Below are 72,089 nucleotides of genomic sequence, written 5' to 3'. Positions count from 1 at the left end.
TTATTAATTCATACGATATATCAGGTGACTAAAATTGCTCATGTTGGTGGAGTAGGTGGACAATCTCACAAACGCTTTATATTAGATGTAGCTCCGTTCGAGCTTGACCATTCACTTGAAAACGGATTTCGCTGAATTAAAAGACGTAGGTCAAATATTTTTTGGATGCTGGCAATAATGTCGATTTTCATTCTCTTGATGCCCCAGATGAGGCTGACCATCGAGATGCAACTAATGTAAAATTTGTATTTTAGCAAGTGCTTCTTAAACAGACAGTCCATTTTTCTTATAGGATATTTGAAACAAATTTTCCAAAGAACAAAAAAATATATTGACATGTCAAGTTTCGCCTGGGGTGTCCGAACTCATCCAGTCTTTCAGCTCAACCTTTAGAAGTATTAGCAGTACTAAGCAATCTGTTATCTCAAAGAGCCACACATCTAGCAGGTTTTTTTTGCTCAAATTAGTTGAAGATAAGTAATGTTTATTTGAGATCACAAATTGAGAATAACAAAGTACAGAAATAACTTCTCATCCTAAAGAATTTCAAGCCTTTATTTTAAAGGCTCCTTAACGCCTAGCTGGACAAAGCTCAAGTTTTCAGAGAAACCACGGGTTTTTTATTATTTTATTTCTAAATTTTCCTGACTTTTCCATTACTCTTCAGCAACCGTGACCATGGGCAGACGTGATGAAAATATCTTTCCCTTTGAAAAGTCTTGTTACTTGTCATCTACCACCAACGATATCTTAATTTTCTAGAGTTCTGCTCCAAACTTATGTAAAATGCGATAATTGTATCAAGTAGTCATGTCACTCACATTTGAATTTATATTTAAAAAAGAAAAACAAATAATAAAACATTTTATTTTGTTTTACTTGTATCTTTGTTTTGTTTGTGTGTGCAAAAAGAGCTTAAAAATGCCTGTCACAGTGATGTACTAAAGTTACTTGGTTTTTAGTCGCAATTTTTAAACCTAGTGTATTTTCACAGAGGAAATACTGAACTCTTTTAAGTGCACAGTACTGGTAGTCTGATGAATCAGTATAATTTTCCCCACTTGATTCGGAAATAGAAAATGAAATGAAAAAAGATGAAATGAATAGAACAGTTTTGCAAGAAAAATCGTATTTAGATCGTCTTAGCGAACCTATCCAAACAATAAATATTTAGCCTTGTGTAGGATGTATGTTTTTCTGTAGGTGAAAAAAAAGGGCGGTAATAATAATTTATTCTCAAAGCAGGCAGAAAACAGGACATTTTGGAAACCCCTGGTCAATATGGCAAGTATCAGTATATAGTAAAAACAATCTTGATTTGAGACGGCTGTTAGTACATTAAGGGGTGTATTGTAAAATATTATGTCAGATGTAATGACTACAGAGGATATTTGAATAAAACATAAATAAATAAAATGTTTTGCTAATTTAAATACAGTCTGTCTTTGTCTAAACAAACAGCTGCCCTTAAAAATTTTTATCTATCGAAAGAAAGTTAATTTAACATTGTATATATTATACATTAATTAACCATTAATAAAAATGTATTCAGAATTTTTATTTATATTATCTATAAACCAGTATATTTACAAAAATATCAAGTGAGACTATCTGTCGTATGTCACAAAAAATTTTTATTACAATATCAATATCACAATGTTTTTTTTTAATAATGTTAACTATACATATATATGATGTATGTATATAACAGATTGAAAATAAATAAGTTGAATCAACTAAAAGGACAACAATTTGCATAAAAATTACTTCATTTTTTCATTACAATTACTTCATTTTTAACAATTAAAATAAAAAAAATCTATAAACTATCTTGCCATTACAGTACTTGAACATATATAAAAAAAATGTTACCAAAATATTCATGATTTAATAAATATTTATTTTTGATTTAGAAAATCAATTAAGCTACAAAATTTCATTTCTAAATAAAGCCAAGTGGCTCGTGATACAAGTCTCAATAAGTGCACTTAGCGTAATTGGGCGGTTGCGTTCCTTGTTTCATGTACAATTGCAGCGCGACGCATTGTAGCCTGTGAATAAAAACTTGTTCAGAATACAAGTCTGCACTAGTTTTTGTAATGATTTTTTCATTGTAATATATCTGATTCGGATAAATTTACTAGAAATTACCCAAAATTCAATTCAGTCAATTCGTATGTTTTTTTTTTATTACTTTAGTTCGGGTACAAATATATATTTTCTTAATTATTATAGACATTTTCTTCTGTGCACTATTTACAATATACGTTGAATGTTTTCGTTGCAAAACAATTATTTTCGGATTTGCTCCCAACGATTGTTTTAAAAAATAATAACCTTTTTTTCCAGTGTTATACAAAAATTACTGCTTTATCAATGAATATTACTCGTTCAGGCTTGCATTGTTTCCGTAAGTAAATTTTTGTATTGTCCTGTCTGTTGGGGTACTTTACGGTTACTAACACTACCACACCTATACAAACTCGCGCACACTAATATACTAGACTGTTCGAATACAACTGACTCGAGACATATGCGCATGAGACGAACAATTCTTCAGTCATACTATTTATTAAATATAGATTCCTATTTACTTTAACGCCTTAAAATTACCTAATAAAGTCCTTACACCACTGTGCAAAGATTGGATTTTACAAAGGTTAATCAATTAACCATATTAAATATTCTTAAAACAATAAAAAAAAAAAATTTTGACGCAATTGACATAATAATATCTATCTTGAATAATAGTTACTACGAAATCTTACAATAAATTAAATCAAAATATGGTAAGATAAATCAATCAACATTGAGTTATCCTTTATACGTTCTGATAATATTCGCTTGGTGCTCGAACGAAGAGATTTCCTTTACTGTTATAGGGACTTGTTTTATAGTGTGCGTGTGTTGTTTTAGAAAGCGTCAGTGATTTTTTTTTTTTTAATTAACTTCTGATTATTACAAATATCTCTCTATTGATAAGGAAAATAAGAAGTAAATTGTTGTATAATTAAAATTTTGCCGAATATATCAATATCATATAAAGCTGTTGTACAGAGGTGTGTAAGTTATTGTGAATTTAACATAACAACAAAAAATTTTAAACAAACATTGCTTGATTTATTAAAATCGATTTAAAAATGGGGTGATTTTCCTTTGTCTCAGTTTAATTTTTTTTCTTTTTATCTTTCTATCTCTCTAATAGATTTTCTTGACATGCAATAAATTTATTATTTGCTGACTTACCGCAAGCAAAGTGTTCCTCCCCTTCACAGATCTTTTATTGGAATTTAGATTTAAATGTAGTCAAGATAGTCAAGACAGTAGGAGACAAGTCTCTATATCAGTTTTTTTTTTCAAAGTCACGTACATGAGTTATAACACTGAAATATAAGTACGTACTTGAAATAACTTAGAAATCGTTAAAAAAATATTTATTTTATATACACTTCAATAAACATCACTATAAGTTAAAATCAAATAGTGCTATTATAAATTAAAAAAAAATAATAATTTAAGACCTGTAAAGTAAAATACATAAAGCTTTAGAAATGAAACTTCGAAATTTAAATAACCAAATATTGAGATCACTATGGCCTAAGGATTAACACAAACGCTGCTAGAGACTTGACTTCAAATGAGATTTTCAACATCATTTTCAAAATTCTTTCAGGAGTTATACAGAAGTTGAAGATGAGATCTAAGTTGAAAGATAACTTAGGAAAGATAACCTAAAGTCTTATCTCTCAATTGAATTGCATTCTTCTAATCCTAGACTTATTAAATTACTTATACTCGGGGAAAGTTAGACACTGAAGAACAGTTTTTATAAGATATCCATAAATTATTCAGCAGTTTTATGCATAACTGAGCTTCTGCTAACATAAAATATATAATTTTAAAATAAGAACAATTATCATTGTTTCAAATTAGCAATAAATTTTCCTAAATACAATACATATATACATAGATTGCCAATTATTACGTAATCGTTTCTCTCTCTAAAGTCTCATACAAATTCTATCGGAGTAGCGGTTAAAATGTAAAGCTTTTTCATAATTTCAAAGACTAAATGAAAGTTCGTTTTGTGATTTTAAACTCGCTTAATTCATATTCTTATAACTGGTACCATTTAAAGAACTGTTTAATTTTTTACTTCATACCTTTAATTGGCAAACGTTTTAAGAGACATTTTAAATATGAAAGAACGGAGTACGACGTGCCTAATAGAAATGAATGTATGTATAAAAAGTTATTAGATGTGTTTTTGTTCCTTCTAATTTATTCTTTCTTTTCTTTTGTTCTTTTGATTTTAATATATTTAAAAGGATGGGGGTTTGCTTTATTATAGCATTTCAGAGAATTAAGTAGCTGCTTTAAAATAACAATAATTGAAGGCTTAATATCCTTGTTGTTTTTTTTCCCTGCCACGAAGAACAAATTGTATAAATTATTCCATAGCATTTATAACCAATATGTATATGTATTACTATAAAGTATGCATTCTTCATTACCACTGATTTTCGATTTTACTTCGATAACTATTGTAGTCTGTAAAAGTCCCCAAATAGACAATTAATTATTTATTGCAAAATGTATAATATAATTGGTCTTGACTCATGTATCTCAGAAGTTTAGAATTAAGAAACTTTAAGAACATTAAAATATAATCGTACAACGATTTTCTAAAAACTATTAGTAACTAAGTAAATAGATATAGCAATTACTGTCCTTCCTACGAGTTACACTTCCGCCCATTTATGTTTTATTATTTCTACTTTAACCCCAATGATTGATGGAGAAGTTAAATATTATAATCATTTTTTCAGATATACTTTCCAAAGTCATTTTGCTGAGGTTTTTTTAAATTTCAAATATATAAAACAACTAATATTCTCATCTCGTCTAGTTTGCAATATAGTAAAAAAAGAGGCTCCCACAACTGTGGTGCTATCGAACAACCAGCTACTGACAAAGATTCCGCTACGCACGCTCACGGCGTGAATATTCACGAGTAATCATAAATACCCCAAAAGCAAGATGAGACCCTAACAAGGACAGGGAGCTAACTCTCATTCCTATTGCCCTTCCGGCAACCAACAATTGGAAAAGATTAAGCACAATCTTAACCCCAAACGCCTATCAAACAATCAGGCCCCTAAGAAAAACACGAAAATATCGGCCAGCCGACTAAAAGGCGATATACAATTGATTTGCAGTTTCGCGTGTTTAATAGACAGCAAGAAATTATAAACCCTCGTTGTTAAAATGACGGCCATCGAATTAAAGAATTACTAAGACAGCGAGAGTATTAACTTCTTGTCATTATTATTTTATGCTAAAAAAAATTATTTCTAAGTAATTCCATGATATAATATGAAGATTTACATTTATATTTTTTAATTTCTATTGGTTTTTTTCCCCAATCAAACTAAAAATAAAACAGAGTACAATAGAAGGAGAAGTTGATACTAAGAAGCTATCTCCACGAGACTTCATAAAAATTATAATAAAATGTACAAACAGAAGTAATTACTTACAATCAAAATCGAAATTTTTAATTTTATAAAACCCAATTCACATTTTGTTATTTAATGGTTCTACTGGAATGCATAAAACACTTAAATCACACACCAAAATGCCTTGAATGTTTTTGGGAAAGCGTTTATGCTGTTCGACTGCTGGACCTATATTAAGCGAACATAGCCAACAACCACAACAAAAAAGTGACTTTCAAATATATAAACCGCTTTGAAATCTGTCGATCACTTTCAGAGCGACCATATCACATACATACACACACAGACAATGACGTCAAACTTATAATACCCCATTATTTTCATCAGCGGTAAAAGGAACCAGTGTCCAGTAAGAAGGAAAAAGCAACCAAGTATATTAAAATCATAAATTAAGTTTTGTTTATATGAAACATGACATACAATGACTGTTAGAATTATAGATTGGTATTAAAATGTTTTGCCTTTATTTAAGAACAAGCATCTGATTAAAATTCAATCATAATTTTTTACGAACTTGAAACAAAATTAGCTTTGCTCTTTGCCAATATTTAGTTCATATTGTAATCAAAAATTGTAATTTCACATGCAAATCTAATACGTAAAACATTATCAGTGAAATTATCTAATATTTAGATCAAAATAATATAAACCACAATATTTATGCGTCCATAGAGGCATTATAGAATAGGGATGATGACATTAATTAAAAATCGCTTTAATACTATATTTACTAAATTAAACTTATCTTTATTAAGAGCGCTATTAATATTATTTTTTTATAAAATAAGACTACAAAATAAGGTAATCCGCCATGATGTCTTCAACGCTATACAGAGGCCATGACGTCACTTCTAAATCGAGGCATTAACAACACGCACGAACATCACATTTGGTAATGTTAACTTTAACTATTTTTTATTATTTCGAGTACTATTTGAGTGTAAATGTTATTAAAATCTAATATAAGATAACACAGGTCCTGAAGCAAGGATTTACTAAGACAAGCAGCGTTAATTTGCATAGAATCGACGTAATAATACTGAGAGAGTTTTTGGCATCAAATACAGTTTTTTGTTCAGCAGAATTTAGTAATGTTCGAAATTCCCTGTAAGTATATAATATAATTAAAACTATTATAGTATATGGTCTTTCTATGGCATCTGATGTTCGTTTTCTTCTATTTGGTTGACATTAAAATTTTGTGAGCAAACACCGCGATTCATGAGGATCTGTGACACCGATCCCATCAAATTATATTTCATATTTATGCATATCATTTGGTAACTGATATTGGAATAAGCTGCGTAATGTAACAGTAATGAGAGATGAAACCCTACCTCGAAATTATTTGTTTACATTTTTACATTCAGATCTCGTCAAAATATTATAACCAAATACGAGTTTTATATACTAGAATCTAGAAAACGATGTTAAAACTTACATCTAAGTAATCTTCACTAAAATAAAGGTGAGTACTGGCCAATAGTGTTTTTGAAGCCTCGCCTTGCAAGTTTAAACCACTTGTTTCATATTGTGAGGAACGTACACAAATAATTTATCAGGGGTTTTTAAGGATGTGTTCTCACAATGGGGGACCCCACACAACTTATACACTTTCGAATTCATATTTAATAACACAAAATAAATAAATAATTTAACGAACGTAGCGCACTTGCATCTTATTTATTTAGACAAGCGTTTTCGCGCAGGATTATAAATGAACAGAAAAAAATGCAATTATTTGATAAAAAAAACTTTGCTTTTTCTTAAAATTAATGATTTTTCGTATAAAATAGACGTAAACCTACATCATACAAAGTAATTTCAAAATTCTTACACGTATTTAAAAATAGTTTTGAAGAAATACTTATTTATTTCGCCTTTAAAATAGGAATAGCTGACTATAATTGCTTTTTACGGATAAGGGTGGAAAATGCTACGGTTTATACTTTTATTTTGCAAACTTTACTTGTGAAAATATCATTAGTTTATTATAGTAAATTATGAATAATCAGATTAATTACTTTCCTGTAAAGAAATAATAAATAAGGGTTTAGGTCTGGAAACAGGCCGTGGCGCACTTTTTGAGTATAAAAATATTCTTGACACTTTATCGTTCTTAAATTGGGAAAATGATAAAATGAAAGTGAAATTTTTTCTTCAATAAACCAATAAACTTTATATTTGCTTATGACAAGTCACGTGATTTAATTGAGCTCGTTGGATTGTGAGGGCTTGAAATTAAACGTGAAGTTTAATTTCAAGCCTTAAATATACCAAGTCCCTAACTCAAATTATAATAGTAATGTTGATATAACTACTTCTATCAAACACGCAAGCAATGCCAATATCTTCAAAACATTCACAAAATCATTTATTTAAAACATTCATCGATAGTAATAAATTTAGCACAAATAAACATTAAACATATGATATATACAAAATAAATAATTCACATCTACAAAGGTGTAGGCACACCGATAAAATATGTTTTATTTGTCAAGATAATCCTCTTATATACTTAGACAGAAGTAAAAAAAATATTGTGGATGACAAATCTCTAATAATCGAAGAAAAGCTTTTGGGTGTATGTTAAATGTAAAGAAACCTTAATTTGTTCTCGGAAAAATATCAAAATAATAAAGAGGAATATTTTTGCTATAATGAAAATATTATTTCAATAACATTTAAGTAAGTAATATTTGTTTTACTTTAATAAGTATTAAATGTAACCCTAGTAAGATGCAACAGGTGCTTTGATGTCTATCACAAACATTTTTTTTTCTTTTTTACACACAAAAAGTCTCCAAAAATAAGAATTTTTAAAATTATTACTGAGTATAAGTTACTATTTGTTCTGTGTTTTGAGTCGAAATGAGAAGTTTCGTTCCCAATAACCGAGGATAGAATAACATGAAAAAGCAATTTATATAAATCAAAATATACAAAAGTAATAAAAATATACAAAAAAAAATCTGTCAAATAACTAGAAACAAATAATTCAAAATGTTTGTTATCAATACAATCGTGAAAAAAGCTATTCAAAAAAGCTTTCCATTGAAAACTTGAAGTTTATTTATATTTTAAATATAGCTAGTTTACGCCCACGAACAGTGAGTTGCGCTCAGATAACAATGTATAAAGTGTGTTTTAACAATACATATTGCAACCTACGTAAAAACCATTTGAGGCGCCACCCAAAAGCATAAAAATAAATCAAACAAATCGTCCCAGCTGTTTAGGAGTTCAGTAACATTAACACGTACAGTAGAATTACATATATAAAAGTGAATAAAGTCAACAAAATATTGTAAGATGAAGTTATACAGTTTAGAATTGTTTACAGTGGATAGATAGTACTAAGAATAAATTGACTTATGTAAAAATTACATTTAAAACTAGCTAATGCCCGTTACTTGATCTGCGCAAGATTAGTATTTCAACTGATTATATTAGCTTGGCATAGAAAAGAACTTAGTTTCTACCGTTTTTATAATCCCATAAAATATGAGCATTGGGTCGCATTCAAAAAAAATAACAACCTGACAATACGTGGCCAAACCACATAGTGCTGACCTTGAGAAAAACCACTACTCTGTGAGTCACCTCACGTTCTGCCTGTTCAAGCCTTAGCAGTCCGGCTTGTGAAAACGTCTCGTTAAATCTAGCACTTTCATAGTTTGAGCTTTACTAGAGGTTTGGGAACGGTTAGACTTTCGCTTCCGTGGCATTATTCTTAGTACGTGTCTTTAGTAAGTGCAGGGGAAGCCCAACACTTCCGAAAATTTACTATCTATCAATGTGTTAGTAAATTTCATTATCACTATACCTGCTAGTGGGCTAATCCTTTAATTATCTGATAATTTAAAGCTTTTTAGTCTTTTGTACAGAAAAATATAAATGAAAATTAATGTGATAAACACATTAACCTGGTTGACTACTAAGTTGCTAATTACCTATATATCAATTATTGTTTTTAAAATAAAATATAAAAACTAAACGAATGTTTAAATGTATTTTAGACAAGTATTCATATATTTTTTCTGTTTTATAAAAGAGGCATTGTAGGTAATTAAAAGAAAAGGCATTTAATCTTAATCCGTCTAATTATCTAAGTGTTTATATGATATGTTTATATGAATATAGCTACTCTCCTCCCCTAATTTTGTTATAGTTATATGTTTTAAGTGTTTGACTTATAATTTATTATGAAATCATATTTACTTTGCAATTTGCTTTTGTTAGTTAAAAACATTATTTTTTAATATTGTTTAATTATGGAAACAAAAATTATACACTGCTTTAAAGTTACAAAAAGAATTTTTTACATCGAATATACACATAGTTTTCAAATTATGCGATTACCTCCGGTACATCATTATGTTAGAACCCACTCTTTAACTGTTTGTGAGAGTAAAAAAATTATAAAAGTAATTTATTATGGTATATAAAAGAAATACAAATCATATCTTAAATTATTTAATACAATGAAATTTAAACAAAAATCAAACTTTATTCCTTTATACATATTTCAAGAACATTGCCTTCACTGAAGTCGCAAGAGCACTTGTCTTTTAAGAGCTCTTCCATGTATTCTTAAAGTTATGCAATGTAACTGAATAAAATTATTTCTAGTTTTAAAAACAATCCTATTAAAACAAAATGACGTATAAAATGTGTGATAGCTTAACTGTAATGTGACCTCATATTAGATATTTGCGTATAGTTAAAAAGAGTTCATAATGCGTGTTTATTTTGCTAAACACAAGCATTACGTTTAATGTTAATCCAATGTTTGATGATGAGTTGTTTTAATATTAACATTATTGATAAAATTTAATACTATGTAAATATATTCAAGCTCAAATTTGTGTTAGCTTTTAAATGTAACATGATCTTTTAATACAAACCAACCACAGCGTTCGAATTTAAATTGTGGTTAACGTTGGCTCATTTAAATTTTTTAAAAGGTAATATGAAAGTGCTTTTACAATATCACATACTTGTTATATAAATAAAAAAACATTCGCTTCGTTGTTGATTCATGTTTTTTTTATGATGTTTCCCCACCTAGAGATTTGTTACAAAAAATGTCTAGCCAAACAAAATTCATATTTGCAGTTTTTGTTTATGAATTAAACGGGAACCAAAGTTGACTTTAATAAACTCTGGTCGTTATTACATTTTCGTACCAAAATTTTTTCTTAATGATATATTCCTTTTATTAGTAACGCTATGATTTTTTTTTTGTTTATATTATAAAGATCGATATTTTATCGACACTTACGGTGCCGATGTTCTAAAAAGTTAAGTTTCACATCGAATTAAAAAAAAATTTTCAAAAATGCAGCTCTATTTAGCTATGCACGAAGGAAATTATGATATAGTATTTAAACTTTCTATATGTAATAAATAAGTGTTGTGGGATTTCTTTAATAAATTAAATATGTTGTTCAAACCCCTTACGGACGTCATTTATAAAATAAGCATCGGTACTACAACTGAGTCAAACAGTCGTCAGAGATCAATAGTAGACGATTTATTGTTAAGCGTGCCTGGGAAAAGGTCAAAAGGGATTGCAAATAGAAGAAATTCAGTTTGCGGTTAAATATATCGTGATTGAACTCAAATGTTGTTATTTATTCAGGTTCGGTTCGAAATTAAGTTTAGGAGAATGTACGAGTATGTAAATATTTATTGAAACGTAAGTCATTGAAATTTATTTTATTTTTTTAAGAGTTGAGGAAAAAGTGTTATTCTAAATTTTATCACAACATAATAATCCATAATGATTATAACTTGTATGGAATGAGGATATTATAAAAAATTTCTTTCACACTTTATTTTTTATGTTCTTGACCACGTCGAACAGTGACGTAAACGTTGTCTAAAATATAAATAATAAAAAAGCCAGTTAAATCCGAAGAACATAGTTTTATTTAATGGGTAAAAATAACATTTCACAATTCTTTTAAAATATGACTTATTATTATCTTAAATTACATACTTCTAATAATGATTTCTTCAAGGTTATAATTAGCTGAACCCTAAAATATCTTACGAAAAGTTGTTAAGATGTAGGATTAATGCCACTATAAAGAGGTCAGAAAATTATCACCATTTGATGAAGCCAAAGAACTTATGTTCGTATATATATATTGATGTGTCTTGATTAATAAGATGTCATCACATTTTTAGAAAATTTGTTTACATTACAACTATAGAAACCGTTATAATAAAAAAAAAAAAAATAGATAAAAAAATCAAAAAAGCCTGCCTATGTATTTTTAATGCGTTAATAAAAATATTAAGTTTTGGTTTGGAATATGTATACATTGATGTATGGATTTAAGTTTTAAATGAAAAAAAAAAACAATAAAAAAATTTCTTAATAAGAATTATAAAAATATTATGACACTGGATTTCCTGGTAAATTTCAGATGGGCTACGAAGCTTTGGAGCACCTTAGTTATGATTTAAAGTAATTTTAAGTATATATGTATATAAGTAAAATAAAATAATATTTCTATAAATATAACACAATCCAAGTCTTGAGAAAACAGTAAGTAATTAATTTTACTTGTGTCCTAGATGAAAATATATCGAAAGAAACAATTGAATTCTTTAAGATTTCCACTTGAAAAAAGTAAGGAAAAGCTACCTCTTCCTCTAACCTCTAGGGAAGGTTGTTTTATTACATATTTCATTACGATATTGAGAGGCTACTTGTTTTGTTATTTATTTTGTTGCTTTCTGAAGGGAGTTATTTTATGTTAATAAAGTTAGAAATTTAACTCGAATTTTACTGATTCTTAAATAAAGTGATGAATTATTTTAGAGCCAAATGGCCTATTAATATGTAGATTATTATCTGCGGTGAACTATTGATAAATATTGCTCGTTAGGCTTAGATGCGGATGACAGAGCAATAACCAGTCATGATAAAGGTCCCAGGCTAGTCGGACACGTAGCAGTTACCAACCTTCCTGCTTATGACGATTAAGGGATTTAAAGTCATACCAGACTTGTGGAAACTTCAGTAAAGACTGTGTCAAAGTGCTATACTCTCAACGCTTGTGAGTCCTTGACAGATAAGCTACAATACTGATGCTTATAATCAAGTTATGTTGTCATTACCATAGCATAAACTAAAAATAAAGTTATAAAGATAGCTTTAGAGTACACAAAGTATGTTGAAACAGATTTAAAAGATATAAAGATTAAAACATTAATAAAAGGCAAGAACCAATTTTTAAATCAGATGTAAAGATGAAAGTTTTTAAATTATGATGCCTTTGTAACTTGTGAAAGCTTTTCATTTCAATTACATTGCTTAAGGAGTTAGTAATTCTAAAGAGAGTTCTTATTTGACTCTACAGGCTTTTTCTACTTAAAGAAGTGGTTTTCTATAAAAAAATAATAACGTTTGTAGACGATTACCAAACAAATAATTTAAGCAAATCTGTACGTCTTAAATAAAAACGTCTGGGTTCCTTTTATTAAATAACTATTTGGTTTATATTTTATGGATTCACACTTTGAAATGCAATGATTGGTGGTTTATTTTACAGTGAGGGTATTATTTATTTTTACCTTATTATGTATCTTGAATTTTATACAATTCATCAAAGAACCTTTATTGTTTCGTGTGCTAACGTTCTTCATTAAATATTGTAGGAATATGAGAGGGTAGGAGAGAATCAATGTAGGAATATGAGAGGGTAGGAGAGACTCAAACGACATATAAGCAGTTGTCAGAGGACATCAGGGCTCTTTTTCGTTCGTAACGCGCGTTGGTGTGATAGTTTAGTCGTTAGTAGATTTTAGAAGTGTGTTTAAATCTTTCGATTGTGTTATATTCGGACTTCATTTAACGATTAGTTTAAATCAAGATAGTTGAAAGTTATTCATTTAGAATTGTTTTTATTTTTGTGTAAATTTAATAAATTAGCGGTGGAATTGTATCGAATGTTATTTTTTTAAAAAGTCAATTCTTACCTTGTTTCTAAGAATATATTATCTTATATTGAAATATAACAAGAACAGTTAAATATCATCAGCCCCTCAGTATTCCCTTTTATGACAGCTCTCAATTTGTTATCATTATTTGCAATACATTATAGTTATCATATATACCAATTATGTAAATACATTCAATTCTATGTAGTGTTATATAATTCGTTATTTTTTATATAATTTATATGTCTGACGCTATGTAAATAACTTTGTTTATCTCTTTGTTAAGTTAAGTTTACTTACAGGCAAAACCAGGCGAAACTAACAGCAGGCAAAAATATATGTTTGCAATCGCCTCGGTATTTTCTCAAACACTACGAAACAAACAGCTAAGAAAACTTTGAATTAACACCAATAAGGCTTGACTTGACAGACCGACTGACTTTTAAAGATTTTTTTTTTATATTTCAATTGATTAATTATTGATAATATTTATCCAAAATAATACGTTGAAGTTGACATAATTATTAATTTATACTTTTCCCGTAACTTCAAAGTTATATCGTCCATTCGATAAAGACCTGTCATAGACATATACTCTGACCGGCGGGACCATAAATATGTCAATAAGTTTACTAAACACAATAAGAAACTATTTATATAGGTGCCATCCTCGGCCAGCTAGAGATTCTGGAAAAACTAAAAAACTTACTAAAACGTATATTATAATAAAAATTACATTACTAAAGCTTATCACCTAAACTACGACTACATGATTGCCCCGAAGTTAGGAACCTTAAAATCTTCTCTTTGGTCAACTTCCGAAAGTTTTTTATAAATTACAATATTTAAAGAAGATCTTTTTTAAAAAATTCGAACTTTGTGACCCTCCCTCTGAATGTTTTTAGTTACTTACAATGATTAAAATTATGACACAATAAAATTATAGTATAGGCTAAAAAGTTTTACTAAATATGGTAATGAATAATAATACTCGCATTTTATTACAAGGAAAAATTTTATAACAAAGAGATAAAATGTTTTCATTTGGTTTTGCAATATATATCTAATTAACTTACTCATACCAATAATTTATACTAATAAGACTACATTATACTTTAAATTTGGACTTTGAAGTTTTAAAGTAATAGCCGTATTAGGTAAAACTAGGAAAATAAATAACAAAAGAACGATTCCAGATTATTTTTTTAACTCTTTTTAGGTCGATGATTACGAGCTCTGGCGAAATTCCAACTCCACTAGATTCTTTACCTCTAATTAGGATTAAGGATTTCGTCAATGAGACGATGTTCAGTGTTAAAAAATCCTTAACCTCAGTAACTTCGGAAATCCCATAATCTGGGCCAGTTATATAGGGTGCTATTCAAGGCCAGACAGAGGTTCCAGGCACCTCTTAGCATTCAATGGATTCACCGTGCGGTACTGTTACCCCATCTTACTAAATTACTCTGATCTGAGAGAGTCATTTGGAACGCATTGAGATAAAATTTGAGCAATGCTGGCGACCAATCATGATTTAACATGAGCCATTTTAGTGCTAATGTAATGCAAAAATCTCCTATGTGTAGCCATTTATTCTGCATTTCTAAGCTCATTGCATGGATCTTATATTTAGAATTCTCGTCTTGCCGAATTATTGAAAACGAATGTTTACCGACATTTAAAATGACATTTGATTCACGCTTTGGTAAAATTGTTAATAATGCCATCTGTAAACAGATAATGAAACATTTTCGATCGTCCGCTGGTACCTGATAGCGCCGCTATGCAGCCAGAGTGGCGGTAGGCACAACTACTCGGTGCTTATTTTCCATACAAATAATCTCATGGACGATCTTCAAAACTCGTGTTGTATGCAAAAAAAATGTTTGGATGTGTGTGCAAAAACTAAGTATGGTATGTGTTCTAGAGGCACTGCTTCCTTTTTTTCTTTTAAAATTTCATAGAAAATTCGTTAATTGTCAAATGGAACGGGACTCTCTGATTGTCTTTAAACTGTTCATAAATTTTTTTCGCCATTTTGTTATTATTGAATATTGTCATTTGTCTTTCTAAGCGCATGTGAATAAGTTTTAAGTAGCTAATTAGTAAAGTAACTTATATTAATTTATTAACGAATTATTGAAAATTAAAACTGTAGGCTCTACTGGTGATGTGTGTTTAACAAAATTAATTACGAGTACATTTTCAATTGCCGTTTGAATTTTGAATTTGTCTTTTCTTTGTTGTTTGATGTTACAATTAAAATAATTTCAAAGAGAAGGTGTGTGACCAGTTGAGATTGAACTAAGAGAAAGATAATGTTACTCGTTTTAATAAATAGTATTATAATAGTTTTAATTAGCTAGCAGGTTGTATACACACAAATAAGTTATTTTGTTTTCCTTGTTTGTTGTTTTCAAATAATAATAATAATAACGCTTGGATCTCCACTGGATATTCCGATTAAAAGAACTTTCATAAAGCGGTAATGAACAGATCGTAATCGTTTTAATGTACTTTCGTTTGGCTCAGAGGTAGTTGAGAGGTTCATTAAATATATAGATATTTGTTCTGATCGGACTACTTTAACTTTATGGGCGAATATTATCAATGTTGAAATGAAACTAATATTTGGGATCACGGAAGACTCGTCTGCCCGTTAAACATAATAAATTACGCGTAGCAATCCCAAAATATTAGTTTTATTTAAATGAATACTTGCGATAGATCTCATTATTATCAATGTTTTAGAGGAGGAAATTATGATGAAAATTTGTTTTCTTTTTTCATACATATTATGCTTACCCTACCCCAAATCTCAGTGCACGCCCCTGGGCATCAGTAATAACAATATAATAAAGTTAGGACTGTCATTCATTCGATAATATATAGTGGAGATCCAATGTTTCAGGTTAGAGACGAAACCTCTTAGCATTCAATGGATTACCCGTGCGGTACCTTTACCCCATCTTACTAAATTACTCTGATCTGAGAGAATCATTTGGAACGCATTGGATAAAATTTGAGCAATGCTGACGACCAATCATGATTTAAGATGCGCCATTTTCTAACCACTCGTTCTGCATCTCTCAACTCATTACATGGATCGTATATTTATCATTCTCGTTTTACCAAATAAAAGACTTCAATATATATATAACCTGGGCCTATACATGTATCTTTGGCCTTCTTACTTGATTCTAACCCTTTTCTGTTACTTTGTGCTACTATCATAAACTGCTTATGGAATTGAAGTCTTGACTCTATCTCTGAGGCATCTTTGTCTTTTAACGACGTCTCTGTCTTCTAACGACTTCATCATGGTATTTCCCCAGGATATACCTCTTGGAAACTCTTGGGCGTTTATAAAGCTCCGATAGCCTTTTAAGACTCATCCCAAAACTATTGCGAGCCCTGAATAAAGCTGATGAATCGGCCGATAGCACGAGCCCGAGCCACAACTTTAACACCTTTATAACGCTTTCATCTAACTTTGACAAAAGGGTTTTATTAAAATCATAGAAGAGGAAAGGCCAATTCAAACGTGATATGAGATAATTATCGTAGATCCAAGCTTTTTTGACGTTACTAATCGGTTGGTTATCTACCTTGTTAAGATCGTTCAAAAAGCTATCTACCATTTCTTCCAACGGTGGAGTATGACCTATATTATCTATCTTACCACCGAGAAATTTAAAAGGAGCATTTTCCGTAGCAGTAGAAACGCATTGACCGCCTAACAATAATCCCGGATTGTATGAGGTATATGTTGTATTTCGCCTACCGAGACATAGACAGTGACATTTATTTAGTTTTGTCCTCAATTTATCCACTTCATTCAATAGTACCTGACAGTGTGGGGTTACGTGTCAGTATTGCGAAATCGTCAGCAAAGACTAAGATGATTTCTGTGTATTTATTATTGAACTTGAACCGATAGCCCCATTTTTTCATGTTGATTATTAGTTTATCTACTGAAATATAAATTACAATATTAAATATTATTGGCGATAAACAACAGCCTTGAAATAGTCCTATATTGCAACACAAAGTTTTTAACACCCCTTTAGTTATTATAGAAAACTTTAATTTTAAGTAATATGACGCGATCATATCACTAACTAGTGTTGGAAAGTTACAGCATTTTGGCGCAAATAACATTAATCATGTTGTATCGACTCGAACGCATTCTCTAAGTCTATCCAACAAACTGTAATTTGCCGTAAAAACCATTCTGGTGATTTGGTCTAATATCCCTGTTGGGATATCATCGGGACCTGGTGCAGATTTAGACGATTTTCTCTTTATCTGATAACTTATTTTCTCTATTGGTTGGTTGGAATACCGTAGAAGTCGACGCGAGGAATTTCAGGTTTTTGTCCGTCAGTCTATATAGTCTGATACTTTTGGGCACTTCATATGTGTTTTTAATGGTCGTAAATTTGTTCGTTGGTCAAGAGAAGCTTTCCGCATTCTTTCTTAAAAATGGTTTTCGAATACTCAAAAGGGTAGTACTCTGCGGTTTGCGCCGATATTCTTAGAATTAATTTTAGAATTGACCTTAACGCCTTAGCTATTTGGTGATTAAGACTATTATTGTCGCCTAAGACTTTGGCTATACGTAGATTTTTTATTACGTTTTTTCCTCCTCACCTTGAACTAATTTTCTTTGTTTTTATGAGCATAACGATTTTGACGTTAACATTGCTCGTGAAAATAGTCATAAACAGTATTTTGGCAAGTTTCTACTTGCGAATTCAATTCATGCCCTGATGCTATAACAGTTCCGGTAAATTGTCGTCGTGAACTTTCCATGTCGATTGTTCATATTTGTAATTTTATAAAATTAGTGATATTATTGAAGTATTTAGTCAATGCGACATGATTGTAACTATAAGGATAACTGTTACTTTTTGAACCTGTGAGATTCATAATAAAACAGCATTTTCTTATCTATAAAACATAAATATCAAAACAAAACATGGTTATATTAAAAAAACGGGAGGGTTTCTGTTATTCAATTTGTCTCAATGAAATAGAAATCATTCTATATATTTATAAAACTTTTAAAAGAGAAAAAACATTAGCAGTATCCTTCAAGAACGAGTAACAAACATTTATGCTGGCATTTGTAATATTTGTAGTATTTACAATTATTTTTCATAATAATGACTAGTGAATTTTTAAACTAATATAACTTCAATCGTTTATTGCAGACACTTCATAAAGATAGCATACTTTTACATGCAGTGCTAATGAACTTTTAGAAACAATCATTATATAAAAATTACGATTATTAGGCTTACTCACTTCTAATTGGTTTGTAAGTCTAGATAGCTGTAGGGTATATGTGGTTAAAAAAATATGAGTTCGCAACTTTAAGTAGGTAATAATATCTTATTTGTTATAACAATCAAAAATTATACGAAGAGCAACGAGGATCAATACGGTGGAAGTATTAAATCATGTTCTACTATCCATTAATTAATCCATTCTAAATTCAGCGACAAACTAGAACTCAAAGAATAAATTTGTGAATAATTAAATGAAAAGTTCAAAATATTAATTTTATGTAGCTAATAATAATAACCCGTTTAATGTTTTATTATATAATTTTCAAAAATAGTCGTACTCGTATAACATTTCCTGCTCATTTAAAAACCTCAGCTTTCAAGATTTTCCAACTAGTGGATATTATACATGAACTTTTAACTTCGTCGAAACTTCTCATAAAGTCTTATACTTTAATTTTATCCTACTGGAAGTTTAATTTTTTTTTATGTATATTACGTTTCATATAAGTATCCACATTCAGTAAAGACGTATCTTTCTGTTCACAGACAGCAATCTGGACGAATTTTACTTTTAACAATAAAATAAATAAATAAACTACCTGCATTGTTCCATGGATATTCCTCGTTATAAGATTTATGCTGCAAAAAAGTGATGGCCTAGACTCGGGATATTATTGAAAAAAATTACTTTTATTTAATGACAAAACCCTCTTGCTTTTTTTCTCTCTCTCTGTTTCTTTCAACTAAACGTAATAATCTGCACTAAGAAGAAAGAGAAATAAATTATAGTACCAAAGATTTCGAAATGGCAGCTTTTATGAATACTCTGACAAGTACAAATAAGATTCTGCCGTAATGAGTGGGACGCGATGTGACTTGCCTTATGATACAGATTACAGAATCTTTGTTAATATCATCAAAAATTATATCTTTTATCTAAAAATTTCTAGAGTTAAGTCCAATAACATACGCGAATCTGTAATTTAGTCTTTTAATTACTAAAATTCAGCTGACACGTGTTAATTGATCGGAGTATATAATGCGGTTGGCTTAAGTGAGAAAACATATACTGAGTACTTTTAGGACTTAAAAAATTATGATTTTGAGGTAAAAGCCAAAAATTTTCAAGAATCCAGAATTAGAAACATAACATTAAAAGAAAGATTTATCAGTAGCTAAAAAGCAGCGTACACTTGTTACTACACGACCAGGTATTCATTAACGAGGAATTGAATCCTATACAAATTGAAACCCAGACATATTTAACGAAGCTTATACACAAGTGAAATGCTGCTAGCCAGGAACAAAAATGATTGATGATTTTTTTGGTATCGTCAATAGTGATCAAAAATTAATACTAATTGTGGTAATATCAAAAGAAAAGTCAAATATAAGTAGCGTCAAAAACCACAAAAAAATTCAGGGAAAAAGCCTTGGACTGTATATTTGGTTCGATCAGTTGGGTTTGCTATACTTGTTAGTTTTTTAAAGCAAAGAGTACCTTATGTAGTGCAACGTATACTCTTATGTGCCAACTACTACAGTTATACAGTAATATATGTAATAAACATATGCATATTAATCATTTTTCTTTTAATATATTGTGTCATGTCTACAAAACCTTTTAGCAAAAATTTAAAAATGAAGTTTTGCTTCTTTCCGATTATGACTTGTTGCAACTTTATTTTTTCAAAATAAGTTGCAAATTTTAAGTTGTCTTTGTAGGAACTCTATTTTCATAGAAAAATATTTAATAAATTTTAAAAATAATATAGTGACAATAATCCCAAAGTAATGTTTATCTTACAGAACATGATGTGTTTTTGTACATGGAAACTTTTGAATTGAATCGCGAACACACAATTTATGGCTATAGTAGTTAAGGATGAGCTTACGTAATTTATCGATACGGCTAGTATCGGCTATCATTATTGGAAATTTGAACGGACAGTCAAGTAAAGCTGAAGCTGAGCTGAATGATGCATGCACAAAATATGATAACAGCATTTTTTAAATTGTACATTTATCCTGCCTCAGAATAGAGTAACAACGTATGATATGCAAATATTTTGATGAAATATTTGGTATTGATAAAAATAAGAAATAATAGAAAAGCGATATTGAATTGCAGTAATCTTTTACTGGCTATGATAGATAGGACATAACAATAGAAGAATAAAATTATCGTAATATACTTCATATTATTGAAAGTTTTAATTTCTCCATCCAAATGAAAATTTAAAAAATATCATGGTCCGATACGTTATAAAATACTCAAACCATATTTATTTTCCTAACACTTTAAAAGAAACGGTGCCTTGACGATAGCCGATAAATATCACATAGCAAAAGAAACCAGGTATCGCAAAAGGAGGCAACCCAACGTTGGCGGATGATACCACAGATTATACTTCACGTAAGTCCCTGGACTACATTATTTCACGCTATCAAAAACCGGCCAATGCCTTAGGCAAATAGTTTCAAATCTTCATTTTCAGCATTCACAGATAAAATAACGTTTGAAAATGCAAACCTAAATGCTCCCTTAAAACAACAAAAATACACATACATCACGCTCGCCGGAAAAAAACAAGGCCCGTTTCGTGGACGTCGCCGTCGGAGGACGATATGCTGTCTCCTGCCCCTTTGTTATCCTCCCTTTTACGCATTTTAAGTCCTTTCAGGTCGTTTAGGATATTCGAACATTCCCTCCTCTGGTGCCGTAATCATAGATAATGGCATATACAGCAACAGTTAAGTCGAAGAAATGTACTGGTAGCATAACAAAATCTTTTTATTTGATAATAACTTTAATTAAACGAAAGGCTATAGTTTTAACCTATTCAAGAACTTGTACATAGCCTTTTCTAATTTTTAAAATGTAATGGTTAATTATTATGATACTATTATTCTTTCGTATTAAAAAAGAAGTTTTTGTAATATATACTTATTTTTGTTTAACGTCTAATTGGTACACTTTAGATATTTGTTTTAAGACATTCTCTAATAAGACGTGTAAAGGAAAAAAAAATGGTCTCTTGTAAAACACGTACTAGGTACAAGAACTGGAATTAAGTGAATTGCAAGCCACTTACGTTTTAAAAGCGTTTTTTTTTTGCTTTGCAAAGTTATAAAGCTTTCATTTTAAACGTTGCTTCAATTTTACAAAATTGTATAAAGGAGTCTGTCTTGCGGAAAAAGTGCATTTTAAATTTGTTAGTAAAATTTCAACCAAATTGGTTTTATAAACTATTCAAACATGTATGTAAACATATATTTAAAAATTAAACTGTGTTTAAAGCAAAAATTAGGATTTTTTTTTTTATTCTAAGAATTTTTTTTTGTGAAAATTAAAAACGATAATATGGAAAAAATATTATCGCAGATGATTAACAGAAAATTGACAAATTGTGTTTGCTACAAAATCAGCCATGTACTCATTTGTAATAAATAAAATAGAACAATGTCTAAATGAAAAGCTTTTATTATCATATTTTTCTAGTGATTTTCTCACAGCAGTATTACAAATTAAATAGCTATGGAACTGCATTTTGAAATTACTGACAAAAGTATAAGGTAGGGTTCGTGTAACCTCAGACCAAAAAAACAATATCTAATATTTTAGATTTGTTTTGGAAATCTGCCAATTTTTACTTTTAGATTATGCCTGTTCTAATTTAAGTATTTGCGGCGGAGTTAAACACTTTTTCATTTCCAATGAGGTAGGTTTAAATGAATGTAAATAGGCAACCAGATGCAGGCATGAATTTTAAAACCTTAATCACTATCTCCGTTTCAAACACTTTAGATTACTTTTCATTAAGTCCATTCCCAATTTCAATTTAAGTCTGGTTAGTTGTGTTATTTCTAACTAATGAGGTATTTAATTGGTAACAGGTTTTAGATAAGAATGAACCATAATCTTTCCTAGTTATGTTATAGCTTGAGGACGGCTTTACCCATTACATTCATGTTTTTATTTCATTATTTTTAATGCTTCGTAGAAGATCAAAAATATAATGAATTTATTTTCTACATACAGCATTTCGTACCGCATACGCTATATAGTAAAATAAAACTAAGCCTCAAGTCAAAGAAGTTTCCACCTCAGAGTAATCAGAGAGTAAATGTATTTAAGAAAATTTAAAAGAAATTAAACAGAAAGAGATAGGTAGATTAAACTTAACCAGTAAGGGAAATTCTAATAATTAAGAATGATTTCGTGTATATTACAAGCTGTTAAAATAAAGCAATTAGTATAATAGCTAATTAGTCTTACAGATGAAGTTAAGAAAGTGTTATAATGATGAAAAGATAAACGAAACAGTAACGTAATAATTTATTTAACAGATACGAGAAATCCACTAAGCGATTAATAATTTTATACGGGATCATTTTATCTCTATGTTCTCTTTGTTTCTCGAGTGAAAGGTTTGAGTCACATTTTCAAATATATAGCGCAAAATTTATGTTGTATTTTGTCTGATTAGTTAATATAAATAACATAGATTGGATTCTATACAGAACATGCATATTCTAAATGCCAAGATAATAATTGTATATAATGAAAAGTGAACCATCGTTTCTGACGTCGACTCCTTGTCTAGAAGTGAATCTAAGATAACAAAAAGATTTCAATATTTATTTTATATTATCATATAAAATCGACATTAACAACGACTTACAACCCATCCTGTTCGGAATGATATCTTTGACCTGACAGGATAACAGACGTTATCCGCTAGGCATCGGATATGCTAGTATAGACAGTTTATTCCAGTTATTTAACATTCGCAAAGCTGTCTTAAGTTATAAGATTTTTGACTCTATAAACTGAAAGAATTATCATTTAACTCTTTATTGTAAGTTAATAAAACTAAATGTATAAGCATCGTCAAACAAAAGAACTAATTGAAGTGCCTGTCATTAACAATCATTACAGATATGCTATAATTAAACTTTCTTAATATGCATATTAAAATCATATCCTTATCTTTTATCAGTTAAGATAATATTCACTTGTGTACACGCATATGAAACACCTGGTCGTAAAATACAAAATTAACTTTTTTGTTAAATGGTAATCATCAAACGAACTGAGTTAGTATTGCATTGTTACAGAAGTAATCTAGAGAACGAAATTTATATTTGCCTACCTTTTAATCACTTTTTTTTACCACAAGTATGCCTTAATCGACAATAACATTAATTTATTCGAAGCTGGTCCCATTAAGAATTAAACCAAGGACGTTTTATTGCGTGTTATTTATTGCCTATTCAAGGAGTTGTTCATTCCAATAGAATTCTTTATTTTTTAATAGAAGGTCACGCATGGCTAACCTTAAAATGTGTACCTAAACTTTTGTTGTATTATTAAATCTTATAAGGGGAATAAAATTGTAACAAATTCAACGTGACGCTTATATGGAAAACATATTCGCAAAACAAGCTTAATATTCAAATTAATATCTGCCACGACTAGTTATCAAACAATTCTGAACTTACATCGCTTTGTTAAAACATTATTTGTTTTGTTGTTCATAGTTTTATAAATATAAACAAGTACAGTAATCCAGGACGATTACTCTCAGAGGAAAACGAAAAGAATTGAGAAGATCCGCTTGATTTCCCCATTGCATTCATATACTTATGAGACTAATAGACTTTTTACGTTATTTTTGTGATCCAAATACAAATTATCATGTTTTTATTATCTATTATAGTTTAATCCCTGAATTGATATAGCATATATCATATTATTATAGTCTCTAAGTAACGCATTTTTCATAAAATATTTATTTACCATATGTGCATTATCTCATCGAGATTAAAATTCAAACATTATCCATGATCCTTCAAGGATAATGTTTGAATTTACTTAATCTATATTATTCAAATATACGTATATTTGAAAAAACACCATTATAAGAGAAATTCAAAGCAGAAAAAATAAAAATTAGAATCCACCAACGTCTAATTATTAAAAACTAGTGATGCCAAATATATTATTGCAGCAATTATAGGTGCAAGTTGTGGTTGAGGTATAAATCTTATCAGCTTCAATTGTACTCCTTTTTGAGAAATTAATGTTACTTTGCTAAAACGTATGATGGAAAAAAAATTCCTTACTTTCTGTTGCTTACTCACAACTAGAAAAATATTGCCTGAGATGATTTTTTTGTTTTCAACAAGAAACTCCGTGGAGCTGTCGCTCTCTGTAGGGGCAAGAAGCAGTATATGGGACTTGATCCGACTAAAACTCTCAACGTCCTTATCTCCTATGTGACCATGTTGTAGGATCCTGCAAGCGCCGTCTTAGTACCTGCATCGGGATGCTTAAAAATGGAGCCGGCAGTACTGGCAACCTCCCAGAGGTGATAGGGATCCGAATATGTGACAGACAGACAGATACGCAACCGTGCTCTCGTCAATTGGTGGTGGGTTCGAACCGGGTTTGCCACATCGAGAGACGACTGGCCACCACTAGGAGAAGTGTTGAGGCGTAAGTACTTCTTCCTCGCAAGCATCCTTCTTCGCTTACGGAGTGACAGAGCGTAAGGATCGTTCTCTCAAACTCTCTCAAATTTCTCCTTCTCTCAAAAGAAGGCGACTTCCACCGTCCCCTCCTTTCTTCCGAGCATCGCATCGATGACGTTCCGAAGTGAGAGGTAGATACCCACCACAGCGGTCATTGTGGACCGCTGTGTGGCCCACGACTGGCTTACCACCATCGTTTGCTTCACTAAATCTTCCGCTGCGTCACAATGTTAGCACGACAGAGGCTTTTCATTTGTTGCACATTCTTCCACAGGAATCCGTACCTATTCCCTTCTATCCGTGTCTCCATGCTCTCAGCGAATGCCTCATTAGGACCGTCTTTGAAAACTAATAACGTTATATTAACGGAGAATATTATCTAGTTTTCAAGGAATTCCCGTACATTATATCATAATCATAACCTTACTAAGGTTAAGTCTAAAGTTAAATTATTTGTCAAAAAACTTAAGTTACCAATAGATCTCATAGTTGTATTTAAGGTAACGAGATTGTAGACATTTTATTTAAACAAACTATTACTGATAGTTTAGAAGTTCGTTTATTATTGAATGCTTTCATGTTATAAAAAAGAAGAATATGGATTTATAGCATACACATTTTGAGTGTAGATCTAAAACGGTAGGTATTTTGTATAAAACCATAAAACGAGAACCATTAACTCCTCCCTCGATCAATAATGGCTTAAGTAAATGGGAATTAAGTATCGCGTTAAGGATTCCTTGCGGATCCCTCCCTTTAAATAATTTGCAATATTATGATTGAAGAAGAAGATATTCATATTTACCTTTGTTAAATATCTTACTATTGGTATATTTTTTTCCTTCAGAATCTGATCCTGCCAATATTTGATATTTCGAATATCCCGAGGATAAGTAGAACTAAAACGAGACTAAAGTAAAATAAAATTAAAAAACATGTCTATTCTGACTTGCTCGTTCAACATTATCAAATTTATTATAATTACTTATAAGTGAGGCTAGAATTATATAGGGTGGCAACCAGAAGTTCGAGAAAAACTACAAAACTTACTTATATGTATTTTATAATAAAAATTACATATTAAAACTTATATCCTATACCTAAGACTACATGATTGCCCCGATGTTAGGATAGCAATCCCATTCCATTGCTTGTGTGGTATCAGGAATATTTTGGTTCACACGGCTTGGTGTTTGTTCCGCGGAGCCAGCAACATCACTAGTAATATGATATTTTATCCATACAACGATATTGCCCCGGCGATGGTCATTTATTTTTTAATATGTTGCACGTATGTAACACTAGTCGTAATGTTTATGATTACACACCAAATATATCGTCGTTACAACTCTAAAGTAATATTAAAAATAAAGAATGAATATTTAATCTATGATCAAGGTGAAAACTGAAACAGACAATATTAAAAAACATTTATAATGTCATAGTTGGAAATATTTTAAAATAGTATAACTCTACGTATAAATTTTTTATTCTGAACTTTTTCACACATGCCTGTAAATGATCCATCTGGAATATAAATGTACATAAAAATAGCTTTATACTTTTATTTGAAATTGTAAATATAAATCTCTCAGCACAGATTCAATTCGGAACGAATGAAATCATAACCTACTGGATAATAATAATGATTTTATTAAAAAATGTATACCGCATTTTATTTAATTTTTTCGTGCTCATAGAAATGCAAATTTTCACATTTTTTTTCCAGGCCGCTTTACCAAATGCCGAGACTAACTGGAAAACATTTTTATTAGTCCAAACATCAACTAATATCTTGATTTTTTGACGGGTTATTTAAAAATATTAATAGAAAGTAAAATATTTAATACTTCTATCTTTTTTCACATACGATACATATTTTGTAAGGCAATATGGTATATTATTACTGTCCTAAAATTATAAGGGGACGAAGGGATATTATTATTGTACTCATATAAAGTATTATAAATATGAGGTTATGCAAATGAAATCACTTGAAACAATTATTTTCAATATGTGTTTTGAATGATTTTTAAATGTTTAAATTAAATTTGCAAAAGGGTTTCTTATGTAAATAAAAAATAATATTTTGTATTAATACAAAACGCATATCGCTTTTTTCATGTATTTAAAAACTTTACAAAAATTTAAATGAAATTATTTGTTATTTATAAGTTTAATTATGGTTAAGTATAATGTGTTTTCTTGTTATTCGTTAAATCAAATATCTAGTCCTGCCATTAATTCTGTTAAAAATATAAATGTTTTTTTTTAAAGTGAAGTAGTAATATAATATTATTAAAATTAATACCTACATGTTTGTTAAAGAATCAGCAAACAACGAAATTTGTTCCATTTAAATGGCAAACTTTTGGCAAGATTCAATGTCACCTCCATTTAGTAGTCCATGTCCTCTAAAACTGAACATAATTAAGGTCAAGATCTAAGTCAAAGATCCGGGCTAGATGAGGGCCAGCTCATAGCTCTCATAAAGGCCGGATCGTTGGTATCGAGTAAGGATTGAGTAGTTCGTGCCTTGTAATAAGGTGCAGAGTCCTGCTCGAAAGTCCACGGTATATTTTTAAAACTGCATTTCTGAAAGGTTTCACTACATAATTCCAACACTGCATTTTGTTACACTTTGGCATAAGTTTTCACTTCTTGTGCACAAAAATTTAGTTTATTTGATAAGACACGCCCCATCAAATCATCACTGACGCAGGAAGTACGAACACGTTGACCTTTCCGCCCACCTAAGCAGCTTCTTTAGAATTGTAAGCGTTCAACTTTATCATTTTGCTTGTTGTAGTATTTTTCATTGAAAAAAATTTTAATTATAATTTTTTCTGTGTTGTTCACATGCGTATCGCGACAAAAGGCGTTTTGATCGATGCAATATCTTTAATTGTAAATAATAAATTAGAGCATCTCCAGTAAATTAACGATAAGCACCGAGCTTTAGGTCTTGTTATATATTATGTGACAGAACCCTAGCGGGAATTTTCATTTCTCGCGACAAGATTTTTTGCTACCTAATGGGTTGTATTTATAACAGCAAGCGACCGCTCCGGACTCTTCCCGAGGTTTCGGTTACTTTGCTGAAAAGTAACCGAAACTCGGGAGTATGTAGTTGTTTAAAAAAATAAAGCACGCGTTGTACATCCGAAAATATTAGTTTCATTTCATTGAATAAAACTCGCGAAAGTCTTAAATCTCATTAACATCACTATAGCTTAAAATCAATAACCCTCAGTCGTTTCACGACAGACTTAGTTACATTTTGATATAGCGAAATTATGTGACACGAGGGAACCCTATTCAATTAAATTATAATTGATTGATATTCAAAATGTTTCAAAACATAAGTTTCAAGATTAATTGAAAATCAAAATAAACCTTAATATAAGATGTCTAATTAGTTTTACGTTAATAATAATTAATTAATACTTTTTTATTACTATGTCTATTAATTTAAAAGCTTACTATTTGTATTTTTGAGACTTTACTAACAGTGTTATGTAATTGTAATTAGAACACATACTTCCAAAAGTGACATTTAATAATATAAAATATTATATGTTAAATTATGTAAATAACCGTAAAGTAAAAATGATACCGTATACAAGCGTTACATTATCTCCTGCTGTTTTATGGTGCTGCCCACCATCAGCATAAAGTTTACGGAGGTCAAAGAAACATCAAAGTTTATTTGACATGGCCCTGAAGTTTAAGATACCATGTAAAATAAAACTTTTAATCCAGATCCAACATTTTAATCTAGATAACTACTTCAATTTATACCAAATTAAATATGATACGTGAAAATCGAAAACAAAATGAATAGGGAATAAAAAACAAACAATAACTATTTAAAATAAAAACCTTTCGATTCGTTTGGAAACACACTTTATTAAATAACTGAACCGCGTGTGTCAGACCAACTTACCACAATATTACTTATTATGTTTATATAGTATTTTATGTTGTCTATTTTATAAAATTAAAAGAAATAATAATTAATAATGAAAAGGGATTTCGTTTATCTTAATAGTTATTACATGTTAGAAATAAAAACTAAACAAAACATATAACAATTTCTCTAAAAGCAATAAAGACGAGGAGCTTTGCAGTTTTCGCTTCAATACTCACAGAATTTTTATTAAAAATCCGTAAGTTGGCGTCTCTTAAATTCATAGCTTAGCATATATAGATTTAGAGTTACAAATTGATAAAAGTGCATATATCATTGCAATTGATTTAAGATAAAATCGACCTTAAGAAAAAAGACATAAGAAGGAAAATATAATTTATTATTAATTAATCACAAATTTACTGTTACTTTTTGATGTTACTTTTTGATCAAACAAATTATAGTTACTTTTTGATCAAACAAATTATAAAACAAATTTCCTTGCCATAAAATAGTTCAGTTAAATTGTAGTGTAAATTCACTGTTAGGATTCCTCTTTCATCCGTCAAGTTTCATAGATAATTAATTATGTATTATTAAAGCAGGGTAAAGCTGCTATATAAACATCGTACACAAAATATTTATTGTAGTTTATATTTACTATAGCATATGTTACTATATATTATATTGTTTTTAATTAATATTATTATAAAAAAATATATTTAAAATTAATAAATTTGATACCAACAAGGTTACAAAGTACACAAATGTAATACAGACGAGTAAGTTAAATAAATGTATTGCGAGATATATTAAAATTTCAAACACAAGACATGTGTTAAGTAATATTAATTGTATTATTATGTTTTTTAAAGAGTATAGTTTAAATAAATTTCTAGAATACAAAATGTTAAAAACACAATAAAGTTAGGTACAGAATAAATTCTAGTGTTAAAGTCTTTAGTACGCTTAACATTATAAATTTATACTGTCAGCTTTGCTAAATAACTCTGAGTGAAAATTTAAAGACCTAATATTTTACTCGACATTAAGGAACATTCCATTAGAGGATTAGTGTTCACTACAATTTCGATAAAACTATCAAGACGAAGGTTATTTTGCTTGCTACGAATATTTTTACTAAATGTTTTTGACAATGGTAAGCGAATAAATTTCTTAGTATATGGCATAAAATATTACTATGATGATAATTCGAAATAAGAAGTTTCAAGATATCCTTACAAACGCTAATGTATGTTTATCTTAAAATTGTTTACATGTATATACTAATAGCAACATCCATCAGAAATTTGACTGGAACACATAATTTTTTACTTAACTACTACTTTTAGATTTTTCTGTTCCTTTTACGTTTATCTATAACAGATGGAAGAAGTTTCATTTTTCGTATTTATTCATACATTTCGTCCATCTTTAGGAGTTCTATGTGCTTTCCTAGCTATATTTTAAGGTAATTTTAATATACCGAGCTCAATGAGACTCGAGCTGAGAGACCAATAAATAACAAAAATATAATAATATAAGTATATAACCTTAACAACTAAATAGATGATTTAAATCTCTGATGCTCTTAATTTGAATATTAGGAAAATATTATAAATATCTGTCTTTTTTAAAACCATCATTACATTGTATGATTCTCATTGTCAGCATATTTTTAAAATTTAAACTATTCTCAAGTATAACTTTCTCTTCAGTGTATTTTGCTCTATTCTATTTTTTAAGAGTTATTGTAAACAATATATTATTAATTTTAGTATTTCAGTATATAGAGCCCCTTTTCCATGTATATTCTGTATACATGGAAAAATACAGGAAGAGAATAAATCAAATCTTGCCTATACAGAGTTATCAAGCGGGCTGGTTTCCCTTTTTTCAACTTAACATTTGATGAGAATCTAATAAAATAAAAAAAAACATTTTACATTTGGTTTGTTTCTATATGTTGGGATTTTTATTAAAATTCTGTTAACTTTTTGAGTACAGTATGATTTTTATTCTATTTTAGAAAACTAAATGATAATAATGTAAACATTTAATGATTTTTATGAGTTAGAATAAAGGTAGTAAATATGGAATGACCTACAACAGGTATGAGGGTATGGGGAGGTAACAGTTGTTCATCGTTTATTAATTTTGGATCTGTTTTATTAAAGACAACAAAGTATTGCTGAAATAAGTATATTACATGAGACGGTACAAGTAAAGGAGAGAATAGTTAGTTTTTAAAACCGGTAGGAGTAAATTTTTATTATATATGACATAGATACAATGGTATGTCAAAAAATCCTTACTTACATTATTGGTTATACTGTTAACTATATAAATGTACGTCGTAAATATACCGTAGGTTTTATCGACGTCACTTTTCGCTGAGACTCGAGAATACTAAAATATATTATGGTCAATTTCCTCCTTATCTGGTGCATCTAATAAGACGTAGCCTGCTGAGACAACATTTAGTAACTTTATATTGAGCTTCTATATATATATGTATCTTCATTATAATTAATTTTACTCTAAACAGCTTAATATTAAAATATAACGTAATTAACGACTTCAATAATACAATGATATTACTTATTTATGTAATAAACAAATCCATATTAGGGTAATATGAATTCGGTCTTTGCCAGGACCGGCCAGTCGCTGGTGTGCCCTGTCGCTGACAGATCCGGGGTGCACCAACATAGCTGCCGATGGCTTTCGCAGTGGTTTTAGGATAATATTAATTAAATAATCATGGAGTAATTGCTTTCTTCAATACATAATAATTATTCTATTTGTAATAGAATAATACTCCTGGGTAATTCTAATGTAACAATAATTGAATTCTGTCTGGTATATTTTATTTTACTTAAATAAATTCCAATTCAATTTATATTATATGGAAATGGAAACGATCAATACGTACTATTTGTATTTGTTAGAGTAATGAAGTGCAAATAAACTTGTTTATCTAAAATATAGAGTTTAACTATCATTCTACTTCTTGGTAGGTAAAAAAAAGGTCTAAAATGAAGCGTAGGTGGTTAATTCTAGGTCACTCTTCTGTACATTTGATTAATATTAAATTATTCGTGAATCGTTCAGCGGATAAAGCTAGACTTCTTAGCCAACGGCCGTGATAATATTTCAATGACACATGGAAAACGATAATCGAATTATTAAAAATTACACCTCATTTCGAGTTGTCACGTGTAGGATAATTTTAAGAAATGTAAAACAAAGATCCTCAAAATATTTTATTAATACAAAGTAAAAAAAAAACACTATAAATTCTCTCAAAGTTTCTTGGATTTTTAATAAAATTTTATCTCGGATGCTGCGCTGTAGAAACTATTGCGAGCGGCAGTCACTATAGCTTTTAAAGTAAGTGTGACATCTATTTACTATAAATGTCGTGGATGTTTTTAATATGCACATTCTATTTCCTTTTTTATTTTTTCTATTTTAGAGCTTCGCTACTTTTCCTTCGTTAAAATTGAATCAAACTCTAAATGTATATGAAATTTTCCTCTTTTACTTTTATCATGGAAGATATAAAAAATCATATATACATTTTTATTCCTTTAAGGGTCACGTAGGTCACGGTACAAAAATATGAACCACGTATTCGAAATACAAAAGGGTAAAATTATTTCATATATTTGTATTACATACGGATATTTTTAGTTTTTACCAACATTAGAATGAATTTCAGGTAACTCGAAATAAATGTTAAAATGTGTAATAAAAACGAGGTAAAGAAAATTTTGTTCTGAAAGATAATTCAACAATTGTAAATTACTAATTAGTTATTGTAAAAGAAATTATTATAGGTAATAGCTTAAAATAGCTTAAAAATGGTAACTATTAATTTAAAAAAAAAAACTTGGAAACTTAAGAAATTTAAGTATTCAGTGTTGAATTTGTCATAAACAAGAAAGGCGGATAGAGATCTGACTCTCTAATGAGGTTTTTAACTTTATTTGAAATGAAACGGTTTTATTATACTATCTGTTTAATTTTATATTGGATGTTATTTTGTCTCTACAATTATATTCTTCTTATATTAGAATTGTGCAAGTTTGTATGTTCCCTTATTTATAACACAATAGTTACTGTACCAGATGTTAACCTCAAAGCCCAAAAAAGAAATGAAATTGTTAGTTATTAACTTTATCTTTTAATTTCCGATTAAAATTTATTCTTTTTATTCCAGATTTGAATTAAAACACATGATTTAAAATTAAAATGGATATTTACCTTCGTTCCACAACCGTTAAAATCTGTAGTTTCAATGTAGTTAACTTTAGTTTTCATTTAATAACTTTTAATTGAAAATTAGAAATTTTACAGATTCTCAGGAGATTTAATGCAATATCTGTAATTGTAATAATAATTCAAATTAAAGTCATGCTCTTTATTCTAAAGTTAAAAATAAACTTCAATGCTAATGAATTAACGTAATTCATTTTGTAATTTACACGTTTTTATGTCAAAAGAAAATTATTAAGTTCTACACTTATAGACTGTTAATTGAAGTCATATTTTTAGGTACAATACTTGCATGTTTAATAGAGGTAACTGGATTTCATAAATAGTAATTAAAACTTAGTTTTTACCCCAAGTGAATGATACTAACGTTACATAGAGGGACCACAAGAAACCCTTACCGTTTTTAGAACCCTAAATCAATTTTGCTATAAAGAATTGAATTGAAAATGAAGTAAATGTATTTTATTTTTGTTCAATAGTGGCATACATACAGATGCATAAAATATATTCTTTATCCATATATATTATGTTGCAAATAAACGATTATTGTTAATAGTTCGGCTATTTTTGAAAACTAAATAAATATGTACTTCTCTAAACTGTCATAATTCAAATCATTCCCTTTAAGGCACAGTTAACTCATCAATTTATGAATATAAAAAATACAATTAATTTTTCTATTGAAGATCTCTATTTGTAGAAATATTAATTATGCTATTACGATATTAATTTATAAAAAGGAAATGATAAAATATCTAAAAAGCACATACATTTCTGTTCTAATAAATATAGATTGCAATATAATTTAAGAATTCATTTAAATTGCAACATAAGTCCTTTATTTTTCAACTGTATTCGATGACCGCATATCGTGTGCATTTGTTTGCTGTTTCCGGAATCAATGAAAATAGACCAATCGTTACAAAATTGACACAAAAAATGTTGTCTGGCAACTTTGTTATGTGATACTATTTTTTGTTTTATGTATGTATGTGATATTTTTTTTAATATTATATTCGTTTTTAATTATTCTATTAAATAAAAATTATCAAAATTATAATTTAAAAGTTCTTTTCTTTGTTCTGTACGAAAATATTAAAAGAAATTGTAAATTTAAACTAAAAAGATCGAAGACTTAAAAGTATTGAAAAGTTTTTTGGAACATACATTTCAAATAAAATAAACAACTAAAACAAATAATAAGCATTTAATTAATATAAATGCTCTTATATCTCACGTCTAAAGTTTTTAAGTTAAGGGAAAGAGACTAAGATTCAATACATGCTCATATTTAAAGGTGGTAGAGTCTAGCTGTGGTCGAATTACTGTAACCCGAACATGGGCTAGCTCGACCGGGGAAGCACCACCCTCTCACAGAAGATCGGCGTGAAGCAGTCTTTAATGGCTGCGTTTCGTCCATTGACTGAGAAAACTGGTTACCTTTTGCTTTTTCTCACCCTTTTTCTTTTCCTAACGTTTCCTCTTCCTCTTCCCCAAATAAGAGTGGCAACGCATCCGCAAAATTATTTTGCGATTGTCCATGGGCGACGGTACTACCTCCATCAGGTAGGCCATCTGCTCTTTTGCCCCTTTTATCATAAAAATATATATATTATTTTACAATCGCTGTATTAATCATGACATAAAACAGATTATTTATAAAATAAATTAATTAATTAACGTTTCTAAGAGTATATAAATGTTTCTTTTAATAACGGATTTATGTTCTCTTAATGTTCCGTCAAACTTATTTTAATTACTAAAAAGAGATGACAAGTTTACCCTGGTTTACAAATAAAGTATTTACTCGTTTAATGTTATAGAGGAAATGATTAACACCGTTTAGGTCACAGGATGAATCTTGGTGCACTAATATACGTTATTAAAACTATAGAAATATTGAGCTAATTCTCTAATTAAGATTCGAATTGAAAATATAGAAAGAAAAACTTCTCGATAATCGTAATCGCATAATGATATCTACACGCCTATTTTATGAAACATTTTCGGCTAACTGCACACCTTGGTTTTCAATTAATTCTGTTTAGAGCTTTCATATGGTGACTAATGTTTTATCCATTATTATGTATTTTGAAAAAAGTAAAGTACATATATCATTATTAAAGATAATTATGTAATGCAGTGTATTTCAACGTCACAACATTTAGAAACAATTAAACAATTGAATAACTAGAATTGTAAATAACATATTTCACTTCAAACATTCTACGTTACAAATAGACTTTCCTAAATATATGTGTAATTTACCCTCCTTTCGACTGCGCTCAGGTACCTTCATTACCGTACGGGTACCGTATTTCAATAACGCCAAGTACTTAGTAGGTTATAAATAAACGAGCAGATAAAAAAAATTCTAGATACTTAACAATGACTTTTTATTTGCAAACTACAAGCGTCTCGATTGGTGTCTAACAGCTAGTGCCCGATCAAGTTCCGTTTAAAAATTATACCATACTTAAAAAAAAAAAAAGGTCACTTTACAAAAATCAATCAGTAAAACAATTCCTTTAAATCAATATAAGTTAAATAGTCATAATTTAATACATTTAAAAGTTATTAACATTATTTAACAACCAAAATATGAGACTCCATATCAAGGATTAATATGTCGGTAAAATATGTAACATCTTTTTAAGAATATAGTTTGATTATATAATATTATTAATTTTCTAAAAATAGCAGAGTCCAAATGTATATTACAGGCTCGCTTTACATTGCTCACTTTATTATTGCAATTTCAAAAGAACCTTTTGAGCATAACACAAAACAAAGTTCTGATTTAAAAGAAAAATTCATATGATAAATCTAAAATGATGTCTTAACCAAAATACTAATTTTACATGTTTAAATTAGTGAACTAATCATAAAAATTTACAATGCAATTAGGAAGTGATTTTCTCTTAAATCTGTTATTGCGAACACTTGGAAATTATAGAATAAATCTTTCTTATGTAGTCTTTTAGATACGAGTCTCAAATAAAAAAATTGCTGATAAGAATACAACAAAAAAAAAATTTAATATTAAAGGAACTATAAGGTCAGTTGAATATGAAGAGTTTAAATATGTAAAATATGAAATATTTCGCTTAGAGTATGAAAAAATAAATATTAGTTTTTAAATCAGATCCAATGTTATTCATTTTAAATAATTATATGCTTATGAAATACACAAAAAGCAAAGATAGATCTTGTATATTAAGCTGTATATATAAAGTTTGTGACGAAAAATATTTCTATTATTTAGAAAATTCACTTTTACTAGAAACATATTATTTAGATACGTAAATATCGTCACTAATTTTTCTATATTAAAAACTGTGAGGTATAATCAATTGGCATGTGTGTTTTGTATAACGTCTTTTACATTGAAAACATGTTTATTAGGCTTATACGTTGTATGTAATTTTTTTATATATATGTTACAAAAATATCATAATATATTTAGTCACACGGTGATTTCTATTTTATTTATATTCGTAGTTTTTTAGAATCACCATATGATGTTTTGATTTTACTTATCATACTCTCAACTTTATTCGGGTAAAATAGTGACTTTGGTAATATTTTTTTTATGCATCTTTTAGTTTATTTGAGCTTTTAAATATCTTTCTTTTTTTTTAATAAAACGACTTTATAGTAATGCTTCTCTATTAGACGTATAGCCATTAGCCACCAGGAACCAAAGCATTCAGGCTTACTGGATAGCTGATACGTGAAAAAACCACATATAGCTAATCATGTGAAAACAGCTATCACTTAGATCCACAATCATAACATTTAGCGTCTGAAGACTTGTTCTATTTATTGTTATTGTGAAACATAAGCCCAATGAAAATTGGACTCGTTTAAAACTAAACGGATAATTGTTTGGAATGAGAGGAATCCTACAAAATAAACCAAACTTTTAACATTTCTGCCCCTTTCAGGTTTCGTTGTAAATGGGTCACTTTTAATGTGGTACCATTTAAAAGTTCTGTCCAGCTTAAATTTCTAAGAGCATTTAAGGTATCCGCTTTTAAATTTGTTTAATGAGCTGATAGTCCAGGATCAATGACAGACTCTAAAAATTTTCCTTTACTTTAAAGATTCTTTACCTTCCATAATTCCTTTTTATATGGTTAAAAATATTTTGAAAGTCCAACACTATAAAATCTGTTAGCAAAATACAAAAACTATAAATCCCCATTAGTCTCTGAAACCTGTACATATTTAAATTTTAAAATGTGAAACATTTCAGGCAATACCTAAAAAACTAAGTGTATCTAACGACTCTACGTAAACTTTTTTTTATGTACACTAATAACTAAATAATTTAGTAATATGCAAAAAAAACAGACTATCTTGATGCAGATAGGCTTTCACAAACACATTGTCACCTCTATTATTTTGCTATTAAATATAAAACTGGCAATGACACATCCCAATTTCATTCACCTAATATATGGGACATGCGAACTGAATAAGAAGCCTATCTTTATTAATTGTTTTATACCATAAAAATTTACATCGATTTATAATTTTCAGAAACACTTAATATTTTGAAATATAAATTCGATAGAATTTAACTATTATTTCCACATTTTATAAAGGTATATATTATAATGTAATAGTGATTATTTATCTTTTAAAAAATTTCGTTTTTTTTTCTTTGGTAAATTTTACCCCTTGCAGTTAAAAGGGTACATAAATACTTCCACACATATTTTGACAATTAATATAGGAATAAAAATTCTATAAGCCTTATGTACATATATATAGGTGCACAATAGTTTATTGCATATCCTCGAAGAATACAAAACCTTCGTAAAATACAAGGCTATTTAGAATAATTGAAAATTTGTTATGAATTATCAGAGAACGCACTTAAATAAGTGACGATAGTGACGTTAGCACTGCTGATGGTTCTCTCTTGAAAAAAAAAAATTGGTATTAAATTCGATATAGACCCGTTATGTGAAACTCTTGAAGTTGGAATATAAATCTATTACTGCGAAGTCTGTGTTAGTGTTCTTAAAAAAATCATAAGAAATGGATCACAAAATAGTCCTGAGCACGCTACCCCGACACATATTAGTAGCTATTATATAGTCTACACAGAGCGGTAAGTTTCAGTCGTTTGATTTACTTTAAGTATTGTTTGTAAACTGTTTTAAAATTATTCAAGCAAAAATTTTGGTTTGTAGCGACAAAGTGAAAACAATATTAATACCATAAACTTTCTAGTCTCTTTGGAAAATTTCACTTGTACTTGAAACACAAAATTGACATCGATAATTTTATGATGCAATGTACGTCATAACACGTCGAGACATTTTATCTAAAATATTTATCACTTTGTTTAAACCGACATTTGCGAAACAGTTTAAAAATTATCAGCAACTCCAATTTTGTGTACGAAATATTTCGGTATGTACCTGTATATATCGGTATGTACCTGTCTTCACGAGCAAGGATTTGTGGTTTGTCAAGTCTAATGTAGTGGCCTGGTTTGTCCATTGCGTGTTCATACACTGCTGACTTGGACGTGCGCCTACTTTTGATGTCTTATATATGTTCCTTCACCCTTGCACCGATGCTCCTGTTTGTCTGTCTAATGTGTATGTACCAAGGTTAATCCGCGAGGCCATAGGAATTTTAAAAAAACATCCCAATTTCAATATAGAAGATGGCTGGAATCTATCCACTATCTGGGGCCCTCTCTTTTAAAATATAAAATTTCATGTCCGTGACCACACCGCAGGACTTCGTGACACCGTAAACACATTCTGCCGACATCCAGAGCGGTACGCCAGAAAATTAAGAAACCGTTGGTGGTAGATGATAAATAACAGCACCGACTGACAGACATTCACATCTCATCTGCCCGTGATCACGGTTCTTACCAAGTAACCGAAAATTCGGGAGCATGTAGTTTTTAAAATAATAAAATACGCGTAGTATAATCTGAAAAATATTAGTTTTATTTGTATGAGTTTTATCAGCATGCTTAATAGCTTCAAAATGTATATCAAAAAATATTACATCGTACATACTACTTAAATAAGGAGACTGATATTTCAAATTCATGTTAAAACTCCTGATACTCTGTAAGAGCTTCAGCTAAGCCTCTGCTTAAATCTTTTGTCTCATGTTATATTCTGGTCGAGTTAGTACGAAATAAATAAAACAACGAGACTAAGCTGAAGTTCTTTCAGTTTAGTTTTAATTGTATCGTACAAAATAACATTGTATTTGTTTATGGAATTACATAAGACAATATGTTTAAGATATTATTTTTATTGAGTATGACCTAGTTATTAGAATATTTTTAGCTCTATTTGGTTTCCAGGTATAAGATTTCAGTTAGATAGATTTATTAAAATATTTTAATCACGAATAAAATAATTACTTTACTAAAAATGTGGATTGTGCATTATTTTATGTTTTTGTATTCCATATCGTTAAGACTTAAATCCCTACATATCTGGTGTTCTCAAACTAATTGTAATTAACAAGTTACTGTTTTACATTATTTCTGATTATTATCAAACTTATTACCTAGTAATTACGTAATATTTTTGATAACCTATCAATAATAGTCAATTCAAATGCTATTTACATAATATTATTTATGGTTTATAAAAAAAGTCTGTAAATATAATCTTAACTTTTATAAAAAATCTGTTCTACGAGACTTAATTAAAAGTTTGACAATATATGACAATATATGGTTATAATAATATGGTTATATCCGATAATATAGTTATATCCGGTAGGTTAACCGGATACGAGGCGTGAGGAAACCTATGTATGTATCTATACAATTGTGGCGCTGTCCTCATCTACAGATTAACAGCAGTATAAAAAAAAATCTGACAGACATAAATTCATACATGTTGACAACTCCATCTTTGCTCAAATTTAGAAGTCCTTTCAGTTATAATTTCTTTTATAGAAAGTTATAAAAATCTACATGATTTTAAATATTTCTTGCAGACGTCAAGTATTTCGTGTTATAAAAAATTGACCTTATACACAAGCAGTATAAAATAGTATATTATTTGTTGAAGGAAGATTTACGAGTATGCGAAATGAGTTCTGAGAATACTTTTCGGTTGTCGGATGCAAACTGAGTTTATTTATGTAAACGATAAACTATACCAAGTAGACCACGTTTATATTTATAGAAATAAGCATTTATTTTTAATATTATATTACTGTGTAGTGAATATTAATTTCTTTATATTGAATTAACATTTTATCGAGGATTTTAAAGGGGATAGATTAAAAATTGTATTGTGTTTTTTTTTTCATTACATCCGTATATGTATCCTAAGAAAACTGCTTTTTCGTTAATACAAATATTACAAATAAAATTTATAGTTAATCCTCATCAATACTAACAATTTCAAAAGTATTTTAATGACATACAAAATAGCCTTGCAGAAAAAATGTATGCAGACCTAAATTAAATAAGGGTAGTGTGTTTTGGATTGATAATGGAAGCCACAACTTTCGGTTCTCTACAAGACAGGTGAGGAGGGTCCCTATGAATATATAACAACAGCATCTCCTCCGTTTCATTTGTTTACCTTGTTTGCTGCATTTAATTTTTTGTTTTATCAAATACCACTTTCAACCGGATATAATGGTCTTTAAATTAAATTACTAAGTAAATTATTAACTTTCATTTTGATTTTATTAAATGATTATTTATTCATAAGATTTCAAATATTTACAGTCGAATTATATAGGGTAGCAACCGGAGGTTCCAAGAAAACTACGAAACCTACTTATATATGTATTATAATAAAAATGACATATTAAAACTTCTAACCTATATCTAAGAGCACTTGATTGCCCCGATGTTAGAATAGCAATACCATTCCATTGCTTGTTTGGTATCAGGAATTTTCTGGTTCACACTGCTTAGTGTTTGTTCCGCGGAATCAGCAACGTCACTCGTAATATAATATTTTATCCATACAACGATATTGCCCCGGCGATGCTCATTTATTTTTTAATATGTTGCGCGTACGTAACAGCCGGGCGCTTAATTTTGATACTGTCAGAAATGTTTTGTATACGGTAGATGATTCGATAGCAAGACGCAAACGGTATAAAGTTAGCGCTTTAAGAGAACTAAACTGACGTTTGCACAAGAGGTCATGACTGTGAAATTATCTTATAACATTAAATGCACTTTTTACACATACGCTACAATCATCCAGTAATATAAATAATATTATTATAATTTTAAGCTGCAGTGTGCTAGTATATATTATATCTGATAACAAAAACCTTTTTTAATGAGCGAAAATATTTTTAGAACTCCTGTATGTTGTTCCAACTTTTAAACAGACGAACATCAGAAGAACAAAACGTATTATAGGAAAGAGAAGATGAGGAAACATGTTATATAAATGTGTATGTTTACCAGATTTTTCATAATGATTTGAAAGAGGATTCCACGAGCCGATTTTTTATTGTTCCAAAACAGTTACGTGGATTTCGGAACAAAATGTTTGAAACAAGATTTGGAATAAATAAACCTGGAAAAAACATCATTAACTTTTTTGGATTTCTTAACCAACCGTAGGTGATAATATTTAATAGTTTACATTAAAAAATAGAAAGAATTAATGTTATAATTAATGAAGAATAAACTAGAAATGAATTTAAATAATGAGATCTAAGATTTTCAGACACCCATATCTCGTTTGTCCGTGATTACGGTTGCTGCAAAGTAACCGAGGCGTCGGTAGCATGTTGTTAAAAAATATTGTTAAAGCGCAGTAAATCCGAAAAATATATTTTTTATTTTAATGAATTGAAATAAATAATTTGGTAAAATTTTTAAGTATTGGCTCTAATAAGACTGTACAGAAGCAATTAAGCAAGATAATCTCATAAATATACTTTTATCAAAATGTACTAAGCTACATATATAGAAACCACGTAACTGAGGCCAGGTGAGGTATATCTTTATATTGAACTGAATCCAAGAAAAAAAATATTTTCTTCTTAAATGCATGTTTAATGCAATTTGCTTTGATAAATAATTAGTTGGTGTAAAACAGGAGTTGGAATCACTTTACAAAGAAACCCCTAACCTTATACTATGAAACCTACTTCACGACCAAGGAGTTAGTTACGTACTTGAATTGACTATTTAAAAATTATAATAGTAATCTTGCTTACAACTAATAGCTTTAGTTTATACTAAAATGAGGAGAGCTTTTTCATTTTGTACCAATCCTAATTGCATACCCAAAATATTAAATATCAATTATGAAAAGTACAGAGAAACCGCGGGGTAATAGTCTAGTATTTATATGACTGGGATATTACATATATTTCAACGCAATGCTTCTCTTTTAAAAACCAGGGCACACTTATATTGTGAATAGGCTACGATACTTAACTCTACAATAAATGTACGTTGAGCAAGAAACGCAACATTCTACTTTAAATGTAATGAGATCTAAGACTTCCGCGAGTTTTATTCATTTAAATGAAACTCATTTTTTTCGGATATACAACGCGTGATCACGGTTGCTGAAAAGTAACCGAAACGTCGGGATCACGTAGTTTTAACCAAAAATAAAGCAGTAGTATATCAGAAAAATATTAGTTTAGTTTAAAGTATGTATCACTCAACATTTGATTTGATTTCAATGCATAATTTTAAAGTATTTTTTGTATTATCCAAAAAAAACATGAATATTTTCAATCTATACTCTCATATATTATAAAAATGTTAAATCAATTCTATAGATGACGTATAGACGTCATATAGATGTCACGTATAGACCTATAGAGGTCTTATGATGTGAGATATTAATAAAAATTTTGCTTCATGAATTTTAATCTGTGAATTAGTATTCATACAGCATGAAAATGTTTCTATCAAGGGGAATATTAAATAAAAAAATATTTAAAATAATATTGAATTAAACCGTATTAGTTAATTTATTTTTAAAATGATTCAATTGAAACTTGTTAATTCTACTTCATATCAATATTGTTAAAATATAAAATATGTTTTGTTGAATCATTACTCTATTTTCTGGACCCACTCCTAACCATAAAAATTTTATTACACTTCCTATTCGAGGAGAGTGAATACAGAAGACTGTTTTATAGTTTTAAACTCTTTAAAACCTGTGAACATAGTTTATGTAAGTACATTCATACTCTCATTTCGTTGTTTATTATATATAACCAAATACACGCTGAATTTTATATATACGTATCATTGGAAAAGTAATAAAAGTTGTAGAAATGGAATTGAATTTTTATCAATTGTATATTACAGTCTCGAATACTGCTGGTATCATAAATTCAGTCTACGGCTAGAAATTCAATTTGGATTTAATTCAAGTAAGGCTTAATATTGTTTTATATATATGTATATATAAAACAAGTTATATATATTTAAGCAAAAAAAACGAACTCAAAAACAACATAAGAACACAGGAACTAAAAAATAATTTTACACTTAAATACTTAAATGATTTAGGTTCAGACTACTTTTAGGTTAAGTTGCTTAGTAGACGGCGCCGACTTCAAACGGTGATAAGATATTAAGAAATTGTATGTAATTAGATTAATGGAAAGTCAATAAAAATTGTGTTCTTTTTTCAACATTAGTTGTTAAGTTGATTTTTGTGCTGATAATTAGAATTTATTATTAGATAGTTTAAGTTAGGAAATAAGAGTTTAAGTGAAAAAAATTATTTTACTTTTCAGTTCCCGTCTTCGTATATTGTTTTTCAAAGTCGGTTTTTTTACTTAAAGATAATTTTATTCGATTTATCAACGTTCGGAAATAGAATTTTTATAAAACAATTGTTATTGTATTATTAAATTAAGATTATTTATTTTGAGTATACTATGGGTTACGTTTAGATTCTCGGGACAAAAGCTTTTTTAAGTTTAATGAGTTTTACAAAAAATAAGAAATTAAAATTTAACTGTTGTAATTTTTATATAGTGAACGAAACGTGTGGATTTAACACCGGAAAACGCAAACTCAAACGTTAGAATAAAACAAAAAATACTAAATAAATGAGGTAAATAAATCTTAACATATTATTAAGAAATATTCATTGACCGTAATACTCATTATTATAGATTCATATTAAATTATTAATAAATATTTTGTATGATTTTTTGTTGTGTTTTTTAAATCGTGGTGGCCTGGAGGTGAAAGGCCCGCCTCTCACACGTGAGGGCGCGGGTTCGAAACCTGGCTAGTAACAATATGATCTTTTCATATGTACTTTCTAAGAGCACCACCACTAACAGATGGTAAAAGAAAACATCGTGAGGAAACCTGGTCTTATAATTTCAAATTATAAGATTGAAATCGCCAACCCGTCTTGAACAAGCGTGGTGATTAATGCTCTCACCTTCTCCATGTGAGAAGAAGCCTTTCTCAGCAGTGGGCTCCGATAGGCTGATGATGATGATAATGATGTTGTTTAGATATAGTGTTGGGGTTGTATTGTAGAACCATTGCACATTAATTAGCACTTTTAAAATTACCTAAAATCTGATTAAAAAAAATTTAATCTCTATTCCTATTGGTATCATTAAGCGTATTATTTGCCGTCATAGTTTTGTGAAAGATTCTAATTGTAGGAGAAAACAAATGAACAAAATATAGGACTAAAATTTAATTTTTATAGAAATAACCCGTATATTTTTAAGTACTTTAGTCTGAATTGTGGCTATAGGCCATTGCGCCAAGCTGCATTGCGGTGTAATAGTAGGCGTTACATCTCAAATATAATGTGAACATCGCATATTTATTTTAAGGAAGATCTTCTTTTATTCAAATAGTATTAAATTGAATTTCTGACTAGATCCATTAATACTAATATTATCTCTACGCAGTATGGAGAAGTCGTTTACTGTTTCGTTTTTTATTGCAGATATCTAGGTATAGTCCGCGAGGTTAAGCTGAGCTTTGCATTTGCGTGAGTGAAAGCAAAAGTAAAGTCAAACAAAAAATTTAGAATTGAATTTTTTTATTTTTAAATAGATACATAACAGAAGTGGGAGAGCTATTCTAAATTTAAAATAAATTAATCAAGGCATGTTGAAAAAAAAAATACAATAATTTATGAATTCAAAATATTAAAAAAAATATACGAACTCTTCCTCAATTTATATTTTTAGGTCAATAATTTCTTTAAAATAACTATTTAAATTACACTTTTTTTTTACATTGTTATTTAAAGGTTTAAATATGCTTCGTTTATTTTTGTTAGAATCCATTTCAAAACTAGAATACAAAAATTAAATATTAAGTAAAGCAGTATAAAGCGGTCTTAACCTAGAAAAGCACGTGGCACGCACAAATTTGACATCACACCTACACTATCTGTGTGCACTCACACAAATGCAAATCTCAACTTACGCCTCACGCACTATAGTAATTATGTGTTTTACCCTTACTAAAAAATTGCAATTTAACAAACAATGTCATTTTCTCGTTCTATCTAAATTGAAATGAAATTAAAAATTTATGTTTATCTCTCCGCATCACTTTAATATTGCGTGACAAAGTTGGAGTGCAATTTTAATGTACATAGATTATATCATATCCTAGTATAAATATGTTCTTGTATATACATATTTATAAAATAATGTATAAAATAGTTATTAATTGCAAGCTTGTGTAAGTATTAATGTTTGCGCTTTAAAAAATTTAAATCAAGTCTAGCTTATTAAAAATTTTCTTAATTAATTCTATAAATACAAAAAAGATTACTAAGCCAATGCATTCTTATATCAAATCTCAGTTATGAAACGTTTCCTTTAATGATAGAAATAAAAATATTTTTATCGAAATTTATTTTTGCCAATTAATTTCTGAACTAATAAAAATAGCAGACTTTTTTCGATTGCGGAGAAAAGATTCTTTCATTAATTTAATTATTAGAGAGAATGTGTCAAATGACATTAGTTTCTTTTAAATCGTTATAAATGAACAAGGTTATGATTAAACACGAGAAACTACAAATTTGAATGACGAAAAACAGAATCAATGTTGTACTTTTGACAATGGTTTACATCATATTAGTTTGTATGCATTGTTATATAATAATTCGTTCAAAATAAAAATAATAATGACACTAAATTATGTTACTGCTATTGTAAATTTATAATGGTATTATTATAATAATTTTAAATTTGTCTCGCATTCTCCCTTAACCATTTCAGATGGAAAACTTTGTGTTAAAATTTAATATTTGTTCCAAAAGTTAGAAGGATAGTGTTACTTTAATATATTACTTTATCTTACAAAAACTAGAACACATCGTAGTTATAGAGTTATTTCTTGAAACTCTGAAAGTATGATGAAATAATTTTCTCCTTATAAGGCATTAAGATTAAGCTGAAACAATAATATTTTTTAAATAAAAAGTTGCGAGGTAATTTGACATATGCGTAAAAATGTAAATAGTGAAAATATAGGATCTTGAATTGAATTTATTTGCTAATATGTCTTCCTTGGTCTTACGTTTTCCTTAATCGATCGGAGAAGAAGACATCAGGGAGTTTCAAGATTTTATATTCCTTTATATGCCATCAATTTACAAAACTTAATTTATTTATTAAATAAATTTTCTTTGCTTAAAAATAATTTCGATGCAAACAAGTATTTATTTCTTGGTGTAATAATTTATTTTCTGACGTTATAACTTAGTATACTACTTATATATAACTAATACTACTTTATTAATTACATCTAACAAGCTTAAACGCGAAATATGTTAAAAAAATATATTGAATATTCAATGTTCATTTTAAAAATTATTACAATGAAATATGTCTAGATTAAAATATATCTATTTCAGTTCACTAATGTCTTTCTATAAAAATATCACTCGTAATCGTGTTATCGTTTGTTAGCCACTGACTTTGCAGCATGTTTATTTTGTAATAAACGACCTATGTTCCTTATCACCGATCATTGATTAAACAATGTATAAAGTACCAAAGTCATAGTAATTTTTAGTAAACATTAATTTATACACACGGGCTAGTTATTAGTCTTCTAGAAAATGTACCTACAATTCTGCAGAAACTTTCGTCACATGAAGGTTATATAACTTAAACTAACGCCAGCATTAAACGGTTCTTGAAATTTTGGAGATTTCTTATTGACTAGAGAATCCTTTTCTACTTATTTTTCAAGTACCATTTTTAGTGATAATATTTTTTTCGTTTGCTGTATTTGCAGCCAATCGTGTCTGAATAGAAACGAATATAATGTTATAGAAATAACGCTAAAGAAACAGCGGGTAGATTTGGTTTAAAATTTATTCTCTATTTTACTGATTTACTGAATTTTAGTCAATATTTTACTAAGAAATAGTGGAACATTTCTTAAAAAAATTGTCCATATTAGTTCTCTTGCATGTATATTATCCACTGAAATATAAATAGATTTTTTCGGTTTTGATAATCGCAGTAGATAAACCTATAGTTAATAATAATTATTACTCATTATTTATATAAAATAAGCCGTCAACCACAACCACAAGCTACACAGCCAAGGTTTGAATAGGACTCTCAAGTTTCATAATTTAACTTGTGCCTTAAGTGAGAAACTTCGTTGCTTTAGCTACTAGCTTACATTTTTTTCAGTAAATACATCATAAAAACATCAGTTACAATTTTTATTTATATCTGTAGCAAAGGATGCTTATATTTTATGAGAGTTCCAAGTTACAATGCCTAATATTTTTGAAAGATTCTTGGTATTTTTTGTAAAAAATACTGTTTAGACATGAGTCTCATTGTTGTCATACGAAATTGAATACAAATATACTTTTTCAGTTATACATAATTTGAAATAATCAGTCTTCCGATAGCTATTACTTAAAACGAATTAATGATTATGACTAAAACTACAAATCGGTCAAAAACTTCAAATCCAATGTTGCTTAATACTTAATTCACATATTGTTATGTTAGACCTTATTATAATAGGAAGTTAAACTAACTAGATAATAAGTTAATTTACTTGTTGCAGTTATTGTATTATATGCTACATTTGTATGGTGTAGTTTTTGTAACTTACGAGAGTATTATATTTTTGAATCTTTTTTTAAAGTAATACTTTTACCTATCTAGATAATCACTATACATTAAAACTGAAATTTGTTGAATTTTGACATCCGTATGACAAATATAAATAGTATTAAATTAGAACTATCAAATCAAGTTAAGAATAAAAAATATTATGTACCTAAACCATTTGCAATGTTAGATTCTTTCACCTGTTAATCTAAACTTAACAAAGTTTTGTTTGAGGATGAAATAGATCCTGGAAGATGAAAACACCTTCGCAGTTGTTTCCAAATGCATGATGTATACGATAAAGTTATATTTGATACGAACAATTCGTAAGTTATTCCTGATTTTATCCCTGTACCCATGTCCTATACTCAATATTTAGTAGCTATGTAAAAATAATTGTCTAAAGGAAGGATTTAAATAATCTATTGGAGTTAACATTCAGATATGTATATACTTATTCTATTCACACTGACCTGATATAATATTTGAATTTTATATTTGTGAAATGTCTAAAATGGCCCCGAGTATAATTTGATTTGATTCTGCATAAAGTTACGACACATTCTCCAACCATTACAGTATACATTACCATATTTTAAATTGAACGTTCCTTGATTTATTACAACCCTCCCCAAATCGTTAGCGCATTGCATGAAATCGCCTATTGAATCGCCTAATGAACTCTGGTGGTTTTGCTCGATTTTACATAATCTAATAATTTACGTAAAGGCTAAGACAGTGACAATTATTATAAGACGTTTAAATTAATAAAAATGTTAAACGTTATTTATTTATTATTATCATTATTTGTCTTTAAGAAATAAATATAGCTATTAAATTTAAAAATAATATGTTATTCTTTAATAACCTAATGCAAGACATTTAAAACATTACTATAATCTTTGAAAGATATTTGAATTAAATCGTAAAACACCACCACAAATGTAAAAAACGGTGACACAAAGTGTTTTTGTGCAAACGAGTGTTGCCAGCAATTCGTTTTCATTCTTCGTAACGGAAGGCGAATCTCAATGAACCATTGTAAAGCCTTTACAATCACGGAGCAAAAAAGTCGCGATTTTGAGAAATTGCTGTTATTGTAATATAAAATACCAGGTTAAATATTACTGTTTTACTTTAATTTTTTTGAAATAAAATTTCACTTATAAATATTGTAATACAACTAACACATTACGTTGTAACTAATATGAGAAAATTTCACTGTAATATTACAGTTTTTTATTGTGTAGTATTCAGATAAATAGTTAGAAACAAATAAGAAAAGCCACCAGTATTAAGCGTTTTTATGATTCGTAAAAATTTAAGAGTGTGTGAGTTTAATACATTTGGTTAGGAGAATCAATTTTGTTACAACCTGATAATAAACAGATATCAATGATGTATATGTTTCAGGACATTTAACCTTGTTAATGTTATTAATAATTATAAATTTAATAATACTACAATTTTTATAAATTATATCTGAAAGGAAAATCTTAATTGGAAAATCTGTATATATCAGTCACAGTACTATAAAGGGCTAAATAGGAATTAAAGTTATTTAACATTTCGACTCTCTTTATTTGTTATATAGATGTTTTAACAAAATGAAGATCGCCAAAGAAATCAAATTCATTCCCGTACCATCGTTCGCGTCAAGTCTTATTCTCTTGAGATAATATTACTGAATATTATGCTTGTGATAAATAAAGTAACGATAATTTCTGACGTTGCTATAATAAATATAGAAAGAATGCTTAACGTTTTAATTCTGCCAAAATGGCCAGCAAAAGCATTCAAATTCAAATCTGTTTACATTGGAAAGAAATAAAACGACGAATATATGACTTAAGTTCGCATAGACTATAACGTTACTCGTACACTTGGTTAGAATAATTTTATTTCTTATTGTTAATTCCTTTGTCCGACTTTACAAAATTATCATGAAAATTTAATGTATAGCAAGCTCTTTGGAGAGATGAAAAAACAATTTACTGCATTAAAACGTGCCAGTATAAAAAAATGAAGTATAGTATGAATACTCAAAAATCTTTGCAACTACAAATTCAATAAGACAACGTAACTATAAATATAGATCAAGACACAGCGAACATAGCACGTATTCAAAGAAATAATCTAGAACAGTAAGACATAGTTAGCGGTAGATGAATTAAAACAGTCATTTCGTCTCAGACGATCCTCTCGTCTTCCCGTAAAGGAGGTTCTTGCAAAGTCGTTAGCTTAAATGTGTATAAATAGTACAACTTAAAAGCGATATTCTAGTCATGGAATCGTAGGCATATGGATATAAAATGTTATATTACATATTTAAAAATAGAATATTCAGTATAAAAATTATAAACGTCTGTTTTGTTGAGATTATTGTTGTATTTAGTCTTCATAGAATACTTAGTTATAAGACGTATTTATTCCAGCCAGAATTCGTGCAGTGGAAGCAGCAGACGAAAAAATCACAAATAAAAAAACAAAAGTACAGCTTCGCTAGTTTTATGAAAAACAATTTTTGAACGTAGATTTATTAAACTCGCTTAAACCATTTCACTGCTTTATTTTTGCTAACTTTCTTATTATCTTGTATACTGGTACGTTTTGTATTGTTTAAGAAATAAATATTTTATTATAAAAAATGGTTTTCCTTTAAAATTCTAATTGTTCGTTACATTTATGAATACGCCTAGAAGGAATTAAAAAAAGATACATTCATTTTATAGCATGACTGATTGCTACTAACAAATTTATTAAGAGTGATCATTTTTTTGATATAATTAATAATAACCGCTTATCACTGTAACTCTAGTATGCATCATAAATTAACGTATTGGATACTATTTTACAAGGAATCGAATGTTTCCTCAAATTTTGTTATTTAGCTTAGCGTAGATCGCAGCTTTTATTTAAAAAGTATTGTGCAGAAGCCTAAGTGTAAATATAACTGAACCCAATAAACAATCAACCTAGAGAATGAGCAAAACGCCAACACAGATTCGACGAGGAGCTGGAGTAATAATGAAAATTTTAACAAACGAAAAAAAACATTTTGTCATTAACTCTAGGCCAAAAATTTAATGATAGGCCAAAAGTGACTTAAATTAAAAATAATCCAAAAGGAAAATAATGACACTCTTACTCTACTAGAACGATATTAACCAAAAAGACTTTCCTAATTGAATTTCAAATGAAAAGAAACCGCGTTGAAATGGACTATCCCTTTGTGCGATACAATGCCACAGAAAAAACACACTCACCAATACACAGACATCGACGTCAAAGTTGTAACTCTCAATTTTTTGGTTCGCTGCTTAAAATGAGAACGGCTGCAAAACTTACTGCTCATAGGTGTTGTAAAACTAGAAGTGTTTACTATTAGTCTACGCTAGATATGTCAACATTTATCGAGAACCATTTGCATGTTGGCTAAGTTTTTTCTATCAAAGTTAGGAAACAACGTGCTTGAAACACCATTATTTAGATAAAACTCATAATTTTTTTAAGAATTTTCTGATATAAAATTTCACACATAGCTAATTTTATTTATACTTGTTCTTTTGAATCTACTGCCAATTTTTTGCATATGTATATAATTAATAAACGGTGTCTATCTTTTAACCTGGTCTGTTAACATTGGGGTATACATTTTACTATTTATCTCAATTACTGTCACCATCAAGTACGAATTTATTTAGAATTTGGATTCAATATATTCATAGAATTTATAAATTTTAATAACATTATCAAGGTTAAACGTCCTTAAAATTATGGACTTTTTTTAAACGTTCATAGCATCCTGAGCATTATAGGATATTAACTATAACTTATATAATAATAACTTTAACTTAAATTGTTCACACATAACTTTTATCATGGAAATTCTGTTGATGGTCCTAAATATTTTATGTGATACTCGATTTATTATGATTAATTGAACATGTCAAAGTTTTTAGAGTTCACTACGGAAGGAATTCTTGTACTTATGAACAAAAATGGTAGCTGTTACTTCTTCATAGGATGCCATTAGTTATATGTCTGCTAAGGTTTTTATTGGATGTAGAGAGACGGATAACCGAGAGGAACTTGTCAGTTGGGATAGCAGCGATTCCCTCAATGAAGACCTACTTGTGATTTCATAACTATTTTCTTTATAAATTTTGTTTCTTTCCATGTGTATAAATGCAATATATATATATATATATATATATATGGATTTTGTATATACAAAGTTTTATTATTATAAGTGCAAAATTTAAACTAAATTATATATATATATATTGTTAAGTTTAGTTTAAGATTACTTTAACATAAAAATACACATATTTTTATAATAGAATCTATTACAATTTTATTTATATTGTACCAATATTACTAATACATCAAGTTTTTAAGCTGCAGTTGTGATAAAAGTTATTGTTTCAAGTGATTTTTTGACACTATTTTTATATATTAAGTATTATTTACTATTACAAAATGTATTATCTATTACATATAACATTCTGAACATTGAAAATAAATGAGAATAAATCCCTATAGGGGTATTCCTAGAAGACACAGATTACAAAAATATGGTTATTGAAATTTTTCTCCGTCTGTCTGTTGTACACTTATAACTTGAAAACTACTAGACGCACTGCAATAAAATTTTATATGGGGGTTGCTGATCACCTGATTAAGGGTACCTATTACCACGGGAAAATGCCTCATTCCCATGGGAATATTTTTAAACTACTTTGAACCAAACTTATGTAAAGTTACTTGCATTGAACACTTAATGGGTTTAACAATGACATGTTGTATTTAATTAATGTACTAATTTCCGAGGGACAAACCATGAGTTGTGTCGGTGTAGATCTGGGTACGCCCCGTTTTTCTTATATATAGCTTTATCTCGAGTGAGCAATGCAAGAAGCCTGTTTATACTCACTAAAATTTCTTATACGACTTCTAACATTGTTTATGAAGAAATTTTGTAGTCATTTCTACGCGAACAAAGTCGCAGGCACAGCTAGTTACATAATATATTTATAGTAATAGTTTAATACTTAATATTTTAATTATTAAATTTCGCTAACTATAAAACTTGTCACTTATAAACTCCGCTTAATCTCAATCAGAAAAATATATTTACCTTACTATTTTTCCCCGTTCTACTCTTCAGAGGATAGCCTTGATTTTTCTAACGATATTCTTATTTTTGATTTTTTGCACTATTTAAGGATAAAGTATTGTTTAACTAGTGATTAGGTATTAGCTTTAGCGTTAATTTTTAATGACTCAAAGTTTTCAGTTTTAAAATAAATAAGATTCTGACACAAAACTCCTTAATGCCACAGAACTATGAAAATTATTTGTTTTACTTATAAACTTGAATGAGCCTTCGTCAAAATCAAATTACGTTTCATTAATTTCTTTATAAATTCCGTTTAGAAAATTGACAAATTAAAATTAATGTGGAGGATTTTTTAATTTAAGTTATACATACACTAAACTAACTGATCGTTGTCTATACATGAAAAATATACGAGAAGAAATATGTAGCTGTCTTTGAATGTATGTGGCTCTGTCCTGTTATAGCAATCGTAATAGCCTAAAGGCTGTTGCTTCCAGCATACATGCTGTGATACTCTCTATATATCATGTTAGGCGTAACAATAGTATTACGCCTAACATGCTATATAGAGAAGCATTATTATTATTTTTAAACAAAGACAAAGGTACTTATAATTCAAAATAATAAAATATAAATAAAAAATGTACCCCATGGATACTCTTCGAGTTTAAATCGCGGTTATAGTTAGTAAACTATAAATACGTTTTTGAATTTAATTAACTTTAACTCAAATATAACAGGTACATAGTAATTTAGATATTGAGCAAGCTTTGTTGATTATGAGGTAATCCAATTATCCTCTAGGATTGGCAGAGAAATGTCTTTATGAGGGTTAGTTAAATATGAAGACTATGATAATTGGTTGAATAAACAATAAGGATTAAATCTAGTTTGATTCTGCCTAATAGTGATGGACTGCTAAATTACTATCACACCGGTATAAAATAATATTAATGCAGATAAATATCATCTTGAGCTAAAAGCAATAATATAAAACCTTTTAGCTTTCTTATTTCAAGTCTAGAAAACTTTATAAACACTCCACATTTCATTTGCGTTGTTACAACTTCACTGTCGTATGAAAATTAATAACAGATAATTTTTGTTCGTCGAATTATTATTAAACGTAATAATAATAACTAAATTTAAAATTAAACAAACAATGTATTTAAGAATAAAATAAATCGTTCCATGCTAGCATAACTTTAATCTAACATGGTTTAAATAAATATGTATCTACATATACACATGTCTATTACTATATAATAGAAGTCGAATTCATAAGTATTGGTTAATATAAGTGTTAGAAGTTCGTCAGTAGTATTTTGATACTAAAATAGCTATTAAGATATCAGTAATTTTTGCATTTCAAACACAAATTTAAAATTTGTTAGACATTGAAATAAATAAATATTATATATTGAATGTTTTATTTCCTTGTTGTTGTTTGTCTTATCTTTTAAGCGTAGATTGAAATAATTCAAAAACATTGGTCATTAACGACCTGATGCAAACATTCTGAATAAAATATCAATTGCTATAACTACTTCTTCTTACTTGTTTCTTTGTTGGTTAATTAACATTTACATTATCAATTTAATTGATAGACATAAATATAATATAAGAGCGTTTTAAACATCCTCATATACATTATGTTCCATTGAAAAAACTAATTTATTTAATTAAACCTATAGTTGGATCTCTGGGACTATGTATATAATAATAGAAACAAAATCTCTTATTCGGAAAAAAGAACAACTGACTTATAATATTTTATTGTCTCTTTAATATCCAGATATCAATGTTGTTTGTTTAATATCCAAATATCAATGTTATTTGTTTAATATTCATTGAAGATTAAATACCCCATCCATATCATGACCATAGTAAAGTAAGAATTTTGATAATTGTACAGAATTTCACGAATTGCCTTATAAGAACACTGAAATAGATGTGAACACTGATTTATGTATTTATAATAATTTATAAGTTTTTGGGCCGGCAATTAAGTACATCTGCTATGGACCCATCATCCTACTCACACTTCTGTGAGACGGACGAAAAGGTATCTGTATGTCATAATATCTTACACGTGAAAAATGTATGACAGATTATGACACAAAATATAACTTTTCTACTGTAAGGTTAATTAAAAAATATTGTGAAATGCATTGAGTGTTATTGATATTAAAAATACATAATATTGTAAAGAAATAAACAACTTCCGAAGCTCCTGTAACGATTTCACCTCATTCGCTCCAAGTCGTAGAATTAAACCAGATTGATAATTCATACTATTATATTTAAATTAAATAGAAATGTTTTCATTATAATATTAAGAATAATATGACTATTATAATATAACAATATATACTTATAAAATAGAAGATAAATTTTTAATATTTTCAATCACATAAACAAATATTTCTCTACTTTAACAGATTTTTATAGTGTTCATGTTTTTTATTATGGCATGAATCCTTATAACCTTGTCTAAAGTACGAGGAGGTGGAGGAGTAAAATTGAATAACTGTTTCTTATTAAGTCTCAAGAAATTATGGTCATTTATTCGTTAAACTAAAGGTATATAATGATATATAATAACATTCGAAAATTTTGCGATGTTTTATGTTTACCAATTATATAGGTCGGCAGCCAGAGGTTCCAGGAAAACTACGAAACTTACTTATATGTATATTATAATAAAAATGACATATTAAAACTTATAACCTATATCTAAGAGCACTTGATTGCCCCGATGTTAGAATAGCAATACCATTCCATTGCTTGTGTGGCATCAGGAATCTTCTGGTTCACACTGCTTGGTGTTCGTTCCGCGGAGTCAGCAATGACATTTTGTCATTGACAGCATATTTTGTCCATACAACGACGTTGTCCCGGCGATGTTCATTTATTTTTTAAAAAGTTGATCGTACGTTACATATTTGATAGTGCTTACATTATAAGACTTTTTATTATACTTTAACCATAATTATATCTTATTTTTGTCTTCTTTGAATAAAGAAAATATGTGTTTAAAAATATCTTAACATAAATTTTTATGGGTTATGTAGTTTATTATAAAAGCAGTAAACGTGAGCAACGATTTCCCAGCTAAAAGATATATAATCGAAAAGGCTTCTGTTTTATTTAATATCACAACGGCATCATTCTTTATTGAAAAGAAATATTACACCGCATTGCAGCTGTTGCAGCAGGTTTAAACTCACTGGATACCTCGACAGAAAGGATTTCGTAAATTCCATTGCACAGATTTCGCAATAAATATTTATTTGAGATTCTATTCATTATATTCTTATCATTTTTTTCAATGTCGTCTCGATGTTTATATCCATAGAGATATGGGTATCTAAATGACTGCTTTTATTTGGGAGTAATAACGATTGAAACAATTATTACAAGTAATTAATTATATTGTATAAATATAAAACAATATAATATATAAGTACCAGGAAAATGTTACATTAATATTTAATATATTTTTATTTCCCTTCAACCATATACAATGTACTCCAGCGCTAATGTTTATCCTCTCCTGAGTAATGAGAGCAGGACTGGGTAGTAAAATATATGACCACAGTCACAGTTACGTGATTTAATTGTTCAGGCCGGTTTGTTCCTAACGCACAAGCTATAAATATTGTGAGATGGATCCGACAATATCACGAGAAATATATATATTTTTTATAACTTACACGTTTCTTTTTTTTTTAAACAAAAGAGCCGCGAGCACAATATGAAACACATTAAATAAAATGTATACATTAAATTAATTTTATTAGAAAAAGAAAAATGTGAAATATCTATATCTATTTTAATTTTCAAATACTTTTTATTCGAAATGTTAAGTATTCATAAAATATTTAATACTTCTGTTCGATTTTCTTTACCTATTCACCAGTTATTCTCCTGATTCTTGTCATTTATCAAGAAATATTATTTGTTAAATCTAGTATTAAAACCAGTTAAATAAGTAACAAGGTATTTTATTTCGTAAAACTTAGTAGTAAACACGTATTTTGCATTAAAATACGTTTACTTAAAACTATCTTGTATATCTACTTCAAATAATGAAGTAAATTAAAACTCTTCAACATTAAATAGTTGAACAGTTTTACTAATGTCTTCGTGTCTCTAGTATTGTTAATGATTTTGTTCACATTTTTTATAACTTTTAATGTATATTTATTATTTGTTCCTTTCGTTAATTTGAAACATATAGTTTATTTAACCATAACATTAATTTAATATAGTTGTAATGAAACTAATATTTTTCGGATAAACTACGCGGATTTTTTATTATTTAAATTTTACGCCAGAAAATTAAGAAATCGATGGCGGTAGGTGATAAGTAACAAGGACCAACTGACAGACATTCACATCTCGTCTGCCCTTGATCACGGTTGCTGAAAAATAACCGAAACGTCGGGATTATGTCGTTTTTTAAATAATAAGAAATCCGCGTAGTTTATCCGAAAAATATTAGTTTCATTTAAATGAATAAAACTCGCGAAAATCTTAGATCTCATTAACATTAATTTAGATTCAGAAAAAAGAACTTGATGATATCAACAGTTAAGTTCGTTTCTACAATAAAAATAATAACTCAGATAACATGCCAAAATTTAAAAATACTTAAATAAAATGTCGCATAAATTATTATAAAAATATTATAATAAAATCGACCTAGTTACACAACATAATTAAAATAAATGGAAGTGAAAGATGCACGTTCATTAATCTAATGAAAAAGCAGACACATATGTTGTGTTATTTTCAAATAAGTTTTTAATAAGGCGCAGAGAATGCTTGTTAAGTTTTTTTTTTTTGTATTTTAATCTGACTATGAAATAAAAATTTATTTAGTATTTATACCACAAGTTACAATATTTTTAAATTATAGAGATTCATTTGAATAAGTCAAAATTATTATATTTTATTTCGTTTATCGTGAAAAACATAGTAAGAATTTGAACCAAAGAGGTTTTGTTATAACTCTCTGAATTAATTTAATGAAGTATAGGAAACTAATAACACCGGATTAGATGAAAGCCTCAAGACTAATGGCAGCAGGGATGTGAACTTAAGAAAACTTTCTAAAATAAGACATTTTAAAAACTCAGATTAACAGGTGTTACAATAGGCATCAACGCCTATTATTTTTGCCAGCAACTTACAAAGCCTTTTCTTTTATTTTCAAAATATTATCACTTTATAAATATATCCCTCAAGATCCATTGATTGACGTCTATAAGCTTAACCGTCCGTGAAAATTTTGAGGTAAATAATTCTAAGCATTTTCTTCAGCTGTATAAAAAATATGAGATTTGTATCAGAGAAAATTTTATGCTTGAATAAGTTCAATGGTCTTATACAAAATATCTACATTGAATTTGGACTTTTTATTTAAGAAACGTATTACTTTTTAAATATATTTAGCATATAAATTTACTGTCAAAATTTTTTCCTTAATAAGTGTGGCTAAGTATATATGAATGCATATAAAAATGTGCATATTTATATATACATATTATAAAACAAAGTCCACCGTGACGTCTGTCTGTCTGTTCCCGATAAACTCAAAAACTACTGCACCGATTTTCAAACGGTTTCCACCACTCAATAGCGTGATTTTAGAGACAGATTTTAGTATAATTATACTTTTAAAGTATAATTTGTTAAGTTTTTGTATTTATTTTTGTGTTCTTCAACGATGTTTGTTGAAGATGTCGGGGAAAAATGAGCCGTCTGTAGTTTAAATATTATCATAATAAAAGTTTATTAATTCGAGCGACAATAACGCACAACTGATGACTATGTTTTCTTTCTTTTGTTTTCTTTAGTTATTTAATTACTAAGTTTTCTGACCACTATTTGGTATATCTTTCTTATTAATCTATAAAGCGCAGGGTCATTTATTTTGTATACAAAGAAATATTGTAGTTTTTTATATTAACAAACATAAAAAACATAGTATTTTTTCGTTTAAATTTAAAATATGCTTAACGATGAAAGATGATGATATATTTTTTTATTTTGATTTAACTCAAAAAATCTGTGATCAACCAATTTTAGGTAACATAGACTATTTAATTTTTTTTTAAGAAACCGAGCGAAGGCGGGTCTGGTATCTAGTTTTTTATACATTGATGTGTAATATTTATTATTATTTTATATATTTATCTTAATACCTTCTTTCTTGCAGTATCTCCAATTCATATTAGTATTTTCCTCTCGCTTATGAGATTGCTTGTATTACTAGCAATACGACCGCCTTTACATACATTGTATGTTTTCTTTTCACTTTGCTTGTTAATATTGTGAGTCGCGTTAGATAGAGACGGAAAGCCAAACGAAAAACAAAAACTACTTTATTTAAATAAATCTAACAGTATTATTGTTAGTAAAATTATAATAATTAATTTACATAATTCATAAGATGCAATTTACTATACTGAATAAAAATATTTTATTATTCGGTTTGATGGAATTCTACATTGATTTACATATTAGATTAATATGAGGAAAAATAAAGTGTGTAAATAATTCTTCCACGTTCCTTTATATTTTTTGATAAACGTACATTTCTATATCATCCGAGGATAATTTACATCAGCTAACTTCTTGTATAACAGTGAGAAAAACTGTACTGAAGAATATAACTTCGAAGCAGCAATTTTAGCATTCTCTATAAATGTACATTGCTTCTTGCGAAGCAAATCTATAAGCTTCTATGAGAACGTGTTCATGTGTCTTGTGTGCAATAAAAAAAATTATGAATACATAAATACTATATATAGATTATTATAGTATTTGTCTCTACATTTATAAACATTCAGGAAAAATATTCACCAAAACAAAAAGGATTACAAACTGTGACTTCTGGAACGTTGCTTTCCAGTTGCTGTACTTGTCGTCAGAGTATTTCAATACTGTGTAGTTCTAAACATTTTATTTTAATAAAACGGGCGCCATTGTTAGTGACTCCGTAGACAACTGTACGTTCAACTTCAAAACAAACATCTGGGGCCACGCAATTACTATTATCTCCTATTTGTAAACTCTTCATTCCTTGTAAACATATATGGAAATTTACATGTATACTTCATATAGATAATACCCGAAATTTTTTGGGAATAGTGAACCTAATGGATATGTTATAGTAACTGTACATATTTTCATCAAATTTATTTTACTTCAATATACTAATAATGAGAGGTATCACGTTGACCTGGCTGGCTTCTAGATTATATATTCAATTTTATAAATAGAATATTTTTAAACAGAAAAAAATAAAAACACTCGAATATTCTTCCTTAGGGTGTGGGAGTAAAAATGTAAATACCTTTTCTAATATGTATGAATTTTTTACTGTTCTTCAGGCCCTCAATGAGCCCGAGGCTGATGATTCATTATTTAGTTCAATGTTATTCTTGTATAAAATTAAAATATAGTATAATAAAATTCAATGCTAAAAGCTTTGTGGTTCGGTAGAAAGAAACGCTAACTTAATATCAATTTCAAAATTACATTACCTATTAGAATTATAATTTTGTAAAAATATTTTTTATCCCAAATTTTAAACTAATCACGACTGTTAAAAACAAATATCGACAACATAAATAATTTATGCCAAAAAAATTTTAATTGTTATGTTTTATATCGCTGTAATATTATTTAAATACTTTATTTAGACATGAAAAATCTATATAATTAAGTATTAAATCCATATCTATAAAAATTTCAACACCGTGAAGTCAACTTCACAAAGTGAAACAGAACAATTTTAACTATTCTTAACTTTTGTAAAGGTTGAAAAGCTCAACATAAATTTCAAAACTTCCATATAGAGTATAGACGATGCAGCTGAAATGAAACAGTGAATTCAAACGTAGTATTATATAAAATATTAGCTAGATGTTGTAACCGAAAATAGGCGGCGTTCCTTTCATTTCATGTTTTAGTTAATTCTTAATGTTAATCCCGTCGTTAAAGAAAATGTAAGATTTATGTCAATGAAAAAGCAATCTCAGTTGAATAACGCCGGTTTGGTCACGCACGAGAAGAATCTAATAAATAAGCCTTATAAATCAAGAATATATAGTAGTCTTTATATCTTGGCTTCAAAATATTTGTAGGAAAGAAATTTAGTTTTACTATGAATTATATTATTTTACATTAAGAAACTAGACATCGCATTTATGTATGTAGATAATTGGTGTAATTTTAAAAAGAAAGAAGAAACGAAAATACGTTGAGTTGAAAAAACTCATAATACATACTAGTATAGACTTTATACGTATATAAATGAAAAAAAAAACTCTTACAGTCTAACTTTGTAACCTCTCTGAACGACATCTGACCTATCAACGTTCAGTCGCAGGCTTTTTGTTTTGTATAATATGTAACATCGATAAACCGGCCTAACTTGTCCTATCCTACACAGACTCTCATGATAAGTCGTTCGCTACGGACAAAATTGAAAACTCATCCTCATTTAAGTGGTCTCGTATTATTAGCCCAGATATTTAATCGGAGTTATGATACCACATTCATTGTGTGGCGCAAACACCTCGCAGTAGGTATAGGACGGTGGGATACACCATAAGGGACACATATCCAAAACAGACGACACTACCTACTTTTGACTATGCTATGTACTGGAAATTAATTGATCGTTTACTCACAGCCTTTTTTTTTTTTTGATGACGCAGGGAAACTCTTTTTACGAGCCGTCTCACCGGCCTTGGTGGGGCCGGAGAGGATGTGTGAGACTCGACCTGGGCAGGTCCCTACTCACTAAAACCACTGCGAAAGCCATCGGCCGCTATGTTGGTGCACCCCGGATCTGTCAGCGACCGGGCACACCAGCGACTGGCCGGTCCTGGCAAAGACCGGACTTACTCCCTCGGAGAAAGGAGGCGATCCCGGCAATTAGGATCGCCCCGACGACGCCGGACTTTCACAGGAGCCGGGTTACCAGCCCGACCCCAGCCCAAAGTGCAGGGGCGCTATTGGAGGCGTTGCAAATATCGCCTCCGGCGCACCCCCGTCCGTCGTATGCGGAGGGAGGGTGCATCAGCCGCAACCTCCCGTTCCCGCTCAGATGCCTCCTTCGTGGACATGACCGTCTCACAGAAGGAGGACACCGCCAGCCAGGACCTGTCACTCTCGAGCATCTTCTCCGCGATACTCGAAAGCGACAAGTCCACTCCGCCGAGAGCCGCCAAAAGGTCTTGGCGCTGCGCAGCCCATCTCGGGCACACCTCGAGGGTGTGCTGGGCCGAGTCCACCGCAGCGCCGCACTCATGACAGCCTCTTCCCAGCTCTCTCCTGGCCGTCCGACACAAGTAATCACCAAAGCACCCGTGCCCGGTGAAGACCTGCGTCAGACGGAAAGTGAGGGGTTTGCGTTTCCGCCTCATCCAACGCTCTAGGACCGGACGGAGCGTTACTCACAGCCTCCACTGACGAGTGCCAATGGATATCGGCAGCAACGTATGATTTTCGTGCCTGTTTGTAGCCCGCTATTTCCAACTTAACATTCATGGACTAATTAATTTAACATAAACTGAACCTATCATAAGCTCGATATAATATAATATATATAATTACCTTTGTTCCCCGTTAAGAATTTGAACCTTCAACCACATAATTTCCGTTTATATTGTTTTATATATTAAGGGACTAATATGTTTTTTAACATGTGTACCTAAAAATTTGCGACCAACCACGAAGTATTCCTTTTTTTAATAAAAAAACATTAAATCAGACGACTCTGTAATAAGTTATGTTATCATATATAAAAGTACAAAATGCGCAGTGACTTGATGACATCCTCCGTTTTTCCTCGGTTATAAATTAAACTTATCTTAATGTCACAGACGACAGAATATATTGCTGCCTTGTAAGATTTATTGAATGAGATTTCGAAGTTTTGTGATGTAAATTAATAAAACAACTTCTTGTTGTTATAAACAAATATGCAAACTTAAAGAACTTCTTAATTTATTCTTATTCACCTGCCATGAAATAAATTAAATAATTTTTATAACGTTACATGATGTTAGAAGCCTAAAATAAATATTCAAGAATTTAATTATAAATATTTTAACCTTTTAAAACTCCGATTCACATTATATGAATCCTCCAGTGAAATTAAAGTCACGTAATATTAGGGTACCAATTCCAGTGCTCTTCTTTAAAGTTTACTGTTATCAAATTCCATGGTGTCACTCAACAGATTTGTAGTAATTTTTAATTGTTTTTATGTTTTAGGACTAACGATTCTCATTCAAACAGGTTTTGATGTATGTCTGTGTTAAAAATTTTAGACAACTACTACTAATACGAGAATATGAAAATATTCTTTGACTTGAAGTAGATATCAAATCTCAGTCATAGGTTTTGTGAATTATAGGAAAAAAGTTATTTTTTTCTCAAGGATATGAGGACGACTAAGCAGGCAAAGTGTTGTTCGGAGAAAAAATTTATAGTCATGAATTCGAAAAAAACATGTTTAAAACAATAAAGTTAAAATAACATTAATATAATAAGATTATCTGACACGGCCCTTGACGGACTTCATAGGTACTTAAAGTATAAAATTTACTATCCCGGAACTCGTATAATATTTCTTTTCTACTAAACTATCTGTAGCTTCAATATCGTTTGATCAGAAAATAAATACTTAAATCAACATGGATATTTCTGACAGTGAAAATACTGTTGTAATAAAAATTAAGAGACAGATTTGTAATACAATTTACCTTTGATGGCAGAAAAATATTTGATTGTAACCCGCACGATAATATTAGTCACCTACTGAGGTATGAGTGGGGGTCTATATTGATAATATCCATACAAAATATGTGAGGACATATCAGTATACAAGTAAACATGTTAGAATCTGTGGATATCATACCCCACAAAGAAACTCATGTCCTTAGACACTGACAGCCCATGTTCACCAGAGTTAATAGGAGATCAGACATTATAGTGCTTCCGTACCTATGGCCAGCCAAGTTCGTGCCTTCAACACAAAAACTCACAGCGCATAACCCACACACAAATTTGCCTCTGAGCCAGCATAATCTCTCGAATAGATAAATTAAAATTTTCGAAAATTTTTAAAGCTAACAAAATTTTGGTTCAAATTTTATATATATTTATTAAAATACATATTGGAAAATGTTAAATACGCCTTTTAAATAACTTAGTATTGTTTTTCGCTGTTTCATCGAATTATTCTTAGGCTATTTATATTTTATTCGTATATTGTGGAACAAACTGGACAAATCAATTAAATCGTGTAACCATCATAGTGGTCGACTACCAACAGAGTTAGACTGACATGTGTTTTCCTTCCTGCCGCTCATAGCTCAGTACCACGAAGACTATAAACCCTTATTATTATTATATCTTTCTCATAATTACTCTCTTACTCACGTTTAGTAGGTAAAGGTGTAATTAGTTAACACTCTGTAATATTAAAATACAAAAAGAAACATCTTTTACGTATAAGAATGGATATACAACAAAATATGTATCTAACGTGTAAACAACAATAAAGACGACCGTTTGTAATTTTATTTTATGTTTTTATTACTTTACAGCAAAGAAAGACTTTTAATTACTTTTTATAAATAGTTTAAGTTCTATTAAATTAAATTATTATTCAGTTAAAAGTGTCTTACTTAAAACATCTCTATTAAAGGTGTGAAGGAGAAGCAATTTATAATTTGTCTTTTTTTAAAAGGCTCAGTTACAAGAACTATAATTAAATTAATTTAAAAGCACTAAAGCGGCGTTCATTTTTGCATCTCATTTATGAAAACGCTTTAAATTTGAACATTACACCAATTGAATAGAATATTTTTGTGTCAAACTTTAAAGGAAGCAACTTTTACTTAAACTAATTAATAATAAACAAATGAAATATAAATAATAACTTTTGAAGAGTGTCACAAAAAGACATTCTATTGTCTTTGACCCACTTGTAATAGTTTTAATATAAAAAACATAAAACATATAAAAACCTTATAGTAAGGAATATTATAATTTTTTTGATTGCACTGTTAGTCTATCTTATTTTGTCTTTTGCCCACTTTGAGAATAAATTATTTATTAACGTCCCCATTTTTTCACCTACTGAAGAACCACTATAACTTATCCTAGCTAAATAAAATTACAAATCATCCCCCCGGCCTCTCCACACAATTCTCCCTTTTTTTCTGGATTTCTAGTGGCCCCCTTCTTGCCTGTAACGCCCAAAAGGAAATTTTGGGCCACCCACTTTTGGGAAAGACAATTATAATATATGTAGGATTATATGAGTACGATGAAATTGTAAGAAAAGATTTTAGATTTATTTTAACTTTACACCCAATTTCAATAATTGTGTGGCCGTTGAAAAAATCTATAATTTTAATCAAAGTTGAAAGCCTCATTAGGAAGTCAAATCCATAGACGCTCCGTAGACGCATCCGTTGTAAACCCTTAGGTCATGGCAATTTCAATATGTACTTTGTTATTTAAATTCTCCAAGTTAGAAAAAAAAAATCATTTATTTTTAACTATGTTAGTTCAAAATACTCCAATCGTATAAACAGAGCATTAAAACATTTTAAAAAGTCACCAAACTAGAATTTGCCGCATTGATGACATGTCTGCTATCATAATATCGCACTAATTTTTAGTACGCGTTTGACGCTCTTCTTGGTTATGTTGAGTTGTAATGGTTTAGTGAGTTTAATGCAATTAGTTTTATATCCACAATAAGGAGTGGCATAAGTGTAAAATGTGCTCATGATGAAAAGACACTTACAAAAAAAAACAACAAAGTTTTATCGAGAAACTTTAAAAAAGTGCATAATTGTTTTGGCGTATCCCAAAGTAAAGTCTGGGTCAGAAGATTACCCAACACTTATGCTACTTACTCTTGAACTTTAGGAAGATACTTCACTGAATGATGGCTATCATGCCAAGTGCTATAAACTTTTAACAGCAATCAAAATACCTTCAAATTTTCGAAGCCAAAAACAAATTATTCTAGAAAATGGCTACCAGGCTCGTATTGTAGCACCAAGACATGCTGGGGAGAGGCTCAATGTGAATACTCTTAGCACTTCCACAATACTAGCTATTGATACGAGACGAGAACAGTCCAGTAAGTGTTCATATAATTTATAATAATTATATTATTTATTATCTCTCGTATTTCACTTTCTTTAAGATATATATCTAGTTAAGTAATATTAATTAAAAGTAACGAAAGATTTCTTATTATTCAATAAGAATAAAATGATAGTGCTAAGTATGGATCAAACATTTTCAGAGCGAATCTATCAATCAAGCCTGAATCACACTCGGATGATTGTGATGATCCGTTTGATGCGGATAATAGACTATCCAATCAGATTAGTTAGTTAGAGAGTATTTTACTTGAAAAATAATTGGAAACATGCCTCGTGGCAACGATGTGTCAGCGACAGTAAATAAATTACGCACAGCTGAATTATTAAAAATACAGTTAAAGAAAACAATGATATTTAGATGTTGGAAAAAATCTGTTCTTTTCCCGATATTTCTGCAATTCCTTATCAAAAAAACTGTAAGTGGCTTTTTTTGTGAGACATTAATAAAAAAGAAGGAAGTGATTTTTTTTAAAGAAACGCAAGGCGTCGAATACAGCTTAAGAATTGCTGTGTGAAATGATAGAAGAATTGGTTGTGGAAATAAATATACCTTTTTTTGATGACAAAAAAAGGACAAATTAGAAATTGAAGATTTAACGTTATTATCAGCTTCTAGAAGCAGCAGTTAATTTTAAGCCACTTATATAGTGAATGTAGCTACTACACAGTGATTTAATTAAAATCATGACAATAAAGGCGACAATTCGTTCAGTAACAGCAAAGATCGGAGAGGAAATTTTCAATACAAAAGTGCCTAATGATGTCACATCTAATAAAAAGTGAATTAAACTATGTGCCACAACTTTTAACCTGCTTCTCATTAACATTTTTATGGGCGATGTTGCGCATTTAGCAATACAAAAAATGAGAAATAAGGAAAATAAGTAACAATCTTGCAATTTTTCTATTGGATAAGTTATGGTTTCCGATACTTCAAGCTATCAAATCAAAACTTCCAAACATATAAATTTATTTTTAGCAGTCAAAACCTTGCATTATAGAAAAAAAATTGCCAAACTTCTTATCTTACTATGAGCACCGTCGTTAGTAAACTTCCTTAGAAGAATTAGACATAGCATTAACATAGCGTTGTTAGTAAAAAATGACATTCCGACTGCCCAGTACAATATATACTTTGTTAATTTGTAACTTTTGTGAAGCTGTGGCATTAAATCAAGAGTTTTATGCAAAGGAGCCAGGTGGAAACAACATTTGTATCCCTGACCGGATATTGTATCACCGAATACAATATCCAGTTTAGACCTTAATTCTAATCGAGTATTTTTCATATCAATTTCATAAGATTAAGTAATAAACATATATAAAAAAAAATATTTTTATATAAAACTGCAACAATATTCTTGATTACTTTATCTTTAAATAAAAATGCTTACCAGGAATTGAAGTTCGATTGGAAATAATTTATAAAAGTTGCTGCAAAGGAACCGTAACGTCGGTATTAGGTAGTCATGAAGTAATAAAAAACGAGTAGCATTATCTGAAAACCTTAGCTAAAAAGTAAATTATTTAGGTCTAGACCTCTCAGTGTCACATTTTCGAAAACATGAGGCAAACAATAGGAAAAAATTCACTTTATACAAAATGCATCACTTCCTTAACACAGTAACGTATAAATTAGTGGATTGGTTATTTCTCTTTCTTTATAATACAAAAATATTATATATTATAAAAGTTTTCTCAAAATAAAAAAAAATTACATACGTTTATTTCCATACTTATTACATATGATGAAGTAAAGATGCGATTTGAAATTAAAGGAAAAATACTCGTATTGTAACGTTTATGTTTTAATGTATACCTAAAGGAACAACGCCTTTACCTGACATAATCAACTAATATTAAAATTTGACATGATGAGTCCTAGCTGTAGTTAATGATATCTAAGACTTTCGCGAGTATTAATTTAAATAAAACTAATATTTCCGAATGTACTACGCGTTTTTATTATTTCGAACTACCTACTCCCGACGTTTCGGTTACTTTGCAACAAACGTGATCACGGGCAGACGAGATGAGATTCTCAAAATAATAAAAAACGGGTAGTTATCCGTAAATATTAGTCCTAGCTGAATTTAATGGACGCTCGTTGTTGGTTAATTGTTATTGCTAGACAATAGAATTGTAATTCATATAAAGCTACGTACTGTAGTGATAGTGTTAGTTTAAGTTTCAAATTTTACAACACTCGGAACATAATTTTATAAGAAATCCAAGAAAAAGCGTGTTATAGCACTGACAATTATTGGAATTTACTATAACGTGTAAGAATCGATTATTTATTTTATAAATCGATTTCATATATTATCAATTATAAATATATTTTGTAACGTCAAATGTCAGAGTGACACTTATCATTCGAGAGTGGTGGTTGTCCCTCTGACATTGGACGAGGGTAGTTAGTTAATCACGATATGTAAAACTGAGCGGTCGACATTAAAGTGTGGATATTAAATCTAGTTAAATCGAAGTAATCCGTTGTTATTTATTTGAAAACCGAGTTGATCTTATAGCTCAGAAGTGGGATACATAAGGCCCATAAGTTATTTCCGCTCTAAGTACATCCTATTCAACAAAAACTTTTTGTTTTGTGAGGTTGTGAATCATGGACAGTGAAAGTGAACATACGCCTGCTGAACGCAGGAAACGTCATCATCGTCATAAATCTCGTAATGAGAGTCGTAGTGTGAGTAGAAATTGCAAGAATCGTAAGGTGAAGTCCAGACAGAAACGTCGCAGTCGTCGCGATCGGGACCTGATTATGCGTGAGAGTAGAAAAAGAAAAAGGACAGCTGACCGTTCTCGTAGTTACGAGAGTGTGGAGATACAGCAGCGGAGTGAACCAAGATATCGAAGACCAACTGATCTTCTTGCAAGTTCTCGTTCTCGATCAAGGCGTCATTCGAGATCAAGAAGTGGTGTGGATAAATTTCACAGTTCTAGGACACTTGATAGTACCCATGTGAGTCGTTCCAATTGTAATAATGTTGACCCGCAGTCAGTACTGATGGATTTGCTAAAATCAATAGCTTGTAACCGACCAGAAGGGAACAAGTTTCCCATGTTAGGAAATGTTATACCAGAGTTTGATCCCATGATTAAAGGGCAAACCATTGGCATGTGGCTTACTAAAGTTGAGGAATGTGCAAAATTATATAAATGGGAAGAAGATCAAATAATTCATTACGCATTACCTAAATTAAGCGGGGTTGCTCGAACATGGTATCAAACTCTGCCGTCAATGTCGTTTTCATGGCTCGAATGGAAAAATAAATTAAATGATTCTTTCCCATCTAGTGATGATTATGCGGAACTTTTAACAGAAATGTTAGCCAAAAGAGTTAAATATCACGATTCGTTGGAGTTATATTACTACGAGAAAATTAATTTATTAAATCGGTGTGATATCTACGGCAAACGTGCGGTAGACTGTCTTATATATGGTATTGAGGATCGCAGTTTGAGATTAGGAGCTAAAGCAACAAAGTGTGAAGAACCAGAACAAATATTAAAATATTTTCAATCCATTAAACAACAGCCACGAGACATCGATAATAGGGTAAAAACTTTTGATAAAAAATTAAATTCAAACGTAGGTAGTCAGAATAATCAAACTATAAATACAAGGTTAGTTAAGGTTAATGAGGGTTCGAAGCCTATTGTTTGTTTCAATTGTAACGAGACCGGACATTACAGCTATAGATGCACGAAGAAAATTTTGAAATGTAATATATGTAACAAAATAGGCCACTTGAGTACAGATTGTTTTAAATTGTTAAATAATAGTAGTTCTAAACCAAGAATAGAGAACGAAAAGACGGTTATGGCTTTGGATTCGATTTGTAATAATGGCAATAATAAATACCTGATCAATTTAAAATTAAATGATCAGCCTCTGAAAGGGTACGTAGATTTAGGTAGCCAGTGTACTTTATTACGTCAAAGTCAAGCTGAAAAGTTAGGTATTCAATGGTCCACGGGGCAATTACCTACAATGCGTGGTATAGGCAATAATATTGTCCTACCCTTAGGAAAAACTAATGTAAAAGTGGAAATTCAGGGTATAGTTGAATTTGTTGATGCTTACGTTGTTAATGATAGTGTTATTAAATATGATGTACTGGTGGGACATAGTTTTACAGAAAGACCTGGTATAGTAATTACGAAAACTAGTCAATCGTTAGTCTTTGGCCGCTCGTTACCTTTGAAATTACAACTTTTTCTAACCAATAACGTTTCCCTATTACCACATGATGTATCTAAAATCGGAGTTAGTAGTGGAACTGAGAAATATTCGGGTAACATATACGTTAATGGGTCCTTACGTGGTATTATGGGTGACGAATATTATTTAATGCCAGGTGAATATAACTTAGTTAATGGTACAGGAGTTTTATTAATACAAAGCATTTCAAATAAAACTTTAAAATTAGAACAAGGATCATTAATTACGCGCGCCACATGCACTGATGATACCTTGGAAATCAAATTACTAAATTTCAATGATTCCAGTATGAAGGAAGCCTTAAATTATAGTCAACATTTGTCCTTAAATGAGGTCAAACAATTGAAAGACCTTCTTCAGGATTACGGGGAATGTTTTTCACATAATATGATGGACTTAGGATATACCAATGTGGAAACTATGGAAATCGAACTTATCGACTCAACGCCTGTAGTCTATAGACCGTACCGATTGTCCTATCCGGAAAGAGAACTGGTTAAGTCAATGGTTAAGGAAATGCTTGATGCGGATATTATTTGTGAATCTAATTCAGCGTATGCCAGTCCAGTCTTACTTATTAAGAAGAAGACAGGCGACAAACGGCTTTGCATAGATTATCGTGCTTTAAATAACAGAACAAAAAAAGAACATTTTCCTTTACCATTGATCGATGACCAACTAGATCGCTTGGCTGGTCATTCCCTATTTATTAGTCTAGATCTAGCATCAGGCTATTATCAAATACCATTATCAGTAAAATCACAAGACAAGACGGCTTTCGTAACCCCTGATGGCCAATATCAATTTAAAAGAATGCCTTTTGGTCTTGCAAACGCACCATCAGTTTTTCAGAGGACCATGAACAAGATATTGTCTAGACTTGACTACGTATTGGTCTATATGGATGA

General features: G+C 29.4%; 1 long non-coding RNA gene across 2 annotated transcripts; it reads left to right on the top strand.

The window, feature by feature from the left end:
* The first annotated feature begins 43,709 nt into the window (after window positions 1–43,709).
* LOC116767070 (uncharacterized) lies at window positions 43,710–47,606 on the top strand. Of its 2 annotated transcripts, none has more exons than XR_009753527.1 (3): window positions 43,710–43,883; window positions 44,497–44,575; window positions 44,811–47,606. It is a non-coding gene; the product is annotated as an uncharacterized LOC116767070 (long non-coding RNA). The 2 variants fall into 2 exon arrangements; XR_009753526.1 differs by having other exon boundaries at window positions 44,794–47,606.
* The last annotated feature ends 24,483 nt before the right edge of the window (window positions 47,607–72,089 follow it).

The sequence above is a fragment of the Danaus plexippus genome (genome assembly GCF_018135715.1).
Source record: "Danaus plexippus chromosome 3 unlocalized genomic scaffold, MEX_DaPlex mxdp_30, whole genome shotgun sequence".
NCBI lineage: Eukaryota > Metazoa > Arthropoda > Insecta > Lepidoptera > Nymphalidae > Danaus > Danaus plexippus.
The sequence above is the reverse complement of the archived record's forward strand: the minus strand, read 5'-3'. Positions and strand labels throughout refer to the sequence as shown.